Genomic DNA, 70854 nt, shown 5'->3' with positions numbered 1-70854 from the left:
AAGAGAATGAAAAGAAAAATATTTGCACGTGTATGGAATTACACACACTCCAGTTAACCAGTCAGCACATGCAAAAAACAAATACATCCACCCCCACCCCCCAAAAAAGACCCTCCCTGCTGGAGTGCTCATGCAGGGAAGGAGAGATTCCCCTCTCCGCCAATCTGCACTTCCTCCCTCCCTCCTCATTTTGGACTTTGAGCTGCTAGGAAAGACACGTGCATGCACGCTGAGGGATAGACACCTTTTTCTCTCCCTCACCCCCGCAAGGCTTGCTGGGAACTTCTCAAGATGGCTCCCACTGCTACGTCCCCCTCGCGCTTTAAAAAGCCTTGCACGTCTCCAGGGCCACCACACTGGGCAGCTCTCAGAGCAGTTGCAAGACACCTTTTCTCTACGGTGACTCCTGGGCCAACTCCTCTGCACATCTCTCCTTTGGCTCTCTGCTGCTACTCTCGGGGGTGTCGCTAGGCCCAGAGGGGCTCGGAGCTGCTGTCCACAAATATTCCACCAGCTGCATTTGCCGCGGCTCCCGACTGTCGTTAATTTCCTTCCGACCTTCAAGCGAGACTTGGGGAGAGCGCTGCCTTCAGGAGTCAATGGTTGCTTAAGCAATGGGTACTTTGCTATACAGAGAAGTTTCCCACTGGTCTCTGCCTGGCCTGGGGTTTCACAGTTACAGGCACAATCAAGTCATCTTCTTGGGCTGTGGTCTCTAACTCTGTGTCAGTGAGAATTCTAGCCCCAGAGTTGGAGCTGGTCTAGTTTAGCAGCTCCGCCCTTTAGCAGCTCACTCCTTGATAGATGGCAAGCCTAGCAGCCTTCACAGGTCAACGGCAGTTTGCCATTTGTCTTCTCACGGCACTTAGGAAACCGTCTTTGTCAAAGATGGATGTGCTAGTACAAATTTAGTCACACTTGCTCTTCCTTCCTGTGTGAGGTCAGTGCTCAGTGATGAGATGGGTGCCGCTTTCCCTGAATCTAACTTCTTCAGCCATTAAACAGATACAAATAGATGAATAAATAAAGCAAAGAAAATCAGTGTGACTTCCAAGATTAAGTCAAAAAATACAACACAATTTGCAGCTGGATCGCCGAGGAAACGCTCTTGAAACTTAGCCGCCATTTGTATGCTAGCTGACTTTGGACAAGAGTGAAATGATAATTAAGGCACAGTCTGGGTTCTTCTAAAAACTGGAAAAAAGTGGAAGAAAGCCACCAGGTGATAAATACACCTGCCTTGGGATTGTTACAATGTGAGCAACTTCTACATAACAGCAGCTAGCATATTGGGATCTGCGTGTCACTATAGCTGGCAAATTGCTAAAACGAGTCATTTTCTTTTTCTTTTCTTACACAACATCTGTCTTACTATGTGGCCCAGGATGGCCGAAAACTCACAAAGTTCCAACTCAGTCCCTCAAGTGCTGGGATTACAGGTGTGCACCGCCATGAACTGCTAAGAGTTAAAACAGCCCAGCGAGAATGAGCTCGACATGGATTGAAGACTGGAACTCGGACTAGGAAGAGGGGGTTGCAGGTGACTGCGGCTGTTAGCTGGGCTTGAGAACAGAGTTCAAAGGGACTGAGCTAGAGTGGAGATTGGCAGGCAGAGAAACACTGTTTTACATAAAACAAGCCCAGCAGGTCATCCAGTGGACATTCACAGCCTGGAACCAAGACTAGAGGCTGGAGAGATGGCTTAGCGGTTAAGAGCACTAACTGCTGCTCTTCCAGAGGACCAGGGTTCTGTTCCCAGTACCCATAAGGCAGCTAACAGCTGTCTCTGACTCCACACACAGATAGACATGCAGGGAAAATACCAATGCAAATAAAATAAAAAACAAATTATTTTTTAAAAAAAGCTAAAAACTATTCACAGACGAGAAGGCCAGAAACTTTGTTAAAGTTGGCAAAGGAGACTGGAGAAAGAGAAGAAAGCCAGAAGGGCCTTTAAGATATATGTGGGGCATGAGGATGAAGAAAAGGCCGAAGAAGGGTGACCAGACAGATAACCTGAGCATCACGGAGGCAAGAGGCCATATCCACATGTACAAGAATTAGTGGGAAAGACATTAACACTGCTCACTGTACCCAGCGAGACGACTGCCCCCAACAACTGCACAGGACTTTAAAGCCCACAAAGCACAGCACAGAGTAAAGGGAGCCTGCGATTATTCTTCACTTTGTCCCCTGATAGTCAAACACTCATAGGGCCGTGCCTCTGACTCTCATAAGAGGACAAAAAAAACTGAACTTTTTTTTTTTTTTTTTTGGTTTTTCGAGACAGGGTTTCTCTGCAGCTTTAGAGCCTGTCCTGGAGCTAGCTCTTGTAGACCAGGCTGGTCTCAAACTCACAGAAATCCACCTGCCTCTGCCTCCCGAGTGCTGGGCTTAAAGGCGTGCGCCACCACTGCCCGGCTAAGAAAAACTGAATTTTTAAAAGACTTTTAAGTGTTCAGCACTCTGCAAACAGAAACTATGATTTAAGTTATTTTAAATAATAATAAACATTTACCCCTCGCCACACCTGCCAATGACAAAGGAAATCAAGCCCTGCTTGATGGCGCCCTTATAATTGGGAGCAAATGGGAAGAGGATCAGTTCAAGCTATGTAGGGAGTTCAAGGTTAGCCTGGAGGCCATGATCTCTCTCCCTCTCTCCTCTCTCTCTCCTTTCTCTCTCTCTCTCCTCTCTCTCTCTCTCTCTCTCTCTCTCTCTCTCTCTCTCTCTCTCTCTCTCTCTCACACACACACACACACACACACACACACATCCCAAAAGAAAATGCAAGTCAACACTATTTTTTTGCTTATTTGTTTTTTGTTTTTTGGAGACAGGGTTTCTCTGTAGCTTTGGGGCCTGTCCTGGCACTCCCTCTGTAGACCAGGCTGGCCTCAAACTCACAGAGATAGAGATCCACCTGCCTTTCTAGTGCTGGGATTAAAGGCGTGTGCCATCACCACCCGGCAAGTCAAAACATTTTTTTTTTTTCGAGACAGGGTTTCTCTGCAGCTTTAGAGCCTGTCCTGGAGCTAGCTCTTGTAGACCAGGCTGGTCTCGAACTCACAGAGATCCGCCTGCCTCTGCCTCCCAAGTGCTGGGATTAAAGGCGTGCGCCACCACCGCCCAGCTCAATACATTTTTTAAAAGCAAAATTCTACCAAAAATGTTAATGTACGCAATCCAACTCAGTAGTTTTGTTTCTTTACTTGTTTTCCTTCCTGTGCGTGGTGTGTCTGGGGAGAGGGCGGAGGTCATACATGCCGCAGCTTGCGTGTGGAGGGCAGAGGACAACCCTGTGGAGTTGGTTCTCTCTTTCCTCCTCTAAGGAGTCCTGGAATCCAAGACATCAAGGTTGTGCTGCAAATGCCTTCATTCACGGAGCCATCTCACGGGCCCTACCCCCACCTCGGCAGTTCTGTTTCAAGGGGTTTGCTCCACAGGGCTGTTTCTTTGTGTGAGAACGGTGTTCATCATTGTGTTGTTTGTAAACGGGAAAACTGGAACCATCCTCAGTGGAGATTGTATAGGTTACACTATCCGTGACCAAAATCAAAGGGGGAAATGGTGGAAAAGCGTGAACACTAAATGTATTAAAAAGTAAAGGAAGAGATAGGAAGTAAGGAAAGTCTTTGTGTCCTGCTCAGGAGTCAATGAGTCTCAAAATGCCATAATGTAATTTAAAAAGCACAGAGAACCTTTTTTAACGAGAGTTTTATGAATCACCATTCTAACATTTAACAGGGTTACATACACTCACAAGCATATGACCCAAGACCTGCGGTTCTTTTGCTTCTCGGAGGACAATGACCTAAAACCATTTGTTTGCAGAGTTGTTTGCATTTGTCCCTATGGTTTCCCTGAGGGTTATGACTCCAAAAAGGCGGAACAACTAGTGTGGATGACCAGTGCATCAAGCAATCTACCTGCCCAGCACCATTATTTCCTCTTATCTTTAGAAGCTAATGAAAATAAAAAATGCACCCACAAATATGGGCACATCAAAAATTAAACAAGACTGAATTGGCAGTGCAGTGACTTCTGGTTCATCTAGCTGAGTCTACGTGGGAGAAAGGGGGACAAATGGAAGTCAAACTAAGTAAATGCATCTCTAGTCCCAACCTTAGGTTTACGCTCTGGGAGAGGTGAAGGGCAAACCTGTAAGGGTGTGTCCAGTAAACACTGGGTGCTTTGCTTGAACAGTACCTAACAGGTGTGGAAAGAATTTTCATGACTTCATCCTCATTTCCTGCCATTTGACCCCACAAGTGGAGTAGGCTTGGTCAGGTCCCCATGCCCAAGCCCTCTGGCCGAAGTGTCACGAGAGCAGCTTTGGAGTGGCCCACGTGGCTCTCTAGACATTCAGTTTCTCCTTAGAGTTAGCCCTTCCTGCCTCCAGTCTGGAGCCCTGGTTCCCCGAACTCACCGTCCCCGCAGCTGCACCGAAGAGATGGGCTTCTTCAGGTGCCGGACCCACGGCACCAAGGAGGTCGACTGGGCCAGCGGGGGCAGCGGGCAGCGCGGGGGCCAGCGACGGCCTGGCGCGGACCCGAGCCCTCGGCCCAGGCCGGCGGTGGTGTCGCGGGACTGTCCGCTGCGGCGGGGCGGGGCGGCCGGCAGCCTGCTCGCACTGGCAGCACTCTCGGGGCGAGCATGCTCGGCGGCCGGCAGCCCGGCGACGCTCGGAGCGCAGCCGCCGCTCAGCACGGCCCGGTCCTGCCGGGCCAGCGAGCGCTTGCCGCTGTGGCCCCGCCTGCCTGGTGCGCCGTTGGTTGCTAGGCGCCGGTAGCCTGGGGCCGTCCCACTGAGCTCGGAGAGGACAGCAGCCGAAAAGACCCGGAGACAGAGTACCGCGCCAGAATGGATGCTGGGATGGTTAGGAGAGCAGGGCAGGGTACCGGGCCAGAGTGATGCTGGGATGGTTAGCAGACCGCTTACACTGAGAGCAGGGAAGGGATCCCGCGTCAGGGTACCAAACTAGTTTAGATGCCCGGAGACCGCTTACACTGTTGCCACCTCTGGGTCACTGCTGAGAGCGGAGCTATGCAGAAAAACAAGGCTGGCTGACATTAGTCAGTCCTGACACACTTCCAATGGTAGGAGAGAGAATGGACAGTTGGACAAGATGGAATTTGGCTTCCTAGGCCATTGGCACATCAGTTGGTATCAGCCTCATTTTTCGGATTCAAAGTAACAAGACCCTTTCAAGTATTTACCTTAAGAAGTCTAGCACCCGCAACTACTCAGTAATTTCAGCATCAGCCTGCCTCGCTGTTCAACACACAGGATACCAGTCCTCAGGGCCTCTGGCTAAGAAAGCTAATTCAGAGTTCACGTTCATTGTCGTTGTCCTTGGTTTCTCAGTCCTCCTCCACCGTCAGCCACATTCAGAGAGTACGGTTTGGTCGCATGTTCCATCAGTTCCATTCCAACTGGACTTGGTGGTCTCCCGTTAGATCTGTCCCACCGTCTCAATGGGTAAACGCACTCCTCACGGTCCTGACTTCCTTGCTCATGATCTCCCTCCTTTTGCTCCTCATCGGGACCTTGGGAGCTCAGTCCCAGACGGCAGGACAGAACTAACGGGAGACCACCAAGTCCAGTTGGAATGGGACTGATGGAACATGCGACCAAATCGGACTCTCTGAAAGTGGCTGATGGTGGAGGCTGACCGAGAAGCCAAAGACAATGGCGATGGGCTTGGTCTCTACGACATGGACGGGCTCTGTGTGAGCCTTGTCAGTTTGGTTGCTCACCTTCCCTGGACCTGGAGGGAGTTGGGAGGACCTTGGACTCAACATAGTGTAGAGAACCCTGATGGCTCTTTGGCCTGGAGAAGGAGGGAGTGGGGGTATGGGTGGAGAGGAGGGGAGGGAAGGGGGAGGAGGAGGGGAGGAGATGGCAATTTTTAATAAAAAATAAATAAACTGGGAAAAAAAAGAAAGCTAATTCAGATTAGATCCGATAGAGAAACTAAGCCCTCGTGTGAAACTAGGGTCAGTGGATCTGGGCATCTAGATGGCGGATCCGTCTCCTAGCACACACCAGGCTCTGGGTTTGGTGGTTAGCAAAAAAAGGGGGGGAGGGCAGGGTGGCATGTGCCTTGTAATCCCAAACCCTGTGGTGGAGGCAGGAGGATCAGTTCAAGGTAATCCTGAGTTCAAGGCCAGTCTAGAATACGTGATATCCTGTCTCCAATAAATACATGAATATGTATACTTTATATAAATAAAAGAATTCTTGACAAAAATAAAGATAATGAGACATATAGGATTGGGTTGCATATTAACTTACTAAGGGGAGAATTTAGTGGGTAGAAATTAAGAGAAAACATGTCTGGAGATGATCTCAAAACCAATTATAAATTCAGTTCTGGAGTTGCAAAGTAGAGAATCACATAGAAGAGATTATGTGGATTAAACAATATGCTAGGATTCAAACATTTCTTCCCCATGCCCTCTTGGCTCCTGCACCATACAAACTCTGTCTTTCCCCCAACTGTTCTTTTGCTGGGTATCTAAATATCTCCCATAAATGCTTTTGCTTGGTTGGTTTTAGTTTTTCGAGACAGGGTTTCTCTGTGTAGCTTTGGTAGTTGCGCTCTAGCGCAGGCTGGCCTTGAACTCACAGAGATCCACCTACCTCTGCTTCCTGGTGTTGGGATTAAAGGCGTGTGCCAACACTGCCCGGCTTATTTGTTTTCTTAAAATTCTACTGCTAGGTGGGTTGGTGGTGGCGCACACCATTAATCCTAGCACTCTGGAGGCAGAGGCAGGCGATCTCTGTAAGTTTGAGGCCAGTCTGGTTCCAGGACAGGCTCCAAAGCCACAGAGAAATGGTGAGGGCACAGTACCTTCTTTCAAGAAGGCACCTTGAACACTACAAGCTCCAGAAAAACAAATGCCACATGGAGAAGGGAAGAAAGAGAGCTGCCATATTGCCCCCAGGCAATTTATAAGGCCCTGACCCATCCATGAGGACAAAACCTTCACCCTAACCACCAATAATCTTGTATCTCTTAATGTTATTGAGCATTGTTTCAACAAGGATACAGACATTCAAAACACGGTAGAAACAGAGGGAGTCAAAAAAAAATGGATCACATACTCTTTGCCAATGACATGATAAACCAGAGGCCACCTCATTTTACTTTCACTATCTCTCCTTAGTCTTTAAGTGTGTGTGTGTACATGCATGCACGCACACTTCACATGTGTGTGTCTGAATGCAGGCATGTTTGTTTGGTCAGAGAACAAACTAGGCTATTGCCCACCTAGGTTGAGACAAGGTCTGTATTGTTTACAATTGTCTACACCAGGCTAGCTGCTAACCCTGCCTCCCATCTCCCTGTAGGAACAAAGGGATTGCAAGCATATTCATCATGTCCCAGGTTTTACACGCGGTCTGAGGCTCCCAGACCCCACACTTGGGTAGCAGGCAATCAGCCCACTGAGCCATCTCCCCAGCACAAGCCTATCCACATCCCAGTCAGAAGAAATGACAGAGGGCGAATGTGAAAATAATTCCCACAAAAGTGGCAAACTCACATATTTACTTAGATTCTTTAACAGAATGAGAAATGCAATTATATTCTAGCCAAAAAAAAAAAAAGTTTTTCTCGTTTGAAAACAAAAGTGATTCTATCTAAAAAGTAAAGGGTACCTAATAACTTTCCACATGCAGCTGGTATAAATATCCAAACAATTGCTGGCATATAATGTTGAGAACAAGTGACTGGTGGTGCTCATCTGTAATTCCAGCCTATAGGAGGCTGATGGAGGACTGTGAGGTCAAGGACAGTCTGGGTTATGGCAGCCTGTCTGACTGTCTTTTTTTTTTACATAAGTTAAAGACATGAGATAGCTCAATAGGTAGAAATACTTTCCAGGGCCTGGTAAGCCAAGTTCCATCCATCTGTGATCCCACAAGAAGGCAGGAAGGGCATCCAGGGGTTTTCCTCTGACCTCCACAGGTGCACTGTGGTAACGTGAACATACACATATGCAAAATAAATACAGTATTTAAAACAGTAAATTGGGAACCAGCGAATGGGAAAAAGTGCTTATGATGCAGGCTTGATGATCTGAGTCCAATCCCTAGAGCCCTCACAAAGGTGAGAGAACCAACTCAAGATCATCCTTTTCCCCAGATGGATCCATGTGTGTGAACACACACACGTGACCATACACTCAGTGAATGCACACACATGCATGCCTAACACAATAATTGAAATTTTAAAAACTTACTGGGTTTAATGGAAAACACTAAGAAGCCCAAGCAGTTCATAATTATTTCAACTCATGTATTAGAGATAGTATTAATATAAATCTGTATCTCCAGGTCCTTTATAAAATTTTCCAGTTTATAGAATATAAGCTGTGTTCCTGTAACATGTCCTATTATTAGGTCTCATTACTCCTATATGACTCTGTCTGATGTTGTGTATATGTGTGTAATATGTGCATCCACACACATATACACAGATGCACACTTCATGTTCCACCTTTTATCCTCTGCCACAATAACCACAATGTGCCAGCTAACCAGAGGCCTGGAATTTCAAATGTTATTGTTCTAAAGACAACTCATTGGATTTTCAGCAGGCACTGGAAGCCTCAGCAGCGCTCAGTACGACAGTCCCAAGGCAGACAGATCTGTCCAGTAGGTGCCAGAAACCTGGGAATACTAGGGCCCTCTATTGAGAGAGACTTGATAACATTCAAGTATATGGAGACAGAGGACTCTGAGGAGAATATGAACCAAGAGAGGCAGGTAAGGAAACACTGGATGCTTCAGTGCTTGATATTGGGACTGGAAATGGCTTTTCTTGGCAAAAAGTTAGAGGGCTTGTTGGTAACTGGAACGGATGACTGCTACAGCAACTCAGCTTTATCAAGTTTTTTTAGAGACAAATAATCTAGTGTTCACTTGAAGGCAGGAGGCTGGAATCTTTCCACAACGCTGTCTGAATTTCCTAAGTAATAAGTTTTAAACCAAACCACAAACGTTTCTGTGTGCTCATGCGCATGTGGGGGTCGAAGACGTCAGGAATTGGTCCTCCCTTCCACTGTGGGCTCTGGGGTGCAGATTCAGGCTAGGCAGCAAAAGGACTACTGAAGTCATGTCTTCATCCCAACAATGCAAAGGGAAAACTGTGAAATCTCTCTGGGGTGCTGAAAGCAAATGGCATTTTTTTTTTTTTTTTCTAGTAACATCAGGTAATTGGACCACGTAAGATTTGTCAATGTGATTTAATCCAAGACTTGAACTTCTTTTGCAAGAGTGCATCAAACACCCTTGCATTAGACTGTAGTAGCAGCAATTTAAAAACAAACAAAACACACTATGCTTGGACAAAGGTGGCAGCATTCCAGGTGACACACAGTGAAGTACCCCAGCTACAGGCACTGAATGCGTATGAAGAGACATGAACACATATATTGGTTGGCTTTTAGAATCAGTTAAGAACAATTCGAAGTTTTCTTTTGTATTTGCAGTATATTGTCTTGTTTCTATTGCAGTAATAAGTACAACGACAAAAAGCAACACGGGGCTGAAAGGATTTCAGACAGGAACTGATTCAGAGGTCATGGAGGAATGCTGCTTACCAGCTTGCTCCACCTTTTAAAATATATAAACCATCCAGGACCAAGAACCCGAGGGGTGGCACTCCCACGATGATCTGCGCCTTCCCCCATCAATCATTAAATGCACAGCAGGCTTGCCCACAGGCCAATTTGGTTGTGGGAGAGGCATTTTTCAAGGGGCGCCCAAAAATCCCTATTCACAAAATGACTAGTGTCCACAAAAAACTAGCCAGGATATAAAATTTCCTTGTTGACTTAAAACAACCTCCTGAATTGATTGCTAATCTATTAAAAAGCTTTAAATCAGTTAATGAATTTATAGAAAAGGGGTGTGAAGTGGCTACAATGCTCCAGGAACTTTAATCCCACTCTAATGTTACTTTACAGGGTTAGGAATCAAGACTTACACTGAGCGGCTAGGAAGAGCAACAGCTTCAGAACTGACAAATGCTTGCGAAGGGGGAAGGAGGGTGCTTCCCAGGGTTTCAGACTCAAGATTACAGTTGACAAGGTAATTTGGGCGCCCCTTTGTGAAATTCCCTGGGCCTATGAACACCATAGACTGCAGATGTATTTAAAGACCTTGAGATGGGTAAACTACCTTGGCCTATTAGAGTGGCCTGACATCACAAGGCTCTTACACGGCTGGCCCAAGTTCAATTACTGGTAACTCCATAAGCACAAAGGCAACTTTAATTTTAAAAGCTTTATTCATATGCATAGGTGATTTGTCTGTAAGTGTTGCACATGCATGCTGAAACCCTGAGACTGGAGTTATAGATGTTTGTTGAGTTGCCGTGCGGGTGCTGAGAATTTAACTATGGTCCTCTAGAAGAGCAGCCAGTGCTCTTAACCACTGAGTCACCTCTCCTTATTTTACAAATAAGACATAAAGACAATAGTTTTCATTCTAAAGGCAACTATTTTCCTTTAGGATCATGTGTCTGCTGACACCTTGATTTGCTAGTGAAACTCTTGACTTCCAATCTCCAGACCAGATCCTCTTGTCTGTTGGATGGATGTACAAGACCAGAAGCTGTTCTCTATCTAGTGTTGGACAAGCTAATTATGTGTTCAAGCTACACTTCCAAGCCGCTTGAGACAACTAGAAATATTTTGCCTTCATTAGCATCATATGAAGCTCAACACAAGTATTTCCCCACTTGACAGGGAGACTTTTCTTTACAGATGTAAAGTGTGAGTGCAAACTTCCCACAGTACATGTGGAACTCAGGGATCCATCTCCACCTCCAGCTGTTTGAGGGTGTCCTGTTCACCTCTGGGCTGCACACTCCAGGCTAGGGGGTCCACAAGCTCCTGGGGGGTCGACTCCCTTGTTATAGGAGTGCTAGCATATGTAGCCCACTGCATACATGGGCTCCTGACAGGTTGTCTGGCTAAGGCTGTGCCACAAGTTCTTCTACAGAGCTACCTCCCAGGCCCCAGACTTCAGAAGTCACTGTGGAGATGGAGCATGAACTCAAACTCTCAGCTATGACCACAAGACTTTTTAAAATGTACTAGGAAACAATGGCTAAGTCTAGCAATTGCAGAAAACAGAAAGGTGACCCTCGACACCTGACAGAACTTTCTTCTCTGCTTATCTTGGTCACAATTCTCTATTTTCCTGTAGTTCCTTTCTCACCCACTGGTTCTGAGTGTCTGGTTTCTACATGCAACCCCACCCCTAACACACACAAAGTACAGGACATCTGCAAGAGGAATGCAGTCATTCTCTTTGTGTCTATTTCTTCATCCCAGGCATTCCTACGTGTTAACCTATGCCTGACTTGCTGATTTCCTAGTTTACTAACTTGTTCATACTCTTAAGAGTATACCATTTATGACTGTAGCAGTTTCTGTGAACATGCAACTTCTCTAAAACATAAAAATTGTAGCTGCAAATTCACAAAATTCAGGTTAAAGCAGTCAATGGACGACATATGCTTCAAGAAAGGCTATCAACTAAGATCCTATCACAAGACAGCCCTAACACTTTGATAAAGACCAGCACCCAGCAGTCTGCTGTATTCTTGACTCTCATCTCTCAGAGACCATCCATCACCCTCCCTAAAGCCTGGAAACCAAAGAGGAACCAACAGTCGTTAGTAGAAAACAGACCATAAACTCTGGCTCCACCTGCTCAGACACTGAGCAAGGGGTTAGGTATGGCCGAGCAGTCATCTTGCGGAGGATCCAGGTTCAGTGCAGCACCCACACCACGTGGCGTGGCTCATAAGAGCCTTTTAACTCCTCTCACAAGTACCCAGATGAGCATATGCTTTTTCTGAGATCAGGTCTCACTGTGGAGCCTTAGCTGGCACGGAATTAAGATTCACCTGCCTCTGAAGTGATTTAACCTGGATTTCTCTCCACAACTCACTCTCAATTCAGAGAAATTATCTTCCAGGACCAAGAGATGAAAACTACTCAAACCATTAATTTCTCCAACAGTGCCCCCAAATTTAAGTCACCTACTTGACAATACTCTCAAGACTTTTGGTACAACTAATGAAGACCAAAAATCATTTACTATGTTTTATGTTACATTCTGAGGTAGGTAGGTAGTTAAAAGTTGCTGAGGGAGGGACAGTCATATCCCTTATAGCCTTTAAACTGATCAGGGCAAGTAACTACATCCTGTGCTCGTGCAGACAACAGAATTAAATGCAGTAGGCAAGACACAAAGACATGAAAGTGCAAAGACTTGTGAAGGGGTTCAGGAGGAATTAGAAGACATCATACATGTATATTTAAAAAAATCTTTTAGGGGCCTAAGAGACTGCTCAGCAGTTATGAGCACTGGCTGCTCTTCTAGAGATCCTGGGTTCAATTCCCAACACGCCACATGGCAGCTCAGTTGTCTGTTAACTCCCAGTTCCAGGGGATGCAACACCCTCACACAGATATACATGCAGGCAAAACACCACCACACATTTGAAAATAAGAAAAAAAAAATCCTTTAAATCTTGCTCACCAATTTCACTGCAACTGCTTTAGAATTCATTCATTTAAAATCAAAAACTAAAAGTATCAAGATGGAAGAAAGTGCTAGAGATGGCTCAGCAGTTAAAAGCAGTGGTTGCTCTTCCAGAGGTTTGGAAGTCTCAACACCCACATGGTAATCCCATGTTCCACGAGCAATATGCACATGTGGTACATAGATACGCACAGGAAAATGCATTCAGGTGTTAGGCTGCCAGGAAAGCCAAAGCCTAAGATGCGGTACTTCAGAAGTAAACGTCCAACACACTGAACTTCTGCCATTTCCCTAGAAATCACAAATGCTCATGAAGTTTCTTTCACTCATTTACTTAAGTTAAAAAAATGACTGTTTTCAGAGAAAAGTCTTCTAACAAATGGTTTCTCACAACATATAACCTGGAGCTGGTTTTGCATTTCACAGGCTGTTGATACGACTTAACTTTTCATATTCTAGGATTGCTACTACCGTGGTAGGCCAAAGGCAGGCCAACAAAGACTCCAACACAGTTCAGTTTGCCAAGCTGTGACTGTTTTATTAACTGACCAGATTACAAAAATACCATGGGCAACACCTGAAAAGAAAAAACATACACAAGTTAAAGACTACCCTCCAAGCTACAAGTCAACATCAGTTATAAAAGAACATACTTCACCAAAGGCAGACAGAACCCTTCATATCAAAAAAGATACATCCAATCAACATTTAACAGAAAACATTCAAGATTACACGTCCCAATCGCTTCTCGGCCTTTTTGGCTAAAATCAAGTGAAGATTACACGTCCTCCCTGAAAACTAGTTCTCAGCCAGGCATAGCGACACACGCCTTCAACCCCAGCAACTGCAGGGCAAAAGCTCTGAGTTCTAGGCCAGCCTCATCTACACAGTAATTTCCAGAACAGGTAGAAATATGTAGAAATCCAGTCTCAAAAAACAAGACTAGTTTTCTCAGGACACAATCTCTCACCTTAGTTCATCCGTCTAATAAGCCTGTTTATCTGGTCTTCCCTATTGCCAGCATCTCCACCTTCCACAAAATGAGTTGTCTTCTTCTTCATTCCACCTCGTGGAGAAGATAATTTGAAGGGCCACAGGAAGTTATTCGCTTCCTTGAAGCGTTTTCCAACGGTATAGATCTCATGAATTAGATCCTCCATGCAGATGATGCCGTATTTACCTGAAAAACAAATCGAGTCTAGGATCACCCATTTTATTTTATTTACCTATCATTTTTTTTCGAGACAGGGTTTCTCTGTGCAGCTTTGGAGCCTGTCCTGGAACTTAATCTGTAGAGTTGGCACCACCACCGCCCAGCTATTCAACAAATACAATTAAAGGCAGAATTAAATGTTATCAAATAAACAAGGACAAGTCAGGCACACACCTTTAACCCTACCAGTTAGCTGGGAGGCAGCAGCAAGCAAATCTGAGTTCCTGACTCAGCCAAAGATACAACTGAGACCTTATCTCAAAAATAAAGATGCGTGAAGCCTCCTTGCATTTATTTTTCTTAAAATCATCAAGGAGTTTGGGGATCATGTCATAGAAGCCAGACAGGGAAAATAGTTCAGGAGATAACACTGCTTGCTGCACAAGAGTGAGGACTGGAGTGAACCCCCCCCCAAAAAAGACAAGCTTGGTGGCCTGCCTGTATGTAATCCTAGCACACAAAAACACAGGACAGACAGGTCAGAATGCAACTCTAGGTTCTAGGGACACAGCCACACCGCGTAGCGCAGAGTGGCCTCCACCCGCAAATATACAAAATAAAAGTAAAGTGTGGCTGGAAAACATGACCTTGATCGAGCACCAACCCCTTTCCCCCAAAACACATAACCTACCAAGAGATCGAGCAATCAAGGAATTATCTGTCAAGGCAATTCTCTTCTTATGAATTTTGCCATAGCCGCGTTTGTAGATGAGCTCATTTACTGACTTCAGATTGGGGTACCTGAAATAGAGAAACCAGGGAAGTATTCAGTCAGAATACAGCCATTGAAGTATCTAAGTTCATCTTGTCATATAACTAATCCCCCAATCAGAAAACTCACCCCCATGCAATGTATGGTTCCACAATCCTCAGCATGTTAATTGAAGCCTTGTTGAGCTTGACAAAGGTGCCGTTGAAGATCTGCCGAAGACGGAGAAGCTGCAACACCTTGCGCACCTTTGGGCTCACACCATTGATACTGCCACAGAAAGAGACCAAAAATGTTCCTGCAGCTTTTACCATGATTTCAAATGTCAGGAAATTAAACCACAACAAGACTGTATGCAAGTCCCAATAAATAGACTTAACACTACTACCAACCCACCTTCTCTTTTGATTCCTGTTATACAATAAAAGACGACCAAGCATCTATTTTGTAGACATCTTTACTACAATACTACAGCATATTATAACCTTAGAAAACTGCAGACAACTCCCACAGTGCTATCAGAGTGGACAGCTCAGGCATGGGTCTTGAAAATAAACCCTCAACAAATCCCTGGTCCCCCTTTTCTAACTACACTTATGATACTGTCAAGGTCTCTGCAGCAGGGCTCCTAGAACAGAATTTCCCGAGAACTTACCCTCGGATTCTGATGACGAAGGCCAGCTTCGGTTCTGCGGGCACATAGAAGTTTCCAGCTTTCCTTGCCATCCTGGCCATGCGAATCTCCGTCCGGTACATCTGCCTGTACTCCTTATGATAGTGCTTTGCCTTCTCATAGATGAGCTTCCTCTGGGCCCTTCGCAGCTGAAAACCATGGCAGTTACTCACACTTTAGCTCCCAAACACAGAGCTCAGTGTCAGCTCTAGCAAACTGTCTCGCCACGGTACGGGACAACTTCTTAAAAGGCAGATTTTCACAAGGACCTGCCAGAAACTCTTTAGCAATAACCAGGACGAAGCAGACCAATGTACTAACATCTCACTCCATTCTCAGTTCCGACCAAGGGCCCCCAACATTTACTTACCGACTTCAGGGCAATCTTCTTCCGAAGGCGCTTCACCTTCAACTCTGCGAAATTCCTTCGCTTTTTCTTCAGCGTTTCTGGCACAGAAGGAACCTTCTTTTTCTTCAGGGTTCCTGGTGCAGCAGGAACCTTCTTTTTCTTCTGGGTTCCCGGTGCAGCAGGAACCTTTTTCTTCTCCCTGTCATTAGCAAACAGTACTGTTAACCGAAGAACCTTAGTGTTGTCTCCCAAACCCAGCAGATACTTAGTGCTATGCTGTTAAAACCGTCACCCATTGTCCTAGAATGTTCTGCTGAACATGCAGAGTTTAGATTTCCTCCATGTCTATAATATTTATCTTTCAACCCTTACACCTTAAAGACTAACACCTAAGACATTAAGACTTAGGCCTACTCCCAGTCATCAGTCCTGGCCTCTGATGGAAAAGCTGGCGAATACTACAGAAACTGCTACCACAGGACGTAACTTGCAGGGCCAAGGTCCCAGGACTCTAAAATGTTCTCCTGGTTCGAGTCTCAAGTTCCACATGTCGAAGGTGTGGGCCGATCGGCAAATGCCTAAGCCAGCTCTAGCCACGAAACTTCATTCCAAGACCCCTCGAAACGCACGACACCGCGAAGTGGACCTCCGCCCAAGCGGCGGGATCCGCACACATTCTGCCGCTTGCGGCCGGCGTCTCCGAGGCCTCCGCGCCTCGGCTGCCCGTGCCCCCCTCCTAATGTCACGCAGCGTCACAAACACTCAGACAGGCAGACAGTGGTGCAGGCTACAGTCAGACACTGGAAAAGTGAGACAAAAATGTCTCTAGTATGGGAGATGGAGGAGGATTCTAGAGAAGAGGAGACTCTACTTACGGCACAGCCTCCATGGTTCCAGGCAGAAAAAAAAGAGGAAGTCGGCGCATGCGCACTGTCCCCTTAAAGGTCCGCGAGCGCGAAGCCCCAGGCTTTATAGCTGTCCTGAGATAAGCCAGAAAAGAATCTGGAAATGAGCGCTCACTTTGCAGGCGCAAAATTAACAGTCTGACCTACTCACTGCCAGTCAACTTCAGGGTAAAACTCATGGGAAAACAAATACACTAAGTACATTTTTTTAAATGAGCACGACGTTGACACTTTTATCAGTTCGAGGCTTTAATTCCTCCAGGTTGCGTTGACAACATTAGGCTCAGACTCCGCGGAAACGTTAGACCCAAAAGTCACTTTCATGAATGTGAACTACAAATCCCAGCATGCATCACTCCACAGCCCGCCCGGCTGCAGGGCGACGTTGACCGGGACTTTGGGCAGCCTTCGCGGTGGTGATTCCCGTGAGGCTCTCTAGAGTCTCGGGGTTCACGTCCCCAGCGGCTAGCTGAGATACGAAGTCACTGTCGGCCACCTCCGCGGGCTCTCTGCCGCCCGTGGCCACGCAGCCCTGCTCCCCCCAACCCCGGCCGCCCTGCCGAGGTCCTCGTTTCGCCAACCAGTGGGGCTGTCTTCCGCAGCGCCTGATCGCAGGCCGCGGAGTCCACAGTCCCTCGGCTGGCGAAAGTGGCGAGCCCGGCAAGAGCGATGACCGGACGGTCCGAGGAGGATGGGGGGTGCTCTGGCGACCGCGGGGCCCGGCAGGAGCCAGCCGCGGCGACCCACGGCAGGGGGCGTGAGCCGCAAGGAGAAGCGAGACGAGGGCGGGAGGCTCCGGCCACGGCCGTGGGAGAGGGGCTGCCCCGCTCGGTGAGGCGGCCAGCGGGCGGAGGGAGGGCGCGGTGGGGGGGGGGGGGGTGGGCCGGGGGCGGGGTGCGCCCGGGGGCGGGGAGGGCCTAGCGGAGGGAGGGCCGCTGCCACTGCAGCGGCCGGCTCTTCCCTCTGGTTATATAGCGCGGTGTGTGGAGCTCTCTCAGAGCCGGCGGAGACCGCCCCGACTGGCGGCCACAGCTCCGCTGCAGATCCCGGCGCCCGAGTGACAGCGGCGCGAGTGCAGGGCAGGGAACCCGAGGCGCGCTGGCACCTCGAGCGGTTGGCAGCCCTCGCGTGCGCCCCACAAGTCGCCCCTTCCCGGCGCTGTCCGCAGCCTCCCGCAACTTGAGTCAAGTTGACAACTCCCGCGACCGGAGCCACCCGCACGGCGCACCCCTGCCCTAGGAGGAGAGGGAGCCGCTGCAGCGGCGCAGGGGACGTTCGGGCGTCGGCGGCTTGGTCATGAAGGCAGCGCGCGTCGCCTAACTCGTGGCTGTCACCGCCGCCGCTGCAGCGGGACCGGACGGCTGGGCGCTGCGGGACAAGCCAGCGGCCGCCAGCAGGAGGCGCCGAGCCGGGAGGCAGCAGCGGCAGGCACAGCCCGTGGCCACCGCGCCGAGCCCGGGCGGGACTGGCCCCCCGAGCACTTCGGCCCCTCTCGGCATTTCGGGGGCGGACTCGGGGCGCACGCTTCGCGCCCCGATCGCAGTGACAAGCGCTCCCGGGGCCAGGAGCTGGGCTGTCTGGCGCGGGGAGGGTGAGGACACACGGTGCTGGGGCTCGCGCGGGACCCGGGACGTCGCGATGAACATCGTGGTGGAGTTCTTCGTGGTCACTTTCAAAGTGCTGTGGGCGTTCGTGCTGGCCGCGGCGCGCTGGCTCGTACGGCCCAAGGAGAAGAGCGTGGCCGGCCAGGTGTGCCTCATCACGGGCGCGGGCAGCGGCCTGGGCCGCCTCTTCGCTCTGGAGTTTGCCCGGCGCCGGGCACAGCTGGTTCTCTGGGACATCAACACGCAGAGCAACGAGGAGACTGCAGGCATGGTTCGTCACATCTACCGGGACCTGGAGGCGGCCGACGCCGCTGCTCTGCAAGGTAATGGCCCGTGCTTTGTTGGGTCAAACCTCTCCCCACCTCGGAGGGTCCCCACACCCTACTGTCACGGGCAGCCCCGCTCTCCAGGGAAAGAACACCCACAGGTCTTCCAAAGGCGAGTGGAATTTGCCCCTTGATAAGAGAGCACGGTTTTCTGTGTTGAAAGGCTGGAAGTGCGCTAAAGCCAGGTTTCTCCAGCGCCACGCTGGGCTTTCCTAAACTCTGCCAGTAGTGGAGAGCAGGGGGGAATCTTGCTACTGCCTCAGGTTTAGATCCCAAAGCAATTTCCCAGTCTGGCTTGCATGTGGCTTGATGGGAAGCTAACTTGCCTTTGGGAAGTTGTTCCACAACGAACTGAAGCAGTTATCTGTTTCTGTGAGGTCTGGGCCGCTTAGGCTAGCGAGCTCTGTGGATCGTTTCACTATAACTTTAGCTCCGGGAAATAATTACATTGTTTCCCCATCCGTAAGTAACTGAGAGCGATTCCCTTCCTCTGAGAAGGTGCTTCAGTGTTTCAGACCTTTGGTAGACTTCTTTCATGGTTTGGGGGGGTACCCCAATCTTGCATTTTATGAGCTTAACAGCTAGTGTGCATCTGAAAAAAAAATGTAAACCTAAGTGGGGATCATGATCAGCTATAGATCCCGGTCCAGGAAATTTGGTGGTGGCCAGATTAACTTGGCCTGCTCTCCCCCGTGCCTATCATTTGTAACCTAATTTACCAGAACCCGTGCTTTTTAGGTGAGATTCAGAATGTCACATTTTCAGAGCTAGTGAGGAGAGGCAACAAATTTGAGCATTTTTGCTCCCTGCCCAAGCCTAAGAGAAAGAAATATTCATTTTTAGGGAAGGGATTTTGATTTTATGCTGTTTGAACTTTACTGTAGTAAACGTGCACATTAGCTTCTAAACTCCATCCGTGAGATTAATTCTTAAGGGAATCGGTTTAAAGACAAATGTGATCTCCATTCTTTCATTAGAAACTTCTCGTCCATTTCCTGGCTTTGAATGAGTTCATATTGTTGCTTACAATTTGGATTGTGAGCCTTGGAGTGGATTTCTGTTCTGAGGGTAGAGCTTTCTAGCCACTGGCTTCCTCCCACCCCCATCTGAAAGCAGGAATGTGTAATGTGTGTTATTCTCTGGGCTGAGCTCAGTTCTTTGCAGGTGTCTAGCTCCAGCAAGTTGATCCCTTGTGGTCTACTTGTATTGGACTTGCCACAATTACATGACTTTCCCCTAAGCAAGGTTGTCCAGTAAATTGCTGTAATTCCCAAAGACTTTCAGGGGAGGAAGGCAGCTGTAAGCTGAATTATTGGCAAGCATTACGGTGTTAGAAATTTGAAGCTCACTGTAGTGTTTTTGCTTTGTATGAGTTTTGTCCTACTGACTGCCATGTGGTTCACTTTCTGCACCCCTTCTCTCTTCCATCCTCCCCTCATCTGGATTCCGAGGACAGCTGGCAATGGTGAGGAGGAAATCCTGCCCCCGTGTAACTTGCAGGTTTTTACCTACACTTGTGACGTGGGAAAGAGGGAGAATGTCTACCTGACAGCTGAAAGGGTCCGCAAGGAGGTCGGGGAGGTCTCAGTCCTGGTCAATAACGCGGGCGTGGTTTCTGGACATCACCTCCTGGAGTGCCCCGACGAGCTCATCGAGAGGACCATGATGGTCAACTGCCATGCGCACTTCTGGGTAAATAGAACGTCTTTGCTTTTATCCCTGGGTCCTCAGTGGGAAGGCTGGGAAAGACAGCATGAAAGCCACCTGCACTCCTCCACATCTGATGAGCTGTTCCCACCGTGGCTGCTGGGTATTTTAAACTGCCCCCTTCAGTGTTCCTTAAGAAGGTAGAAACTGATGATGGTGAACTACTTTGAAAGGTTGCTGTTAAAATAACAAGAGGGGAGTGTAAGCCCTGGCTTTGTTTATTTAGCTTTCTGTTGAGTTTAGAAAACCCTGGTTCTTACGGATTCGTAAAGTCAGGGGTTAGGCTTCCAAACTACTGCTCAGCCACATTTTAGAAAGTGCCAGAAATTCTGAGATCAGCGTCTGTGGTTAATTGGGAGTGGCCAGGCCACCTTGGCAGCTACTTAGCATCCATCGACCATACAGATTGTTCAGATGGTGGACATCTCGGGACTGTTTTATCTAGTGCCTCTCAAATGAGGAGTCATCTTGAAAGATCCCTTGTACTCTCAGGATGCTGTAGGACTCACAGAGAGTACAGGGGTCTTCAGTTCCCAGAGGACCACACCTTTGTAGCTGAGTTGTCAACAAAGGTAGATGCAACACTTTTGCCTCATTCTGAGCATGTCGTGTTGATCCATGTTTTACTGTTTTCTTCTTTGTATTTTCCTTATGTAGTCAGAAATAATCCAGTAAAAGAGAACTAAGAAGAATTGAGAGTAGTTCAGGTAGTGGTAGGGTGTTAATAACTGAACATGTGCAAGGCCCTGGGTTATATCCCTGCACTAAGGGGAAAGGAAGAAAGGGTAAGGAGATAGGGTTTTACCCCCATAGGCCGAGATGTCTTCCAATAGAACTCAACAAAGGGCTGTTTCTCCTAAACAGGTCACATTAAACCTCATTAATGTTTTAGCAACTGCTTAAAAACTTAATCTGTCTTCTGAAGTATTCAGATATTGCTTGTCCAGTATCAAGGCTCTTCTCTGGTCCTGGATGAAACTTATCCTAATGTTTTATTTGGAAACATGAGCTTTATGTAATTTGTTTCCAAGCTTCTGGAAATGAACATATGAATAAGCTGAACTCACCCATCGTGGGATTTTAAATGAGTGTACAGCGTGGGAGAATGAGCACACACATGTACCACGTACATAGGTGTGCAGTCGGTGTGCAAAACAGGCAAGCCTTTTGCTGCTGCGAAACAGGCATCAGGTGTCACAGCACTGCCATGAGTTAGTAAGGGCCAACTGAACGGACTCGGCAGGATAATTTTTCAAGAAGCCTATGTGTTTATAATTCTGAGTAAAAAAAAAAAAAACCTCCCCAGGCAAGGCGTAGCAGCACATCACCTTTAACCTCAGCACTTGGGAGACAGGGGTAGATGGATCTCCATAAGTTCAAGGCTAGCCTGGTCTAATAACACAGAGTTTCAGGCCATCCAGGGCTACATAGCAAGACCTTGTTTCCAAAACAAACAAAACCAGAGTCAGCATTTGAAATAAAAACAAACTGCGGGTACAGTGTAAGTTCCCTGTTTGAGATCTCAGACAGATTCCAGTTGATTTCAGTTGCCTCACCAGCCTTCAAAACGTCCACATCCATTTGAAGATTAGTATTAACCAGACACTGATTTTTTTCCCCTCAGTAACGTTTGAGGTGATGCAAGATTTCCTAACTATTAACTTTAACCTTCACCACGTTTCCCCTTCTTGACTATTCTCTGCATTATCATTTTTCCTAACTTGTACAATTTTAAATATACCCAGGTTTTTAGAGAAACCGTGTGGCCTTGGGTTAAATGCGTGCCGCAGGACAGCAGCCATTCTTTAGACATGATTAGGGGCTGACTCAGAGTGCTGAAGGGAACCCACGCTCCTGCGAGAGGGCACAGACAACGCTAGTGTGGCCTCCAGCCACTTTCTAACCTAGGAAGAAATCGCACCCTGCGCCCGAGTTCTTACACCAAGGGTGAGCTGCACCTTCCTAACCTCCTCGCTGAGCTGTGAGTTGCTTAACCACACAATTTAGGGAGTTCTTGGAAGCCTGGTTGGTAATGACATCACTTTGTATTAAACTATGGGAGGCTCCTGAATTCTCCAGCTGTTTTTCCCTAAGCATCTAAACTTAAGAGTTTATTTTCAATATTGAGTCAGAAAATTCATTTTAGTGTTGGAATTTCTGACTTCTTGCCAAGACTTCACAAACCTTTAAAGAAGCTGAGAGTTAGCAACTGCAACATAAAAGAAGGCTGCTTTTAATCTTTACGGTGGTTGCTGTGGGGGTTTAAAAGTATTGCTGAATGCCACTTGAGTTCAGCTTCCATTTCTGGTTTTCTTGTTCGAAATGTGAGTGGTAGGTTTGCAAAGATGTGTTGCCTTGGCTTCCGCCATTCTTGTTTCAGAAGGAAATAACCAGTGTGCCTTTTGACTATGCCTGGGCGGGGAAAAGAAGTTGCCCCATCCAGTTAAGAATGTCGGTCTGCTGAGCAGAGTCCATTCCGCCATTTGGACAGGTCATCGTAAGCCAGACTTTTAAGTAGCTGTCAATATGTTTTCGTGGAATAACAAGTGTGTTGACCCTGACTCAGCGTTGAAGTCACGGAAGAACTAGACTAGCACGTGACTCCACTGTGGAGGTGCTCCGCAAGCTCCAGCCGCTGCTCTTGCTGCCCAGAGCACCTCTCCTTCCACCCTCCTCTAAGGTCTAGTTCCCTCCCAACCCCTGTCTTTACTGGTACCTTGGGTTTGGGAGCTGTAGGGAGCCTTAGGACTGTCCCTAACACCTTGTTCTCTGAGCCCTTGCACATGTTACACTCCTGGCCTAATCCCTGCTTTTCCAGGGAAGCTACAGTTAAATGAACTATGTATAACTTTTTGTTTTTGTTGTTTGTTTTTTGTTTTTTCCTTTTCTGCTTTTTGTGGAATATATTGTCATTTTGTCCTTTGGCGCCTAGTAAATATTTTCTGAAATAACTTTGTCAACTTTGTGCCTTACATAACAAAGTTGGTGACAGATTGTTTGGTGGCAGTTTGTTATACCTAAATCTGCGCGCACACACACACACCTGGAACTGCATTCTAATTTAGTTAATAAATATTTGATCATACGTAACAGGCTTCTGCTTAAATATTTAGAAGGTAACCTATTCAGAGAGTCCTCAGGTGGGTCCATGCTGTGGGTTCTGAGCAGGGAAACATCATGCTGGACTAACCAAGCTATTGACTTCAAGTCGGGGTTGCCTTCCACTCATTGTCTGTGTCTCCTTTAGTTCCCACCCACACTTTTTACTCCCCTTGCTCCTGTGTGCTCTTGTTTCCATAGCGTACTGAGCCCACTCCTAGGTGCAAGGCTCGGGCTTTTAAGAAGACAGCTGTTGGTACAGCACTGTGAATCAAACACAGATTGAGTGCATGGCAGCCATCATTCACTTTCTGTGACCCAGGCCTCCAGAGGAGAGCCTGTATTGCTGCTGTTTCCTTCCTTCTGAGCACATACACTCCTGCAGACTGGGAAGGCACAGCCCTCCAGTCAGCTATGACACTAACCTTCAGAGTTGTTCTGCACCAGCAGATCTTCCAGGAACCTTCTCTTGGTTCCAGTCAGCAAATGAATGATTCGGGGTAGGCTTTAGTCTGCTTGTCTGCCGTGACCAATGAGAACCAGTGCACGTGAGCTCCAAGTCACTCACACAAATGCTGTCCCCGTGAGAGGCAAGAACTTGAAAACACACCTCTTATCCACCAAGTGACATTGAAGCCTGGTCTCCATACAATGACTGCAGCTTCGCATTTCCCTGAAATATCTAGATTAGCTTCTCTTAGGGTTTTTTTTTTTTTTTTTTTTTTTCCGGAGAGGGAGTCTTGGTTGGTTTCTGAGCCAGAGTTTAGTCATAGGTCCTTTTAAACCAGGGAGCTGGGTTTGGCCTTTATCAAATTGGCAAACTGATCCATGATTACCAGAAAGAGAAAAGCAAGGGCATTCAACCTCAGGCCTTTTATGTGCAGCAGAGATTTTTCCATGGTAAAGGACTAAATCTGTCAGATAGCTAGTCAGTAATTTACTTCTATTGATATGGTAGTCAGACAAGATAATTGGTAGTTAATTAATAGACCACTTAACTTAAAAGGTTTCACAGTTTTAAAATACTAATTACCGAATTCAGCATTTATCTATATCTAAATGTCTGCAGTCTATTTAGTAGAACCCATCCAAGAGAAGTGAGAGCCCACTGGCTGGGTCAGAGTAAGGCACACTTAAAGACATTAGCGTGCTACCACTGTGCCTGATATCTCAAAATGGTCCCTGATCATTAGTGTTTGCCTTCTTATATGATTTATTGGTTTTTAATCTTATATACTGTATTCTCTGACTAGAAAAACCTAGTTGGCTTAAACTCTTTTAGACTTTAAATGTTGTGTTTTTTCTAAAGTACTCATAAAATTATTTATCTAATGCTTTCTCTTCTCGTACTCTAATATTATAAAACTAAATCTTTTATAGAATAATCACTTTCCTAGTTCAGGGTAACTGCTGAAAATGTGGAGTTTGTAGCCTCTTCGTAAGTGTGCCAGAACTGGCTCCTGCCACCCCCTAGACGTCCCGTGTGTAGCCGTGTGAGAGCAGCAGGAGATGGTGGCTGGGCAGAGGTCCGTGCTGGCTACCTTGTTGGGTTCTGGTGGTCGCTGAACACTGATGAGACTTCTCTTTAGAGTGGCAGCTGCTTGGGGCATGCGCAGCTGTACTGTATACACAGAATAAGATCACATGCTCTGTGAATTTCGAATTTCTATATTGGATATATGCTGGGCCAAATCTATTGCCCCTAAAAGTCAAATTTTACAACATGATAAAATGTACTTTGCATCCTGGCATAAGCAGGGAAGAAAATGGTATCTCGTCTAAAAGCGCCGCACTCCACCTTTGATATGGTGTAGTCTGTGCCTGGCTGTCGGACTTGGGTAGCCAGTGCCTTGTATTCTCAGAACGTGGCCTTGATTGCCGCCTTGAAATGCAAGTCCCTTCTCCCCTTTGCTCCACATCTTAGCGCTCCTCGGTGTTGTGTGCTCACACCGCTTCTCTCTGTGCCTCTGTCTGTCTGGGTGATCTGTGGCCTAACTGATGTCTAGGCCCTTGGCAAGCTCACGCTCCTCCTGGCTGTCCCCTTGTCCTTCAGCCTGTGTGGATGCTAAGCTCCCTACCCCTTTACTCCTTACCCTGGCTGAGTCACCGAGCCTGACAGCAGTTGTGTATCCTGTGTGCATTCATTGGTCACCAAGTCCTCTTTGAACAAATATCCACTTCATCATGTATGCCTCCATCTCCTCTCACCTGGACTCTGAAGAGCCGCCGGACCTCCCTATGTACTCCTTGCTGCCCAACCCAGGGTTATCTAAGCAGTGTTGAGTTTGAAGTGTGACCATATTGCTCAATGGGAAGTCAAAGGCCATTAGCATGGTGTCTTGAATGACATCTTTCTTCCCAGCTCAGCACCTATTCTGTTCCCTGGTGCTCTCTGTCTGCTGGACTAGGCGCCCTCTGTCCTGCGAGAGCCCGCGCAGCCATGCTCCACAGAAGCGCTTCTGGAGCTTGAGAAGAATTTGGGTTTTTTGGGAGACAACAAAATCAAATCTTTTTTTTTGTTTTTCAAACAATGTCAAATATGGGGCCTTATGCCTGTAAACCCAAATTTTAGGAGACCGCGGCAGGATTGTCATGAGTTAGGTGCAGCCTGGGCTGCAGAGAGAGTCCCGTCTCAGGGACAAGCAGATGCATTGCACACCTGTGAAAGGGCAACAGGCTCCAAATGTTTCCCCATGGGCAGACAGGGTCTTTATCTGTATATGGCAGGCCCTGATGGACAGTCCTCAGAGTCCAAGGAATGGCCTCTTTGATGGCAAGTGACTGTGCTTCTCAGGTTCGTAAAGCAAAGCTGGTATTTGTTCTCTCTGCCTGGAGTTTCTATGTCCGGGACTTTATTATCTGCCCAGGTAAAAATTAATCTAAAAGACATGTGGGGTATTCTTCAACCCATGCTAATGCTAGCACGCTGAGTAGCTTCTTCAAAAAGGCTGAATAGAGAGTGTCCTTGGCAGAGTCTCTAGCCATTCATTGCAGGACTGGTCGCTGGGGAAGGGGAAGAGCCACAAACACTGCAGTTAAACCTACAGCCACCCATGTTCTCTGTTTATTCTTGTCCCTTAAATTTGGTTTTGCTGCAATTGTTTGTGAGCCATTCATGACCTTTGGCAAATTCCAGTGGGTTGATTCTCTGACCTCAGTGAATTAATTTAGTGACAATCAGAAAATTACTGGGAGCACTTTAATAATCTTACTTGAGAAGTAGAAGAATTTTAAGTAGGGATCCCTTTTATTTAAGGCTTTTCTTGGGATAAGGGATATAAATAATAGTGGAGTCGCCTAACTTTCTGCTTCAGTTCTTTCAGAGACTAAAATTAAGCCTCTTGAGCCGAGGCGCACAGCCAGCTTGCCTTCCTCGGATCCCTACTCTGGGGAATGTGTAGAGCACAGGCTTCATTTAGTTATTTGCTTGCTTTTGTTCTGTTCAGTGGTGAGCAGTGGGCAGGTGACTGTGGTTGCTAGCCACTGGCCTTGAACTAGAAGTCCCCAGAAACCTGAAAGTTCCACATTTAACCATATGGATATGATAGGGTCAAAACAGAAGCAAAATATTTGCATCAAATTCCTTTGGGCTATATATATGTGCTGAGTATATGTGAGAAACATAAACAGATTTACATTTAGACTTGAGTTCCACCCCCAAGATGCTTCATTATGCATATTCAAATATGGAGGAATTCTGATCCCTTCTTGTTGTAGGCATTCTGGATTAGAAAAATAACCTGTATAGATGTTTTTGGACCCCCAAACTGTACTTTGCTAAAGTTCCACTAGGGGGTGTCATGGCAGGTCAGATTTATATCTTATTTCCTACAAACAAAAAACATAACTAGATTTTCCCTAGGAGAAGGGACCTTTTGTTTTTAATCTTGAAAGTATGGGGAGAAAAAGTCTACAGTCATCAGGAATAGGGATCTACCTCCTGTCTCACTTGAGTAAGTTAAATCCAGTGTTTGAGCCTGTAATTCCCAAACTCAGACTAAAATGTGTTAATCTCGTTTGGGTTAATTAGTGATTCCTTATCTCAGAGGGCAGTGCATTATGTTAGCTACTCAGAGGGCCTTTGCCCCCTGACATCTGTCTGCCTGCAGTCCGGGAAGTTCTTTTCAGCCACACCCCCTCCCCCCCCCTGCATAATTAGCAAATAACTAAGGGGATGGGAGCTTTGACTTCTTTCTCTAACATTAAAGTAGGAAGGTAGCATCAGAAAATGTCCCTGTGTTGTGACTTCACCCTGGCTGGCAGAGCATGGCCTCAGGGTTTAGTCACACTTCCTGTGACATACCTGGCCAACCAGTTTCAGTCACCTGGTTCTCTGGGTTTGTGCAGCCTTCCACATCCCCCTCTCAAGAAGGATTTCACCCACAGGAATGCTGGCCTGTTTTACCGATGAGCTTCCCAAGTGTGGCCTGGTTTTTCCTTTCCTTTGTATTTATCAATTCTTTAAAACTCAAGTTCACACCTGTCAGGGCCCATTTTCCCCAAAATGCTCAGAAACTAATGTGAGTCTGCTTGGTAATCACAAAAGTGTCCACAAGTGCTGCTAGAATGTCTCACAAGTAAGGACAATCACTGGGCGCCCTGAGCCGCCACACAGGCCCCTTCAATGACAAGGCACTTAGAATGAATTCACATTTGAAAACAAAACTTGTATTTTTTTACAAGACCAATTACTTGGTCTGTGAAGCTTTCCAAGATCACACAAATGCTTTTGCTGCTTGCATAAAATGTGAATTTGTTGCTTTTCCCTCAAATACCTTAGTACTGGAGTTTTTGACTATTAACAAGGTTTAGTTTCTTAGTGTTATTCTAAGCAATGAGGCTCAAAATAACACTTCCCAAATCAGTGTAACTGGGAAAATATTTGTAGTGTAAGTTACATAAACACATGGGTATTTTGAGGACAAGTGAAACATCAAATTCAAAGCCTCGATTTTCCCACCTGCAAATTGTAATTAGCATACTGCCCCCTGCTGATTTCTCAAGAGTTTTTAAATGGGGCGCTTCTGAGGTCTCTTGGGAAAGAAACATAGAGGGTAATTGGTATAATCAGTTATTTTCAATACTTCTGCACAGACTTGTAGTGAGTATTTTTAACCTGTATTCAAGCATTATTTTGGTTCGTAGTTAAAACAGTTGTTTTCTGTACTCAGTCCAGAAGGACTGAGGAAAAAAAGCATTAGAGGAGAGGTGTCACTGTGAAGTGTTGCTTCTGTTTCCCAGCATCCTCTGGGATTCAAGGCGTGTGAAACAACTGCTCAGCAGCGTGAGCCACATGCTTCCTCTGGTGCTTACATCCGGGTTCTAACCCAGAGTACGGACTGGTGCTGTGCAGAGGGCAGGGAGGACTGGCAGCTATACATAGTAAGAACCAGGAACTGCGGAGCCTGAAGAAAGAAACAAGGAGCAACCCAGCCAAAAATAGACAGCACTCAGCCAAAATAGCCTACAAACATGTCCTTAACAAGCCTCCGTCCATTCACTGGGCTTTTTATATGGCATTTGAACTGGCAGATTCTTCATAAACACTCACCTTTCATTTGAGCCTGGCAGCAAATTTGAGTTAAATAGCGCTATTATCCTTCCATTGGAGGCTAAAACAGCCATCTCATGGTAGAGCGAGACTTCCTTCAGGTCTTCACAAGGAAGCCAGGCAGGCGGTAGGACCCAGACCCTCGGCCGAAAGCTCCAAGTTCGGACGTGTAAAGTTGTTACTGATGTTCAAAGCCCTTGTCCAGTAGCTTGTCCTGTGACTCACTTACAGTTTTTGCCCTCAGGTATAATGTAAGAATCTTCAAATGTGATTTTTTATTAGCATGGTAAGTTTAGCAATGACTTATTAACCCTAGCTAATATCCCCAGAAAGTTTGCTCTATAAATTAGGCATGCATGTAAAATTGTAGCTTGAAGAATCAATGTCACACTAGAATTTTATTACTAACGTCCAGCTCTGGGTTTTTTTCTGTGCCTTTCCTGTAATTTCCCATGGCCGATATTGGAGGTGGCCAAGATCTTGGAGAGTCATGTGGTTGCATCCGCGGTCACCCAGTTCCCTTCCTTCGTTTCCTGGTTCATGTCATCCTTGCAGACAAGACCTGAAGGAGAGCCCAAGAGAAAGCCTCTTCTACAAGGATGGGCGAGCAAGGCCTATCAGTGCTTGGTGCAGAATTTCAGTCAGCATGGGTCGAGTTTTTGTTTGCTTAGCTCCTGGGAAATGCAAAAATCTTTATTCTTTTCCATAAGCATCTTATGAGATCAGAATTTCAGATCACGCTAAGACTTCTCTTTAAAAATCTTAATCATGGATTTTGAAAATCCTGCGGTTTCCACCAGCTGGTACTGTTGCCGAAGCACCTGACTTGTACAGAGGCCATTTTTTCCTAGGTGGCTTTGCTCATGGGCTCACAGAGCATGAACTGGGGTTGACTTGCTCCCAGGAAGTGGAAGGGGCACTGAGCTGCTCAGGTCTGCATGGTGGCAACAGCCACACCCTCAGAGCATCTGTGGATTTTGAACCATATTGGGTCTTTGAGACCTTGTTCTAATGGAAGTGGGGGCATGCTCATGCAGAGAATGATCCAAGGAAATAGACGTACCATGGACCCCTCAGTCTTTCTCCATACAGGGCCCTCGGGCTCTTTACCTGGGAAATGGTGGCAGGTGGGGGTTCTAAAACCAGTGCTGGACAGAGTGAGTGGCCCTGCTCTGCTGGCTAACGAGGAGAAGTATGAGGGCAGTGGCGGCTCCCAAGTCAGAAGGGCAGTCCTGGGCTCTCCTCTGAGAATTGCTGTACCGTCTCTGTCTGAAGAGGAGCAGGTCTTCATCCTACCTCCCAGCTTCCTCAACCCGCCTCCTCCCTTTTTCCTTTAGCTAACCAGCCTGTTAAACTAGGCAAATGTCCTGTCATACTCTGTAGATGGAGCCCACCCTCATCAAGATTTCTTTCTTTAAACAAACAAAAAGTCTGTGTCTATCTCTGTCTCTCTATGTGCATGTGTGTGCATGCAGATGTGTGCATTCCACAGCATGCCAGTGTCCCTATGGAGATCAGAGGACAACCCCGAGTGTCTCTCCTCATCTTCCACCCTGTGTGAGACAGGTTCTCCTTCACCATTGGCTATGCCATGCTGTCTGGTTTTGAGTCTCTTAGGCTGCTCCAGTCTCCTTCTTGTTAGAGGAGACTACAGACACACACTGCTATGCCCTGACGATTCCAACTAGGGTCTTCCCACTACACAGCAAGCGGCTTATCTCCTGAGTCATTTCTGGTCTGTTTTTCAGACAAGGTCTTGCTATAGGGCCTGGGTTGGCCTGGAACTCAGTGTCTTCCAACCACGGCCTCAGTGCTGGAAACCAGAAAACACCACACCCAACTAGGTGTCTGTTTGTTTGTTTTGTTTTGTTTTAATTTGGGTTCAGATCTAGGGTATGAAAGAGCAAGTCCAGCGTGTTGTCGTCTCTCCAAGTCACTGTTGCCCTCCGCTATAAGCTGAGTGGCAGAAAATGAAGAGCTGTGTTCTTCCTGCTTAGAACTGCAGTGAGCTCTGTCTGGCCACGGTTTGTGGGCTGGTGGGCGGGGCATCACCTGTGCTGCTCTCCTTGAACCCCAGCTCCCATAGGGGAGGGTGTCACATATACTTGCTACGCTTAAAAGGACATTTTCTTGTTCGGAGTTCACAATTTAATAATAGCATTTGTGATGGGTTAGCTGGAGCTGATTAATGTGATCACTGCAGCCCTCTTGTTACCTTTTAGTGTTCTTTGTTGAAGGATGCAGCTCAGTAGTAAAGCACTGACCCTGCGTGCATGGCGTTGAACTCCAGCATCACACACACACACACACACACACAACCCTGTAATGTTCAGTTGTATCCTCAGCATTATTTTACTTTCCAAAAAGATTTTAGTTGTAAAGTGGTAGTGTAAGCCATAGAAACTAAACGTGATGGGATAGCGCAAATCTGTAGGGTTTCTTTGTTTTGTTTTGTTTTGCATAGAATGTATTCCTAACCTTAAAAGAAAATCACTCTGGTTCTATATATACATATATATGTATATATGCATGCTTTGCTGACGACCATGTTCCTTAGAGAATGACTTTTAAGAGGCAGCTTTGCCTTCGTGTACCATGTTTGGAAACATTTCTTCCTGTCAGCTTGGTGGAGTTGGTATCGAGTGAAGATGAGAGGCATGTTCCGCCAGCATCCCGAGGTGTGCCCCCCAAGACACTAAACTTCCCGGTGGTCCAGAGGAGCAGGGTCTGAGATGCTCTGCTATAGCACTGGATCCCCCGCTGCTGCTCTTGCAGTCACCTGGGGAATATGTCCCACCTGCTTTGCCCCCTTGGGAATTGTGGGATAGATGGTGTGTGTCCTGGACATCAGGAGAAGAGCTTCACAGATAGTTCTGGTGTGTAGCAGGATTTGAGAACCACTGTTTTAAAGGAAAAGGTGGTTTCTATAATTCCTAAAGTTCTCACGAGAGTCACAGGTGCTTTATCTTTGTGTTTTAGCAGCACCTAACTCAGCACGGACGCCATAGGTTTTCAGGCGTTAACCCCTTGATTACACTTACCCTATGCTAAATAAAGAAGTCTTTTAAAGACTGTTGGAAGCAGTGAAGAATGTGAACCTTTTGCACTTGTGACTTACAAGGACTGATGGCCATAGGGCCTTTGCAACGGTAGGGGGGAGGGGAGGTCAAAAACGTCCTGCCGATTGCAGTGGCCCGAGCAGTGGCTAAGCTGGCGCGGGTGTCTTGTGCCTTCTGGACGTGGTTCCTGGTCACTAGTGCAGAACCAGTGTCTGCCTTTCAGAAGGTCTGTCTTAATTATGGTTTCCGGGAAGGGGTACAAGTGTGAGACATGGGGTTGGGCAACAGCCTGCCCCTCATCAGGTGATATGGCTGCAATTTTCTGAGCTATTTTCATTATTCCATAAGCGTTATTAAATAGGCGAGGGGGCCTGAGCTTAAGAGCTCTTGGACCTCTCCTTTGATCATCTGGGGAGCAGAGGAAGGAGAATCTCAAAACCCGTGTTCACTGTTTGTTTTTAACACATGGAACTGCCACAGACTTAAGCAAAACAGAAAATAATGATAAGTGTTTCTCACAGACGGTTTGTAATTTTTAATAGATAAAAGGTATGAATGCATGTTAAACTATGTGAAAAGGCACAGCCACGACAACAAATAAATATTTAATGAGTCGATGTTTTACTGATCAGCAGATGCTGGCAGCTGCAGTAATAGAGTTGATTCCTTTTTGAGTCATTTACGAGAGGCTTAGGCAAGGAATCCCGCAGTGTGAAGACTGTGCCGTGAGTTCTCGTTGTTGAGGGGCGGACGAAGGGATCTGTGGAAATAACGCATAGTCCTGGAGGTCCCCTTCTGTATCGCAAATGAGCTCTGTCCAGCCACAGACAGGAAGGCTAGGTAACTGGCTGTCGGGACTGTGGGCTCTGGATCCTGAAGACCAGTGCACTTTTCCAACAGATGGAGTGTAGTCACCTCCTCCCTGATGTTTCTGTGTCACAGGCCCTACGTTGTAAGGGAATGTTGGAATCACAGCTTCTGCCCTGGGCTACATTCATCCCATCTTTAACAGTGGGAAGACAAGTTAATGAAGCATTTATTTTTGCTGAATAACTAATGGTGTCATCATCTAGGTGTTCATTTGAAAGGCTGAGCTTTTATTAGCTTCTTGGTTGCAGGGCAACTGTAGGAGTCTTCTTGTGCATATGCAAGTATTAACTGCTGATGCTTTCAATCCATTGTCCATAGCTTCTCAGTCAGAAGTGTCTGCAACACCAGTACAGAAGTGACTCTCGTGATGTTCTTTAGCTCCCCTCTGTCTTTAAAACAAATGCTGTTCTCGGTTTAATGGACAGTAAGATGTGCATTGTGTTAAGGCTAAGAGAATAGTAGTTTCAGGCTCCAGTGCCTCGGGGCTCTGTTGCACAAGTATGCAAAGACCTTTCTGCCTGTGCAAATGAGCCCAGCTGGGACAGGGAGCACAGGTTCTCATGTAGCTACATGCACAGCAGGATCTGTCAACTGCATCTAAAAGAATTCATCAGTACATTCCTAGCAAATATATTTTATCTCTTAGCTATAGGTGTTTTTGTAATGAAGATTGCTTTTATCCACTAGCACTTGTCTGTGGCCAAAATTCTAAAGTGTGATATGTATGTATTCATCAGATACCTTCAACTTTATAAAATTCAAAGTATTTAGCCATTTATTCCTTACCTAGAGTGCAGTGCGTCAGCATTTGTAATCTTTGGGCATGTTAGTGATTTATCCTATTAATCTTCCTAACTCAATCAGCTGTATTTGTAGTGCCTTAGAAAGTCCTTCCCAGGGGCTGGGAAGATAGCTCAGCTGGTAAAGTGCTTTTAAGGACCCAAATTTAATGCCCACCTTGCACATGAAAAGGCCAGGTGTGGTGCACATTTGTAATCCCAGCAGCAGGAAGATGGAGACAGACAGATCCCTGAAGCTCACTGGCTGGCCGGCAGGGCCCTATCTGTGAATCCCAGGTTCCCGTGAGGGGCCTTATCTGAAAAGAACAGGAAGATGGCTCCTAAGGGACGGCACCGGAGGCAAGCGTGTGCGTGTGCACACACATACACAGAGGCGGAGAGAGGGAGACAGAAAGAAATGCACCCACACAAATACACATATACAAAGATTTTCACGATTGAGTCACAGTTTTCCAGGAGCCATGACTGAGGCCTCACAGAGGAGCGCCGCTGGATTCCATGATGGTCGTGTAAGTCAGCAGGGTGTTCTCTTGTGAGCCTGGTAAAGACTCTGGCAGCAACACAGGTAGAATGAGCAGAGTACAGGGAAAGGCGTTTACTCCTGAGGAGACACAACATTTCCACGTGTGAAAGTTCTGCTCAGTGCAGTCTTGGTGGTCCTCCTCTTTCTGCTCCTCCCCTTCTTCATCTTTATTTTTTCCTTCCCTAAATTGTATATCATGCTATCATGTGGAGATCTACAGACCCTTAACTAGGTATGTCAACGCTGTTAATCAATTTCCCATGATCCCATGTGGAAATAAGTTTCTGTTCATCCTTGAATATTCCTGAGAGACAAATACTTTGAATTTTTTTTTAAAGATAGCTTTTCTGATTTTGTTCATGGAATGGTCTGGCAAATGCATAAAAACGTAGTGTGGATCCTTTTTCTATTGAGAGAAATTAATTTTCCCCTTCGTGTCCGTGAACCTGAACTAGCTCAGGTGGGTGGAGCGCATCCCGTGTGTCTCACCTGCACCTCCACTGTGCAATGTCTCCAGATGGCAGAAGTTAGCCTTTGCCGGGTTCCACATCTCTCCACATCCTCTCGTTGAGCCTGACTGGTTCTGACACTGCAGCTTCAGGCTCCATGCTGCCCAGTCTGTCAGTAAGAGCACCAAGAACAATCTGGACAGCGGGCTGTTGAAAGTTAATTCGGTGTAAACATAAAGTTCAAAGATTGCTCAAGCTGCAGCATGGAGTGTCCCTACGCAGCCCCTTGCTTCTCTGTTAGGAACTGCTCAGAGTGTAAACGGGACCCTTCACAGTTCCTTCCAGAGTGCCCAGAGCTCTGAAGAGTGACCTTGAGGAACTGTGCCGATGGGAACATGAAATGCCAATTAAAGTTTTCATTTTTACAAATGGGGGGCGGGGAACACAAACACTAAACAGTCCTAGGTCCCAAGTAAGAGTTGTCGGTGCTGTGACCAACTGTGGCTTCTCTGATGAACACTAGTTTTCTTCCTCCATTCTTTCAGACGTGTGAGCGAGAAGAGAAAGCAGGGTACAGTTGTCTGAATTTAAATCAGGACCTAGGGAACCTTAGCAACCACCGTGGGCATCAGCCGGCTAGTAAGCCCAACTGGCTACACAGCCTGAAAGACCCTGTCTAGATCTCTGTCTCAACACGCTCGACGGTCAGCGGACTTTGAGTTGTTCCTTTTGAGAGCACACATGCAGTACACGCTCAAGTTCATACCTGAAGTCACTTAGGCGCGAGGCTCAGACTCTTTGAGACAAAGGTGAAGATGAGGAACCTTAGCTTGAACTGACTGGTGTCATGGCAACTAGCACTTCACCTTTCGCTGGTCTCCACCTCACCATGCTGCAATATTTGTGCACATTAATAATTCATTGCCAAGTGCCAGATTTCTTTGTGCTGTCAAGCTGTGTCAAGGACGGAGTACACGGTGCTATCTCAGATGTCACCTAGCAGACTGCTGAGGGCAAGAAGAATCCGACAGGAAAGCTAGTCGGCTTACTTTAGAAAACTCCTGAAAACGCCACGGTTTCTAGTCACCCATTTGCAGTATTTTTCTTACAAAGTAAGAGTCTATCTACTAGCAAGCCTCACACCTCAGGTGGGATTGCTTGTGGCAAGCTGTAATGGCCCACAGCCTCAGTGTGCAGTCGCGTGCAACATCAGCGGGCACTGGAGTGATCCTGACGTGGGTACTAACTACCTCAGGATTGTCTCTGCTTCACAAAGGGGAAGGCCTGGTAAGAGTTTCGTTCAAATGGCCAGAAACCTGCAGGCTGAATGTTCGGCCTCAGATGGCTTCACCTCTTAGGGGCAAATTGTAATGCGCATCGTCAGGAGTGTAGCGGTTTATAGCTTCACCTACAATTGGACACTTTCTAAATGAAAAATATGAGCCTTTGTCTTAAAATGTAAACTACACAAAGGTAACTGTTAGGTAAAGAAGTCATGCGCTTCAAATTGAATATTGACCACTGCTACTGTAAAAATTAAGGCTAAAAAGAGGTTTGTATCCGAAGAAAACACTTGTTACTACTAGCCACTCAAACAGTTCTCCGGTAGTGCACACATAAAGACCAGTTACTTGGCCATATTTGGATTATTTTATTTCTGTCCCCTCCCTTAAACACAAAGTACCTTCGCTTTCCAGACAGCATTGCAGGTGGGCGAGATGGACCAAGGGCATCAGAGCAAAATTAGACCCAAATCACATTGTTTTGACACCGTGCACCCACTGTCTTACACGAAAGGTAAACTCGAGCTGACTTACATTGATGCACAGGTTGAGTGTAGAGTTGTGCTCAAAGACAGAGTGGAGGAATGGGCCAGCCCCTGGCTCACTAATGGCTGCTTGGCCAGGTCCCTACATAGAGCCTGCCAATAATAGATGTCAGGGAAAGCCTGTCAAGCGGATACATTGATATTACCAGACTCCCTCCTGGAGGGAGGAGGGACATTAATCAGTTCCAGAACTTTGCAACAAATTAAAGTTGAGACCTTGTCACAACCTTGGGAACTTGTCACCTGTCCTGTTCTGTGCTGGGGGTCTGAGTTAGTTGCTTAATGCCTCTAGACAGGCCCTTAGCACATATAGCCTAGCGGTTATCAGAATCTCACCTACTCTGGTGTGAATGGGTTTTCAGTCAGCCTAGTTGCTGAACATGGCCACCAAAGCAAGAAGACCAAAATCTTCCTGGCTTTTTAGAGTGTGTGCCGTTTCTTAGCATTTAATATCAAGTCCTTGTACTTACCCGCATTAAGAACTTTTAAAACAAAAAAGTTTAAAAGGCACTAAATTTATCCCTGTCTTTCAACACTAGGCAAACTTAATATAGACAGTCTCTCCAACTCAGAATGGTTTGACTAGGTTCCTTTGACTTTGTGATGATTTGAAATGGTAATATGCACAGAAGGAACTGTGCCTTGAATTTTCATCTTTCCCCGGACTAGCGTTAGCTGCTGCAGTCGCTCTGCACTTGTGCCCGGCTGGAGGCTCACACAAGTGCTCTGAGCACACTTGAGGTGGGCCAGGATAAGCTGGAGTGTTCAGATTTGGGATAGTAAGTTCCTTTTCAGCTTAAGGTAAATTTTTAAGTTGGCTCACAAGTCCCTAGAAGTGACCTCAGACGAAGGTTAAGAAGACATTTCTCTGGAGCTGGGGAGATGTTCAGTTGATAAGGTGTTGGCTGTACAAGCGTTAAGAACCTGGGCTTGGATCCCCAGCATCCACATAAAGGCCAGGTATGGTGGTGTGAATCTTAAGTCTGCTGCTGCTTGCAGGGGGCACAGATGGATCCTGGTGTTCGCCACTCAGTCTGGCCAATCAGTGAGCTCCAGGTTCAGTGAGAGACCCTGTCTCAAAATCTAATGTGAAAAAGCAATAGAGGATCCCTGATGTTGACCTCTGACCTCTGCATGCACCCATATGCACCTTAACCCCTCCCACCCCACCCCCGTGCGCATGCGCGCACACACACACACACATACAGAAAACAGTCACACAAAGTGTTCTGGCTTCTGCATGCACCCATGTGCACCTTAACCCTCCCACCCCCCGCATGCACACACACATGTGCATACAGAAAACAGTCACACATACACAAAGTTTTCTGGCATATGTATGTACCCATGTGCACCTTAACCCCATACATGTACATACAGAAAACAGTCACACAGTTTTAACATGAGCAAAGCTAAAATATAAACTTTAGGCCTTTAATTAATCTGCAGGCGTTAGTCTTAACCAGACGGTCAGGAGATGTAGCTACTCTTAAGTCTTCATATCCTCTACTTTAGTTCCGTGTGTGTGCTCCTGCAAACTCCTCTACCTCAGTGCAGTGGTATAACAACTGCATGTAAGTTATAGAGTCTGAAGTTGAGCCCTTAAGTGACCGGGAATGCCAGCTGACCAAAGTAATTATTAGTATCGGATTTGCCCTGTTCCTGTTTACTACTCCAGGGAAACAGTGGAACCAAAGCATTGGTTCCGTCCAGGACAGCAGCAGTGCACTGGTCCATGTGGTATGAGAAGGATTTGGCCCCCATATTTGTAAGACTGACTGAGCTATGTCTTTGAGCTTGTCTGGGGTAGCCAGACAAGTATAAGACAAGCAGAATCAAAACACTGTAAAATACATAATGATAGGTTAGGGTGTAGATAGAGTCAAGCTGGTCTAGAACACCATGCAAAACCACATGACCTGGGGCTGTATTTTGAGTGGTGTGCACATAATTCTTTAGGTTCAATCTCTGATATCACATACACAAAGACCAAAATAAATAAAGAATTAAAGGAATTTTAAAACTTAGTAAAGTTATTATTGAAGATTCCAGTGATGTTGAACATTTGAAACTCATTTAAAAATGAGGTAAATGAGTAATGAATGTTACACTTTGGTTTATATAGGACAGGAATGAGGGCAGATGAGAGTGAGCTTGGCATGGGTTCCAAAGGAGACCCGAACAAACGAGATGTGGTTTGGGGGATGGGTGCAATGTGATGATCCGGGAAACAGTCTGGGCAAGACCTTGAGTCACGAAGATTCATCTGGCAACTGTTCCATGAACTGGAGTGTGGAAAGCTTCAGAATTAATGGGACCACTGTTTTTGATCTTGTGTACACGAGTTATCCAAGCACTAGAAATGTGTGCGCAGACTCTGATACCTCAGCAGGAAAGTGTCTGAAATGGAACACAGCTCTTCTCCGAGGAGGCTGCGTAGTGTTTTGTCTTGTAAGTTCATAAATCATGGGGACCAGAGCTGGAAGTAGACCATAACTCAACAGCAGACAGATTGCTCTTCGCTGCTTTCTTTTAAGAAGCAGGTTATAAAACTGTTGGGAGCCTGGTGGGATGGTTTATAGATCATCTTAAGTAATTCAAGGGATCTTTTTGTTTAAATACTGCCTGTGTCTTGGAGACAGGAGTCAGTAGTTTAATAAGAAGCCCATGCAACGTCTGATTTTGCTACCTTGTTGTGGGCCTGCTCTATCATCTGCTACCCTGAGTGGGTGGACTTCTGCCTTTGTGGGGAGACCTTGCCTGTGCTCCCCAGTGGACTGTGGTCCTTTGGGTTCCTACGGGTTCCCAGCAGTGCGGTATTCACAGCATGACACTGTATTTCACTAAAATGGCTCTGAGCTTTGTCAGTGTTTGTTCTACAGTTCCTCGCCCCCTGCTCATCTACTTAGCCTGTAAACCCTAGGTGTTGTCGCAGAGTGGGATGGCTCTTCGTTCATGGATCTGCCGCCTCGGAAACATTGTCATGGGGCACCTGCTGGTGGGCAGGCTGGCAGTGCTCATAGACCTGAACACAGCTGAACCACAGGGCACGACAGGAGAAGGCCCTGTGACCCAGGAGTGGTTCAGATTAGCAGATCTCTATCACTCGAAAGGTGATAAAGAACCTTCTCCTAATGACTTTCTTTTCATCTCTGGACATTAGCCCCCAATGCTCTTGGGTTACAGCTTTTGTTGGTCACGGCTTACAGCTGGCCTAGCAGGGCAATGCTATGGCGCTAAGTTAGCCAGACACTTAAGAAAAAAGGTCTCTCTTTGATAGATGGAAGATGTTTTCAGATGAACTGGGAGATGTCATTTTTACAGCTCTGAGATTGTTCTGTGATCTGGGCTTTAGAGGGGATGTGACATGTCAATTCTAAAAGCTTGCATCTTGCTTCTTTCAGACCACTAAGGCCTTTCTTCCGACGATGCTAGAGATTAATCATGGCCACATTGTGACGGTCGCGAGCTCCCTGGGATTGTTCAGCACTGCTGGAGTTGAGGTTTGTCAGCTCTAAAGCATTTCCTTCATTCACACAGTTCGTCTTGCAGTGAACACATCACAAGAGACCTACTACCATACCTGGTCAGCCAGCCATGTTTCCCTCTAAAACAGGCCAGCTGAGGAAGAGGGGTTCTCCTTGGCTGTAAACTTACCAATACCAATTTACCAAGTTGTCACAGGCCAGAGGCAGGGCAGGGACAGAGCCCATTTTCCTCAGTAGCCTTGCTGGACATAGAAGGTACAGGGTGGAGAATGGACCCACGGAACGACACGGCAGTGTGGGGAGAAGGGATAAGTGAGGTCAAAGGTGAACTGCCGTGGCCAGGGGCAGGTGCTGTATGAGCGTGTAAATCTTGGCTTCTTAACCCATTCTCAGCTGGGTTGAGATTATAAAACATCTGCACACATTGTTCCGTAAGACTTGGCTACAGATGCCTGGAAAATTGGAAACGCCGCTTCTTGCAGATACGCAAATATTTCTATATCACATGCTCTCAAGTTGTGCTTGAAGTTCAGAAGATGTGGCTCTTGCTATTCAACTTCAGATCCTAATAGCTTATAGCCCAAGTTAACTTATCTTTGTTCTCCTGGTGACAAACAGGTTTTTCAGTCTCCTTCGCTAAACAAGAGGCCATTTGTAAGGTTTCCAGGCACTTCAAAGGGAAGCTCCCTGCATTTTTTCGCTCCCACCTTTCAGCTTTCATAGAACCCTTTGCAGTGACTTCCCCCAAAGTAACACGATACTTGGTTGATGTGGCAAAAAGCGTTCTTCTGTTCTGTTGTTGCCTGGAAGATGCCATTTCTGCTGTGAACCGCGTCAGATATATGTCCTTGAAGACAGCTTCCTTGTCTTCGCTTCGTTACCTGTAACCTTCGTAGTAAATGTCTAACCAGACAGCACCAGGAAGCTGCAGAGCAGTGGGAGCGTGTGCACAGACTTAGCGTTTCTGTTCTCTCTCCTCTTACTCAGGATTACTGTGCCAGTAAATTTGGAGTTGTGGGTTTTCACGAATCTCTGAGCCATGAGCTAAAGGCTGCTGAAAAGGATGGAATTAAAACAACTCTGGTCTGCCCTTACCTTGTAGACACGGGCATGTTCAGAGGCTGCCGAATCAGGTCAGTGGGAGCCTGTCTTCTTGCTAATATGACAGAGTACTGCTGGAGATGTGTGGACTTATCTCTCATCAGCCAGGCTTGAGCTTTAACTGTCAGTAGACAGTCAGCAGCAACTGAGTGCGGTGACACACGTCAGTGATCCCTTAGCACTTGTCAAGGGGCAGGAGGATTGTCACAAGTCAGAAACCAGATGAGTCTCCATGGTGAATTCCAGACCAGCCAGGGCCTCATTGTGAGACCTAGCTACAAAGAAGGAAGGGAAACTAACTTATAGTTCTCCGGTGAAGGCATGCATGTGTAAGATTGACAAATGAGGGTTTGATGCCATGCTGATACTAGCAGGGATTAATCCCGAGTATCAGATAAGAACGGGCTCTTCTCCATCTTCCAGGAGGACATACAGATACCTGGGATTTTTCTCAGAATCTGTATCCTTAAGAATTACTTCTCTACTATTTATTAGTCTTGGCAGGTGATGGCTGCAGGAGAAAAGTCCTTAATGTGACTTTGTCCTGGATATGAAACAATATCAGTGTCACAGAGGGTCACCATGCCTTCCCTTCTAAAAAGCCTGAGTGTCACACTAGAGACCTAGCGTCACACTAGAGACCGAGTGAGTGTCACACTAGAGACCGAGCATCACACTAGAGACCGAGTGAGTGTCACACTAGAGACCGAGTGAGTGTCACACTACAGACCGAGTGAGTGTCACACTACAGACCGAGTGAGTGTCACACGAGAGACCGAGTGAGTGTCACACTAGAGACCAAGTGAGTGTCACACTACAGACCAAGTGTCACACTAGAGACCGAGTGAGTGTCACACTAGAGACTGAGCATCACACTACAGACCGAATGAGTGTCACACTACAGACCGAATGAGTGTCACACTACAGACCGAGTGTCACACTACAGACTGAGTGACTGTCACACTAGAGACCGAGTGAGTGTCACACTAGAGACCGAGTGAGTGTCACACTACAGACCGAGTGAGTGTCACACTACAGACCGAGTGAGTGTCACACGAGAGACCGAGTGAGTGTCACACTAGAGACCAAGTGAGTGTCACACTACAGACCAAGTGTCACACTAGAGACCGAGTGAGTGTCACACTAGAGACTGAGCATCACACTACAGACCGAATGAGTGTCACACTACAGACCGAATGAGTGTCACACTACAGACCGAATGAGTGTCACACTACAGACCGAGTGTCACATTACAGACTGAGTGACTGTCACACTAGAGACCGAGTGAGTGTCACACTAGAGACCGAGTGAGTGTCACACTACAGAACGAGTGAGTGTCACACTAGAGACCAAGTGAATGTCACACTAGAGACCGAGTGAGTGTCACACTAGAGACCGAGTGACTGTAACAGTAGACTTGAAAGCGTTTTTCCCCCTAACAAGTATATATAGCTAGACTCAGCCCAATAAGATGAAATCATTTACAGTTACAAACAGTTAAATGGATCCCCACACACTTGTGAAGGGGCATATAGGAATATGGATCCTAAACATTGGGTTTTACCTGCCAAGGCTCCCAACAGAGTATACACACCTGTGAATCAGCAGGGATACTTGCTGACGTGGAGATCTCTGAAGGTGAAAGGACAACAGTCAAGTCCCCCTGTTTGCGGGGACTTTTCTTTAGACTTAATGAGCCAGACAGGTGATGGGGAGTGGTCTGGGCTTCTCAGGCTCCAGCTGGCATTAAGTCTGGACTGGGAAGTTAGCCCTAGGGCCTGAGATGGGGCTCAGCGTTGGAGCATGTGCTTAACATGTTCAAGGCCTGGTTTTTGATTCCCTGCTTGAAAAGGAGAATGAGAGACAAGAAATTGAATCCCAGGTCTGCCTCTTATCCTTTGCATAGAGCTGTGCTGTGCCCACGAGCCTGCAGTGTGCTTCCTTCACCTCAGAGACTCCTAGGCTATAGCAGGCCAGGAAAGGATGCCTGCTGCTCATGCCCCTTTAGCCGCACTGATGCAGAAAGCTGCACCACATGTTAGTCTAATGTTTATGACAAGTAACTCCTTTCTCTATTCAAAGAAAAGCATCAGAAGGATTTGAGATACAGACAGCTTATAAGGCATCTCAGTAACCTCATCTCATTTTACCAAAAAGCCAACTCATTCTGCTTACTTTTCTCCTAATTTATTCACTAGATGATACAAATGAAGTGTGTTTATAGTAGAAAATGTGAAGCAAACAAAAATACCATGAAGGAAACAAAATGTTCTGAAAATCTTGTTCCTCAGTCAACATCGCAGTGTTTTGATGTGCTGTTTTCAGTCTTCCATGTCGTGTTAATTCTGAATTCCATTTTTGAATATAACTTCCAGAAAAGAGATCGAGGCCTTCCTGCCCCCTCTGAAGCCCGACTACTGTGTGAAGCAGGCTATGCGGGCCATCCTCACCGACCAGCCCATGATCTGCACCCCGCGCCTCATGTACATCGTGACCTTCATGAAGAGGTAACCGAGTCGGCCCCTGTCCCGCTACCCCAGCCCTGAGGGGACCACGGCCCACCATTTGCTAACTGTGCCTTTCCTTTGCAGCATCCTCCCTTTCGAAGCAATCGTGTGCATGTATCGATTTCTAGGAGCTGACAAGTGTATGTACCCCTTCATCGCGCAAAGGAAACAAGCCACAAACAATAATGAAGCAAAAAATGGAATCTAAGACTGCTTTGTACGGAGTGCCATTTCGGTCAGGATGGTCCGGTCTGTGCACATCAGCAGTGCTAACAGTCTCTGGATTCTAACCCCGTGTCAACTTTTTTTTTCTAATCAACTTTTTAAAAAATAATAAAATGTAAATTAACTGACTAGAGTGCTTGAAAAATGTGAGCTTGGGTTTTTGCCAATGGGGCCTTTTTTAGACAGGGCCCCAAAAATGAGTCCAGTATTTAGACAAGCACTATGTGACATCATTATTTTTTTAATGAACAAGGAACTCTAGAAATGATGACTACAGTGTGTTTCATGTTTATGGTTCTTCTTAATTCCCACAGACTCCATTCATTCCTTCATTCATCATTGTGAAAGTCTAGCCAGCTGGCACCCTTGTGCGTTCAAGGACTGGCAGTGCCACGTTTTGTTGTGTGTTCTGGGTTCTACTCATGCAAGTGTGGGTGGCTTCTCATGGTGTCTGTGGGTTTAGCTCTTGTTAAGAGGAATTTTGATGTCAGTTTGAGATCAGCACAGTCTGAACGGCGCAGTGAAGGCCAGAGGGTCTCTCTCTCTCACACTTATGATAACTAAAATATTAGGTGATTTTTAATTAAATTCGATCTCTGAAATACTAAATTGACTGTTTAGAGACCTGCTTAATTGAAACGATTGTCCATTTTCTACCTGTGAATTTCGCTGCATAAAGGGCCCTTTCCTCAGGGAGCTGTGGAGTTGCGTTCGGGGGAGGGGACCTTATCTACAGAACACAGCAGCCCTACAAGGATGGTTTTGGAAAATGGGAATTTCTGCATTAAAAAGTCCCCATGTTTGTGCCAACCCTGATGATTAGTGTGGGGAGCAGACCTCGTGTGGAGTACTGTGGACGGCTGTAAAGATCCCTTTGAAAGGTCTATCCACGTTGTAGAACAGCAAATGACATTTTTACAGTATTTTTTGTAAAGCAAACTATTTTGTGCCTTGAATTTGGTATATGTGTATTAGTGAGACATTGTAAAAGTGAATCGCTACCTCTGTGTCCACGTGTGTACCATCCTCTTGTAAATGACTATGAACTATTATGTGATTTGCTTTTGTTTGTTTGTTTTAGGGTGTCTTGTTTAAACAGTGACCAATGTTTAAGGCTGTTAAAATAAGCCTACTTTTACTAATCGGGAAGTTTTCTAAAGGACTAATTAAATACTTACGTATTTAAAGGCTGTGTGCTTATTAGCTATCGACAACATTGTAAAGGAAAACGGTGTGGGTTTTTTCCCTCCTGTCCTGAGTTACACAAAGAAAAACGTTTGAAGGGGGTCACACTTAGGTGGGTTTCATGTGCTCCAGCCTTGGTGTCACCCCGTGCCTGGAGCAGGTACTTCGTTAAGAGCTTGCTTACAAAAGGGAGAAGGAAACCTACTGCCTGTGTTAGTGTGGGTGTCTCACTGTTCAGGGTCCTAGCTTCTTATACATTCTCTCTCTCTCTCTCTCTCTCTCTCCTCTCTCTCTCTCTCTCTCTCTCTCTCTCTCTCTCTCTCTCTCTCCCCCCCCCCCACAGTATTTCTCTGTGTAGCCCGACCTGGCAGTACCCAAACTCACTTAGGTCGTCTGCCTCGGCCTCCCAAGTGCTGGGATTAAAGGCGTGTGCCACCACCCCAGGCCAGACTTCTCTTTAGGAATGACAGCCAGCTACGCCTTGAGGCATCATGACAGTAAATTGGCCAGCTGCTGCTTAATTTTGGATTATGGACTTAATAAACCCTTTGAAGTAGTCTTCCAACAATGTTGGGGCAGGGCAGCTGTTTTCAGGTTATCGAGGCCTAGGGTATACAAAACCATCCTGGGAAATTTCTGCTGATTAATAGCTTGTCGATCAGCCTTAAAGCCAAGGAAAACCCTTGTCACATTTAATTTTGTTCTCAAGTGCTGAAATCTAATCTATTCCTAGTTCTCTTTGCTTTTCCCTTATAGAGTGGTCCACCTCCAAGTTTAGTAAACCTAATTCATTTAATTTTTTATCTTTCATTTCCATGTCCCATCCCAGTTTGATTACTCTTGGGCTAACTTAATTCTTCACCCATCTTTCCCGTGATTGCCCCAGTCTGGAAGGGAATAATGTTGACGGCAGGTTGAGAACCACAAATCCATACATGCTGGTGTCTTCACCTAACACATGTGCAGGTAATGGCTGGTGTGATTGTGACCTGTACACCTGTGTTGTTCTTCCTCAACACGGACTCTCTGCTCTAGCCCCCCCCCCCCCATGCTTCTGTTGCTCACTTCTATGTTCACAAGGCTATTTCGTCTGTACCAGGTCGGTCCCCTTGCTCCCCCTCCCCCACATGCACCTTGACAGTAACGCTGACTCTTGAGTTCCCTTTACTGTCGTCTGGCCCGTTCACGTCTCTAGCCAGCACTGGCCCTGCCTTCTCTAACTTCTCAACTAGTTTAAGGATTATCATAATGAGTAGGACTCGGAAATCAAGTTTCAAAGCTGACAGAGATGAATTCCAACTATTGTCACCTCCTTGATCTACTAGGTCTGCTGCTCTGTCACATGAGATTAGAATAGCTTGACAGGATTGAACTACATAAAGCCAGCCCCCCCAACTTCTCTCTCTCTCTCTCTCTCTCTCTCTCTCTCTCTCTCTCTCTGTGTGTGTGTGTGTGTGTGTGTGTGTGTGTACACCCTGTTTCCTTGAAAGGCTATACCTTTCTAATTTTTCCCAAGTTAAAAAAGTGAAACACCTTTTTCTTTTCTTGTCTTTTCTTTCTCTTTCTTTCTTTCTTTCTTTCTTTCTTTCTTTCTTTCTTCCTTCCTTCCTTTTTTTTTTTTTTTTTTTTTTTTTTTTTTTTTTTTTTTGTTTTTTGAGACAGGGTTTCCCTGTAGTTTCTAGAGCCTGTCCTGGAACTAGCTCTTGTAGACCAGGCTGGCCTCGAACTCAGAGATCCGCCTGCCTCTGCGTCCCGGGTGCTGGGATTAAAGGCATGCACCACCACTGCCCAGCCTTCCTTCCTTTCTTGATTGTTTGTTTGTTTTTCAAGACGGGGTTTCTTTGTGTAGTCCTGGCTGTCCTGGAACTCACTCTAAACCAGGCTGGCCTCAAACTCAGAACTCTGCTTGCCTCTGCTAGGATTAAGGGTATGCACCACCACCTGCTGTAAAGTGTCATTTTCAGCTAGCAGAAATTAATTTCATGCTGTCCTCCATCTTAGGGATTTGTTTTGCTTCCAACAAAATCTAAAATAGGTGGGGATTAGGGGAGCAGGTAAGCCCTTCTTATGCCAAATGTATCGCCCACACTGCACCTACTTACAAAGATGAGTGGGGAAAATCGAAGCTTTAAGGGCCAGAAGTGGCCAGGTCTAGGCCAGGGAGCACAGAGAGCAGGTACATGAGGCATCTGCACCAGGGACTCAGTTTGGAGTTAATTTCAATGCCGGTACCTTTGTTTACATGTGGCATGCATGAAGCCTCAGACTGCAGTGAGGTCTCAATAAAGGGGGGAGGGGAGAAGTGGCAGCTGACACAGGCTTGGTAACGTTCCAGGGAAGCTCCAAAAGTTAACAAATTCTATTCATTGTGGCTAAAACAGAACATAGAGAAAAAAAAATCTAAGAAGATTCCGTCTTGAGAATAGCCATCATTCTGGATGGGAACCAGCTCCTTTTGATATGGGAAGAAAGTGAAATACTCAAACTGATGGAATCCACCAGGCTTCTGTGGATTCCTGAGACGCCAGACGTGAGAAGACGCTGGGCAGACACTACAGTAGCCAGGCTGAGGGGGAACGGCTGGAAGTCAGGGAGCAGTGAGAACAGAGATCTTGGGCTGCACAGCTTTAACTTGGCGGCTCTCGGGACTGAAGAGCGGCATGGTACCCACAAGGAGTCAGGGTGTTTGCAGTGGAAAGAGCAGGCTCCACACAGCTTTAGAGATGTTATATTTTGGGGCGTGCCTGGCAGTGTAAGCCTTACTGGGAGGCTGGGCAGGAGAAGCGACAAGTTCTAGACCACTGCTGCTACGGAGTGAGTTCAAGGCCGTCCTGTGCAGCTTCATGGGGTCATGTCTCAGAAAATGGTTGAGTAGGTGACTCATTGGCAGAGCCTTGTCTTGGCAGGTACAGGCTCTGGGTGCAGACCCCAGTACTGGGTGGCATGTATGTTTGGGATGCAGGGTGATCGTCATTGACTTAGAGCTGGACACGGGCCCCTGCCCTTAGGAAGACGTTTGGTGCCCGGCTTTGGAGTCCCACAGAAGCTATGAAACAGGCAACTCCAGGTGGGGGAGGTGAGTGAATAAGAGATCTAGATCACAAGAGCTGCCAGATTGAAGTTTGGAACTCCTCTCCCAAGGTGAAACCCAATTAGAAGCCTTGTCCTCCTGCCTAGATCCTTTCTCTAGCCTGAGTCACACTTCAGAAACCTCAGTTTGTCCCAAGAAAAAGAGTGTGTGTGGCCAGCCCTGCGGCAGGGGCCCACAAGGTGAAGAACAGTGTTAGCAGATTGCACATGGTGTCTTTAACCTTCCGCTTGGGTTTCTAGTAACCGAATCCATTGTTAAAACACCAAAGGACATTTTCTTGCTAAGTGAAGCCTGGAAGCTGTTGCTCTCTGGCAGTTTTGCTTGCTTGGCTACAGAAGCAAGAACTGCTTAAATGTGCAGGCAGTGTTTCATGAGAACCCTGGGGGGAAAACAAAATACATTTTGAGAGTCACCAAGTGGATACATGGTGGTTTCAGTGCATTCTTTCTCTGTGACAAGACTTGAAACGGGAGCAGCTTCTATCAGTCGGCTCAGCAATGAGCTCCTCTCTGGTCCCTGAAGCATCATTGTCTTTGGGAGCCAAGACCTGCCGAAGGTAGGACCCAGATCCAGATGTGTGCCTGCCCTCCAGATCCAGAATGCCAAGGCAGGGAGTTTGAGGCCCCAGTTCAGCTCGTACATACTCTCAACTCTTCCTGGGTTTACAGTTACTTAGGGATGGCAGAACATCAAACATTTCATGCCCTGTCTCAGAGGACGCTGAAGGACACTTGGCCCCTCTTTCCAGCAAGTCCTGCTTCCCAGGGATTATTTCTCATTTACCTTGCTCAGTTCCCATAGAGAGCTTAACCTGATGCCTTCGAGGAGCTCCTACCAACCTTTTTAGCTGTGGTTGCTGAAATCTGTGTAACCATGAGCCAAAAGCAAGAGTCTTGATTAACAAGAAAAACAAAGCATCCTTGGGCCAGATTTGAAGCTTGAGGTTTTGCTGTCAGGGTGATTGAAACCATACTGCAGGGAGAGATGTGTATGCCTAGCAGCCAAGAAAAATGCCCCTTCCCTTGCCCATACATCCTGTGTGGTCCACCTAGACTCCACTGCAGGCCTCCCCTCCCCCCCCCCCCCCCAGAGAAGAGCCAGAAACCTAGCTCCTTCACTCCAGTGCCCCTCCCACACACACACATAGACTCAAGCCTGCCCTGTCTTCAGCCAGCTCATCTCATGCAGAGCCTGAGTGGTCTAGGTGCCTGCTAGACAGGTGATCATCCTAGGCCCAACATGGACATGTTACGTGTGTCAGCAGCACAGCACCTTGTAGAGTTGTGCAAAAACAGACTGGAGCATGTCCTCCAGGAAGATGCAGTGACGACCTGGAAATGTCCCCAGATGTGGAAATAGGATATCTGCAGGTGGAGCCAAGATGAGATCGTATTGGATCAGAGTGGCCCTAAATTCAGTCATTGGTGTCCTTAGCAAAAGACACTTGGAGGGTGAGGGATGTGGGATGTGATCCAATGGGCAGACTACTTGCCTAGTGTATATGAAAGCCATGGGTACCATCCCTAGCACAGCATAAAACCAGGCATGGCATCCTCCTATAATCTCAGGTGGAGGCAGGAGGATCAGAAATTCAAGACTAACCTCTGCTACATAGTGAGTTCAAGGCCATCCTAGGATAGATGAGACCCTATCTCAAAAGTAGATAGGGAGGGAGGGGTGGGGAGAAATGACAACAGGCAGAGGAGTGACACAAAGCTAGGGGCACCAAGGATTTATACCAAGTACCAGGGGCTAGGAGAAGGGTGTAGAGGATGCTCCCCAAGCATAAGGAGCCAACCCTGCTAAAGTGTTGATTCCAGGTGGCCAGCCTCCAGAATTGTAAAAGACTAGATCCCTGCCATTTTAGTTTTACAGTCTGGGAATGGAAGTCAGGACATTGCACGTGGAGGCAGGTAGTCTGTCATTGAACCAACCCCCACCTGACTCCTCTCAGATTGAAATACTTTTCCTGCTGACTCAGTAACCTCAGTGTCTGCTGTCAGTTTGCACTCAAATCCTGCTTTGACTGTCCCTCGTCAGATGGGCCTGTCTTAACGTTATCTCGGTTCCTTCGTGTACAAACTGGAAATAATAGAGGCCTTCTGTCAAGAGAGTGCTGAGGGCAGGAGACGGTGAGAAGAATGGATTTGAACGGTGACTCCCACACCTTGTACTCTTCCTATCTACCTCTCCACCTCTCCATCATCTATCCATCTGTCTGTCTGTCTGTCCGTCCGTCCATCCATCCATCCATCCATCTTTGAGACAGGGTCTTTCTGTGTAGTCCTGTCTGTCCCGGAACTCACTCTGTAGACCAGGCTGGCCTCAAACTCAGAGATCTGCCTGCCTCTGCCTCCAAGTGCTGGGATTAAAGGTATGTGCCACCACCATCAGGCATACATTTTCCCTTACTTTCTTTTCTTTTTGCTTGTTTGGTTGATTGGTTGGTTGGGTTTTTGCAACAGGGTTTCTCTGTGTTGCTTTGGAGCCAGTCCTGGAACTAGCTCTTGTAGAACAGACTGACCTCACGTTCACAGAGATTGCCTGCCTCTGCCTCCTGAATACTGGACTTCTTTCAATAGACTGAGTTAGGCTGGAATATATGGAGGCTGTGCATGTTCACCTTAACAGCAGGCAGAAGGGGCAGTGGGAGTAGTCACACCCCAGCCCGGTTCTACCATTGCTTGGTTTCCGATGGCATGTGCCTGTTCTCTGATATTGTCTGGGTGCCACACAGTTCAGTCCAGTTTCTGACACTGCCCCAGAATGAGCACAGATGGCACAGTAAGTGGTACAATTCCACAACACCGCCCCCATTTCAGATGCCAGCCTCAAAGATGGTGGCCAGGCCTCTCACCTAACTGAGTACACATTCTGGAGCGCCCGTCACTCCTCAGGACCACTAATTCCCTAAAATGGCACAGAACTTGGGAAAACACTGTAGTAGTTCTGGTTTGTTGGGGGATAATGAAGATGAACAGTGAACTAGACAGTATGCAGGGCAAGGGGTGTGGGAAGGGGCACCTGGGGTGTGGGAAGGCGTCTAGGTCCAGGCCTTCCCCAGGAGCCCAGTGTGCTCAACAACCTACAACTCTCCACCTTCTAGTTCAAGGGGTCTCCTTTGGTTATTGGTTTTCCTTTGCTCTGTTCTGTGTGGCCTTGTCTTGTTTTGAGACAGGCATAGTAGTGTTACTCTTGTAGCCTGAAGCTGGTCTGGAACTTACCATATAGCCAAGGCTAACTCAGAACGTCTGATCCTCAGACCTTTACCTCCAGAGTGCTAGGACTTCATGTCTTTAACAGCACACCCAGAGAGCAGGTCAAGAGGTTTGGTTTTGTTTTTTGTTTTGTACAGGTGGGTGGAAAGGTACACTCGTTTTCTTCTTAGCATGCAGGAGGCGGAGGCAGGTGGATCTTTCTGAGTTTGAGGCCAGCCTGGTCTATAGGGTGAGTTCTAGGATAGCCAGTACTACATAAGTACTGTATCAAATAGATAGATAGATAGATAGGTAGATAGGTAGATAGATAGATAGATAGATAGATAGATAGATAGATAGATAGATAGATAGATAGATAGATTTGATTCAGGTTCTTGTTATGGAGGTGTGGTTAATCCAACCATTAGCCACTGCAGGATGGATTCCATTTCCTCCTCCCTCCCCAGTGTAGAGCCGTGATTGAAATTCCTTTCATCCTCTGACAGAGAACTTGAAACTCTGCAAGCACCCAGCCTCCATTAGCATCACTCAGACATGATTGGAAAAGGCACCGTGATGTATAGGCTTTGGGGGCCTTGACTCTTACAGGTCTCTCCTGGGTGCAGAGTTAGAGAAAGCCATAGAAATTGGCAAAGTCCTGCCAAGGGCCGTCGGATCGAACAGTGAGAGCCTTCCCAATCCCTCACGCCACCAGGCATTTCAGAGAAGCAAACAGAAATTAGACAGGGTTTTAAAGGAGCAGCCACAGAGGCAGGCGGAGAGGAACCTATAAAACCACTTGGCTGGAAATGACAATGAAGATCTTGTCTCTAAGGAAAGAAGGAATGGAAGCCTGGTGTCTACAGCCTGCTTCTTCACTTCCTCCCTGCGCTCTCTGACTTCAGGGCCGGCTGGGCATTGTCAGGTTTTCTGAGCCGCAAGGCAGGATGTTGGGGGTCTTGGAAAAGCCCTGGAACTGCACCTGAGGTGTTTTCCTCCGGAGGGCTCTGGAGCCCAAGTCACTGCCCTCACATTCCTGGAGGCCTGAGAGCCAGGAAACACACACACAACGTGGCCAGGGAGTGAAGAAATGAATATGGCTGTCAAGGACGGGGCTGGATGCAGCAGGGCTGCGGCCCAGGGGAGATTCCCTAACCATAGTTCCTCCATCTGCTCAACTTCCTGTGCTCCACCGCCTGGATCCTGTCCCTGGGGTCCTTCCCCAGGCCAGCAGAAAACCCAGGAACCAGCTCCTTACCTGCAGCACGCACAGCAGGGAACTCAAGAGGACTCAGGAGAGCGGGACAGCAACGCCCTAGGACAGAACTTCTGGGAACTTTCCATTGACGCCTCAGATGGTTTATTTCCGTGAGCCATAGAGTTCGTCTGGTAGAGATTTTTCTGTTTATCCTCCACAAGGGAGTGTCAGTTTGAAATAACTTATCACAGAAAGGAAGAGGTATTTTATGGACTGATGGGACACTACGTGACTTTGGAGATGGGTGAGACGTCAGCTGAAAAGGAGAGGACGAGGTTCGGAGCAGAACCTGCCTCTCAGCCCACTAAGTGCTCTTTGTAGGCTGTCTGCATAGGTTTGCAGGCCCAGGTAGATCTGCAGAGGGTATGCAATCAGCCTTAGTGCTTCTAGCTTGTCTCACACCGCCAAAGTTCTGCTCTTGGGAGATGGGAAAATAAGAGAGAGAGGAGCAGGGAAGGAGGAGGAAAAGAAGGAGGGGAAGGAAGGGGGAAGGGGAGGAGGAGGAGGAAGGGGAAGAGGAGAGGAAAAAGGGACTGGAAAGATGGCTGAGAGGTTAAAAGCACTGACTACTCTTCCAGAGGTCCTGAGTTCAATTCCCAGCAACCACGTGGTGGCTCACACCATCTAAGATGAGATCTGTGCCCTCTTCTGGCCTGCAGACATACATGCAGGCAGAACATTGTATGTATAATAAGTCTTAAAAAAAAAAAAAGGACGTAGTAGTGGTCTACATTTTCCACCTCACCTCAAATGAAACCCCAGTCTTAAAATAGCTATGGAGAAGACTAGAATGACCCACTATGTTGGGGCAAGCCAGCCCTTTAAAACTTATGAATGAGTCAGGCATGGTGGTGTATGCCTATAATCCCAGTATCTGGGGCATAGAAGCAGAGGGCTTGAGATCAAGACCAGTCTGTGTTATCATCTATAAATATATGGGGGACCAGAGGAGGCTGCGCCACTCAAGGCCTTGGTAGGTCCCCTTGGCGGGTGGGAGACCGCGGTGGGTGAGAGACAGACAGATAGATATGCCATGCAGAAAGAGTTTGGGTATAGAGTTTATTTAATGGGTTATGGAGGGGAAAGGGAAGAAGGAAGGGGAGAAGGGGGGAAGAGAGGGAAGCAGGGGTGGGAAGGAGGCAGCAGTTACCTCTTCAGAAGAGGGACAGGGAGAGAGAGAGAGAGAGAGAGAGAGAGAGAGAGAGAGAGAGAGAGAGAGAGAGAGAGAGAGAGAGAGAGAGCTGGAGAGGAGGCAGGAGATCCAAGGGGGAGGTTGGGAGTGGGTGGGGTTTGTCTTTTAAAGAAACAGGGTACCCAGGTGACAGACCAGGCCAGCAGATGATGACATTCCCATCTTTTCCTTATAAGAAAAGGTGGGGAGTTAGGCATGGCAGGTTAAAGGAACTGGGACGGCAGATTCTCAAGATTGCTTCCTGCTTCTTTGTGAGCATCGAAATCTTTCTCGGGGTGGGGGGCTGAGAAAGCTGGATGCTGGTCACATCCAGGGGTAGCTGGTCACTTTACTCCTGTCCAGGGCTTGTGGTATGAAACTGTCCAGTGTCTCTTGGACCTGGCAAGGTGTTGGCAGAGCAGAGGACAAAGTTAAGTTTAGGAAGAAAAAAAATTTAGGACCAGAGAATTGAGAGGGGGTGTATCTGACATGTTTAAGGTGGATCCTTCAATTTGGCTCCCTGGAACTCACATGAATTTTTTGAGTTTGGAAAAAATAAGTTTTAGACATATACATTGTATAAATAGCAGCTTATTTATGTCAGAATGGCTGTGACAGATATTTTTGCACAATGAAAAGTATCTTTAAGACTATGAAAGGCAGCATGAGAGAAATTCGATAACTTGTATTTGTCCTCACACCTTTATAACTTGTAGGCACATACCTTAATAACTTGCATTTGTATATCTTTTTTTAAAATTTATTTATTCTTATTTTATGCACATTAGTGTTTTGCCTGCATGTATGTTCATGTGAGGGTGTCAGATCTTGGAGTTATAGGCAGTTGTTAGCTGCTATGTGGGTGCTGGGACTTGAACCTGGGTCCTCTGGTAGCACAGTCAGTGCACTTCATCACTGAGCCATCTCTCCAGCCCCTGCATTTGTATATCTTAAAACATCCTTTATTTAGACCATGTTAAGAAGTTATACTGAAATTTGTTTGGTGAGATTGTCTTTTTAAACTGACAAAACCTCTCAGCTGTCAAACTGCATCGGAAATCTTCGAGAAGGATAAAATTTTACTTGAGTTATTGATTAAAAACGACAGAGAACTTACTCAGTTGTCTACCTAGGGCCACTCCTCAGGGTCCTTCATGGTTGTTGAGGGTCGTATTTGCCTTCTGATGTTTAGTGCAGGGCCTACCAGGCTTTAGAAGATCCTGTGGGTTAGAAATCTGTAGGAAGACAAGCCTACCTTGACCTGAGCAATTAGGCTGTCTATTCCACTGATTCTGTCCACTGTCTGGAGATCTTCAGTTTAGATGAAAGGCAGTTCTGCCCAGTGGTCAGCGCATGGCAGTTGATGAAGCAAATTGCAGATGGACATTGTTCTGCGCCCATCTGTCTTCTGTCTTCTTTGGAGGAAATGGAGTGCTGGTGCTAGGAGCCAACCTGCCTCTTTTTGTTGTGAAAAGTCTTTTAATAATTAGATATTTAAACGCCATTTTCCCAGATTTCTGAGCAGTTGAAGGCTGTTTATCAGGCATAGATAAGTTATAACTACAGTATAGAATCTGCCTGGAGAGTTGGGTCCAAGCTTGACTGTTCAGGTTTTTAACAGGTAAGATTTATACTTGTGGAAGACAAAGAAGAAAAAAACTGCTTACAATAGAAGCTTAACAGTAGAATTGACAATAGCGGAGAACAGCTTAATATATTTTAAAGTAGGGTTGGATTATATATACAGTATTTTTGTAAGAAATTTAAAAATTGCTAGGCGGTGGTGGCACATGCCTTTAATCCCAGCACTTCGGGAGGCAGAGACAGACGGATCTCTGTGAGTTCGAGGCCAGCCTGGTCTACAGAGCTAGTTCCAGGACAGGCTCCAAAGCTATAGAGAAACCCTGTCTTGAAAAACTAAAAAATAAAAAAAAGAAAGAAAGAAAGAAAGGAAAAAGAAAGAAAGAAAGAAAGAAAGAAAGAAAGAAAGAAAGAAAGAAAGAAAGAGAAAGAGAGAAATTTAAGAGTACATACCAATTTAAAACATCAGACTTATTGTTTTCTTAGTCTGGAATGAGACACCATGAACGGACAATTATAACATTTAACAGTAAATATATGTACATTTACACCCAGTTGAATTTAAGTTTTATACACATATACACACAGGATTAAAGCTAACATGTTTATACATAGTTAACGCAAGTCACATGCATGCACACACACATATTAAACATGAGTTGGGCGAAGTGGATGCATTGGTGGGCCCTACCAAAAGCATGCCACACTACACAAAACACACATGTAACTGACACACATGTCAGTAAGAGGAATTTAGAGACAAAAATGTAAGTAAACTGCAAGATTAGGAAAGGAATACCTCAGTAAAGATGGCGACTTGGTTACTTAACCTGCCCTTAGTGAAGATGGTGGGTCACCTGACCTGCCCTTAGTCAAAATGGTGGCAGGCACATGTTCTATAGAGAAACCACATTTTCAGAGCTGCAGTGGGAATTTTAAACAGATACAAATAACAAGTGAGACACAGAGGCCATGTAGAACATACATTTAAAACAGAATTACATCCGTGTGGCCACGCCATTCTTTCATACATGAAGTAGACAGGAAAATTGCTCAGCACCGTGAGCCGCCATGTCGTTGAGCTGCTGTGCCACCAGCTGTGGCAGGAGCGAGGGTTGGAACTGGAAACAGCTGTCTCACGCATCTGACTAATCTTGCTGGTTTCTGCGGGACCAGCCCTAGCAGTGGCAGAGATAGAATAGCAGGCAGGAGACCATGGCGGGTAAGAGACAGACAGACCATGCAGAGAGAATTTGGGTATCGAGTTGATTTATTGGGTTATGGAGGGGAAATGGAAGTGGGAAGGTGGGGGAGGAGGGAGAGAAGGTGTGAGAAGAGAGAGGCAGAGAGAGAGGGAGGCAATAAAATAGGCACATTGCTCCATTGTCGAATATGGAGAATGACTGGCGTTGATTACATAGTGACATGTATTTCAAATTGTTGTGATGGTAAATGAAATTTTATTACAACTGGCTTTTTTTTTTTTTAGGTTCATAGGAATTGAATACAGGGCCTTGTGCATATTAAGTGCATGTTCTAGCGTTGCTCTTCCTGCCAAAACAGCATTTTTATTTTAAGAGACCAGGATCTGTATGTTGCCTAGGATGCCCCCCCCCCCCCCGCACTCCATAGTCATGTGATCCTTCTGCCTCAACAAAAACTATAGGCAGCCACCACTATACTTGGCCACCACAAAGTGACTTTAAGTTCTTGTGGATATAGCCACAGATGTGTGTAAAATTCTAGACTGGCCTGGCTTGTTTAGGACATTCAAGTAGTCACAGTTCACGTTCTCCAAAGTTAATGTCACCCTCGCCTGTGTATGACAAGAAAGGAAGAAACCACAGGACAAGCACATAGCTCTGAAGCCAATGCCACTTAGGCACCAAGGATGACAAGAGCACCTCTGTGTCCTCATGCTTAGGAAGGTGCTTCCCAATAGGAATGAACCAGCTGGCCTCTGGCCAATGGAAATGGAGAATTATTCTCCAAAACTCTTCTGATTTTCCCCTCCTTAGCGGATGGCCTGAGGTATGATGGGAAGCTACAGGCTGGGACACTGGCAGGCACCCGGGAGCTTGGAGAACAAACAGCCTGCAGAGTCCAGTGTGGCTCCTGAACAGCCAGACCGAGAGCAGGGATGGAGGCCACACATAGTCACAGACCCCCGTCCCACTCTGGAATTTGAGGCCGATGATCTCCAGTGGGAGCCATCTAATCTCAGTAACTCCCATGAGCCCAGGCACAAAGCAGAACATTTTGTGCTCGCTGCTTCTATGGCCTCTCATTGCCTTTGTGGGGGACATCAGTTGGAAGCCTGCACATTGCTTCTGGGAATATATAAGGGTTCAGTTGTTCTGGCAAGAGTTTGGGAGTCCACAGTAGCTGCTGATTTTCCTAGTTACTACCAGACATGGGGCGAACTTCCTGTGGTTTTTACATTATGCCTTTACCTTGTACATTTTAACATTTACTTTGGTTTTATTCTATTTTATTTTTTTTTTATAGTGCCAGAGGTTAAACATGCTAGGCAAGTGTTCTACCATGGAGCAACATGCCTAGCCTACCTTGTCAACTGTGTGTGTGTGTGTGTGTGTGTGTGTGTGTGTGTGTCTGTGTTTGTGTGCATGCGTGCTCATGTTCCTGTGGGAGAGGTGCATGTTAGTGTGTGCGGATGCATATATGTTTCTGTGCTTGTATTTGTGGAGGCCAGGTCATCCTGGTGTTGTTCTTCAGAAGCTGTTTGGGAGATCTCTCACTGACCTGGGGCTCACTTTATTTGGCCGGGCTGGCTGGGCAGCAAGGCCCAGGGATGTGCACAACTCTACCTCCTTCACAGAGGGGTTACAAGCATTTGCTACCAGACTTGGTCCAAGTCCTTATGCTTCCATAGCAAGCACCTTAGCAACTGAGCCACCTCCCCAGCCCAACTCCATCAGTTTTTAATTATATTATCTCCCCTTCATTTTTCACTCCCACTCACATGCCTCCTTCCACCTCCACGCTTAGCATTCTACACTCAGGACCTCCCCAGGGATCCCTGGACTCCGGCCAGGCATTCTTACCATTTCCCCAACTCCAACCGTGGCTTCCAAGTGCATTCCACTCAGGTTTTGCCCCCTCCACAGGGCCCCAGGATTAGCTGGGAGTCCTCCCTCCAGCTCTGCACTGACTCTCAGAGGGAGGACTCCCTGTTCACACGACAGCTGCCAGGAATCTCAGCTGGTTCACCTCTGCGGTTCTCCTCCCCAGCACCAGAATCCGGTAACCTGCACGTAATTTATGTTGGGAAAACATTAATTTAAAGAATACAAGCAACTCATCCCTCAAATGTTAAACAACCCAATTAAAAGAAGGAGAGGAGAAGCCAGGCAGTGCTGGGGGCATGCCTTTAATCCCAGCACTCGGGAAGCAGAGGCAGGCAGATCTCTGTGAGTTCCAGGCCAGCCTGAGTTCCAGGAAAACCTCCAAAGCTACACAGAGAAACCATGTCTCAAAAAACAAACAAACAAACAAACAAAAACCAAACAAACAAAAAAAAAATGAGAGGAGACTTGAATAGACATATCTTTTTTTGTGGCTTGGAGCCTGTCCTGGATCTAGCTCTTGTAGACCAGGCTGGCCTCGAACTCACAGAGATCCGCCTGCCTCTGCCTCCCGAGTGCTGGGATTAAAGGCATGCACCACCACCATCCAGCAAATAGACATACCTTTAAAGAAGGTACATAAATGCCCAGTGGGCCATTTTCAAGACATCAGCATCTTTTTTTAAATTTTTTTTTAATGATTTATTTAACTTTATGTTCATTGGTGTGAAGGTGTCAGATCTCGTGGAACTGCATTTTCAGACAGTTGTGAGCTGCCATGTGGGTGCTGGGAATTGAACCCAGGTCCTCTGGAAGAGCAGTCAGTGCTCTTAACCACTGAGCCATCTCTCCAGCCCAGACATCAGCATCTTAGTCTTGGAGAAATGTAACTCAAAACCATAACAAGGCACCATTGTGCACCCTCTGCGATGGCTGTGGTAATGCATGTATTCCTCCCACTATCCCACTGTCATCTCTGCCCCCCAACACCCAATATATTGTAACAGAAAATAAATGCTGATGAGAACTTGAGGAGCCTAGAACACTCTCCCTTGCTTTTGTAGATTCATATGAAATCTCCAGAAGAGACAAATTCACAGGACAGAAAAGCAAAGGACACTATAATTCCTGTAGAAAACATTTTGGAAGCTCCTAAAAACATTAAACACCAAATTATTATGTGAACTAGAAATTCCTCTCCTAGGTAAGTATATACCCTAAAGAATTAACAATAACTTAGACCTGGGTTTGGTGGTACACACAAATTTGAGCACATATGAAAAACCTATCTCAAAATGAATAAACAAAAATTGAAGATAAATAAAAATAGGTATTCAAATAAAAACATATACATGAATGTTCAAAGAAATCCTGGTCTAGATGTTTAAGAAGTAAAGACAATCCAAATAGACATCCAAGGATGCATGGATAAACAAATGTGGTGTATCCACACAATGGAATATTATTTGACCACTAAAAAAGGAATGAAGCATTGTACATGATATGACAAGATAAGCTTTGAAAACATGCGTGAAGTGAAAGAAGCCAGTCATAACATACCAGAGGTATGACTTCATTTTTATGACATATCCAGGAGGGACAAATGTATAGTCACAGGAAGAGCAGTGGTTGCAGAAGACTGAGGTGTCTGTGGAGGGCTAGGATGGTGGTGGCCACAGGGAACTGAGCCTGTCTTTGCGGTGCTGAGGGGACTCCAGACACCAAACATCGTTACGTTAAACCTCACACTTCAAGGTGGCAATGTATATACATACAATAATATTCCAATAGAGCTCTCTAAATAAAAAGAATACATGAAAAAATGATAAATGAACATGTAGAATAAACTTTTAAAAATACATTCATTTCCCTGATTGCTAAGGAGGTTGAGCATGCCCTTAAGTGTCTTTTGGCCATTCGAACTTCTTCTGTTGAGAATTCTCTGTTCAGTTCAGTGCCCCATTTTGCATGCAAATGGATGAAAATAGAAAACACCATCCTGAGTGAGGTAACCCAGGCCCAAAAAGATGAACATGGGATGTACTCACTCATAATTGGTTTCTAGCCATAAATAAAGGACATCAAGCTTATAATTCGTAAAAAAATCCTAGAGAAGCTATATAAGAAGGTGAACCCAAAGAAAAACATATAGTTTTTTTCCAGTATCCTCCTGGATACTGGAAGTAGACAAGATTGCCAGACAAAAAATGGGAACATGGGGGTGGGGTGGGATGGGGGGAGGGGGGTATGGGGAGAGAAAAGTGTATTAAAACATTTTAAAAAAATAAAAAAATACATTCATATTTAGTGTGTATGTGTGAGTGTGTGTGTGTGTATGCATGCATGTGTGTATGTATGCAACTGGGTGTGTGCCTTCCTGCCACATCTCTGGCATGGAGGTCTGGAGTTGACTTTCTCCTCCCAGCACATGGTCCTGGGGTCATTGGACTTGGTGGCAAGTGCCTTTACCAGCTAAGCCGTTTTGCCAGCCTTTAATAAACTTTTAATCATCGAATGTTATATTAATGGGTGGAAATGCCCCCAAGGGATGTGCCACCATTTAAGACGTGCAAAGATCCAACTTCACGCCTACATACTGAGAGGCTGGGCATACCTTAGGGGTCCCTGGACTCAGTGGGGAGACTCGGTGCTACCCAGTGCCTTCTGCGCAGGCGGCTTGAGTATTTCTCCACAACTGCAATAATGGTGACCGAAATGCGGATTTGCTTTCTTTGTGAAAAGAAGTGAAAGAGGCATAAAGTTAACAGGTATCCCAGGCCCAATGCTGTTCACGTCCTTAGGATACAGTGGGTATGTCTGAGTTTTCCTGGGAAATAGCGAGAATCTTTATGTGTTGGGAATCCTGGCTCTAGGAAGGGAGGAGGTGATCAGGCATCAAAGGGCAGAAGGCTCCAATGTGCAACGCTTACTGCACAAAGGGCCAAGCAGCTGGTACAAACAAAACACACTGGCAGGAAGAGTGTCTGCACAGCCACCAAGCCTTTGGGGATTTGGCCATTGTTTGTGGAATGTTTTAAAGGAAGGATCCTTAGCCTGGCACAGTGGTGTACCCCTTTAATCCCAGCACTCGGGAGGCAGAGGCAGGTGGATCTCTCAGTTCTAGGTCAGCCTGGTCTACAGAGTGAGTTCCAAGACAGACAGGGCTACACAGAGAAACCCTGCCTTTAAAAAAACAAAACAAAAAGGAAAGTCGCTGGTGGGGTAATGGCAGGGTACAGAAGGAAGGCTGGCAGGTGACACAAGGTGATGGCACTGGAGAAAGGCTGTCCTGCAGCCGCAGGCCACCGCAAAATAGGGAAGGAGGCATTGTGGGAGCCGGAGCCTGGAGCTCAGTCACGGAGCACTTGCCTGGCCAGCACGAGGCCCTGGGTTTGATCCCTAGGACCTCAGAGTGAAAAATAAACATTCTTTGTTGGGCTATTGAAGTTATTCATCCCTTTTCAAAATAACCAGACTGGTTCTGCTCAGGAGTGCAGGAGATGGAAACCACAGCTTGGAAAATCCTGCAGGGAAGGGTAAGCAAGTGAATGGCCAGCCTTACTGACAATCAGAGAAATGCAATTTCAGAGAGAGAGAGAGAGAGAGAGAGAGAGAGAGAGAGAGAGAGAGAGAGAGAGAATGCCTATCAAAGTCTGACAGTCAGAATGGTTCTCTGGGGTGTGGAGGGAGAGGCATTCCCATCATTGCTGGTGGGAGTTTCTGACCTCCTGACCTCCCACTCTGCCAAGGCGCACGCATGTGCTATATTATCCAACAACCCACTCCTACAGAGAACGCCTAGAGAAGGGTTCACACGTGCACCCTAGAGGATGTGGCAAGACTGTCCCTCTAGTATGCCTGTGTAGGCAAAATGGAAGCAACCTTTCCATCAAAAGGAGAATGGACCAATGTTCATTCAGAAAGCCAAGAAAGGACTGACCTGTTCATATACACACCAACATACAGCTGAATGCCAAAAGCAACTGGCCTATAGTTACATTATATGATGCCATTCATTTACAGTTCAGAAGACAGAGAGTGTTTTGCTGACACTGGGTGCACTGTGTGAATCTGAGCACCAGCTCCAGTGCTCAGATTCAGAGGGCAATCTGATGAGGGATGTGGCTGTCCCTTACTTTTTATTTATTTATTTTGTTTTTGAGACAGAGCTTCTCTGTGTAGCTCTGGTTGTCCTGGTACTCACTCTGTAGACCAGCTGGCCCTGAGCTCAGAGATCTGCCTGGCCAAATGCCTTACCTTTAAATACACAAGTTAACACAGTAAAAGGCATCGTCGGTGTTCCTACACTATCCTTTGCATGATTGACATACTCCATAGTTTTCTAAAAGTAAAAAGGTAAGAAGAAAGAAGGAAGGAACATAGGAAGGAGGAAAGGAAGAGAAAAGGAGGGAGGGGAAGGAGGGAGGGAAGGAGGGAGGGAAGGAGGGGAGGGAGGGGAGAGATAAGAGCAATCCAGGAATGGTAGCACATCTCTAATTCCAGCATATAGCAAGGCTGAGGCCCACCTGCACTCCATAGCGAGACCTTATCTCAAAGAAACAAAACAAAATAAATAAAAGACCACAAAAGTGGGTGTGGAAGAGAGATGTGGAAATGTGTTGTGCTTGCCCTTCAGAGAACTCAAGAGAAAAAAGAAATTTGGGGGGAATAAGGCAAGGTCTAGACTAAGTTCCTGGGCTCCTGAGGTTTGGAGAGGCCTCCTCCACCCCACTCACTTACACAGCAGGGAAATAGTTCCAGATCTGGGGGACACAGAGAAAGAGGTCCCTGCCCTTGCCTTGCCAAGACAGCTTCTTAGGACTGGAGTGTAGGAGAGACCGGTGCCAGAGGCATGGCTTGTATCTGTGCCCTCAGCATGGCAAGGAGCCAGCCTGTGAGTTCTGGGCTCCAGGTCAACCTCCGGCATGGCGTTTGTATCCTGAAAGTGGAGCTAAAAACAGTCAATAGAGAGATGTACATTCCACCTGGGTGTTAGTCAACAGCGAAGAGCTGTGGCCGCACTAGACAGGAATACTACGTAGCAGGGAGTATGAGGATCCTGAGCAGACTCGGGCAATAATAAACACATCAAAGGTATCTGAGGAGAGAGAGAGAGAGCCCCAGGGATTTCAGGCCCTGCACTGCCATGGATTCCTTTAGTCTGTTTATCACAAGCACAGTGGAACCTTCCGCTTCGCCTCAATCTCTGAGGTGGGAAGCTGCGATTTTCTGAGGTGATCTAATTGTTTCCTCTGTGTGGAAGTGTCCGTTGACCTCAGGAAGGGGTCAGATGGACGGGGAATACTTTTCTACGTGGTTTAGGAGCGATCTGTGTTCACAGGGCATTTCAGTGTTTGCATGTTTAAACGAAGTCAGTATTAAAGAATTTAATATATGAGCCTCATGATTCCAGTTTAAAATGTGTAATTGGGTAATTGTTTAGATTTGTGATTTTACTAGATTTGTAAACAATATTGGAATGTTATGAGTACTTGAGATGCACTGTATTTTAAAGTGGTAATTTATGATCCTTATTAGAATCGTTTAAAGTGTTTGGGAATGTTCTGATTGTTAAGCATTTGAAGTCCTTATAAGTAAACTACAAATATACTACAATTATACATTTGCTTTAAAATATATAAGGGAATTTAATTAAGTGAAACATAAACGCCCCCCTCAAAGCAAAGATTTAGGGTCAAAAATAAAATGAAAGTTGCTAATTAAAGTTAAAAGTTTAAAGAAAGTGAAGAGTTCTTTCCTGCAGTGTATTAATTAAATAAATTGAATGTCATTTTTTGTGGGTGCAAATATGCGTGCACATTTATGTGCATGAGTGTGGAAATGCAGGGTCTTCCTCAGCCACTCTAGTTGTCCTTTCTCCTTTCCTTTTCTTTTTTTTTTCTTTTTTAAAGATTAGTTTATTAAGCATACAATGCACTACTGGCAAGGAGGTTGTGAGCCACCATGTGGTTGCTGGAATTGAACTCAAGACCTCTGAAGAGCAGCCAGTGTTCTTACCCTCTGAGCTCATCTCTCCAGTCCCTCCTTTTCATCTTCTTTCTTTTTTTAAAAGATTTATTTATTTGTTTATTATGTATACAACATTCTGCCTCCATGTATGCCCGCACGCCAGAAGAGGCACCAGATCTCATTACAGATGGTTGTGAGCCATCACGTGGTTGCTGGGATTGAACTCAGGACCTCTGGAAGAGCAGCCAGTGCTCTTAACCAATGAGCCATCTCCAGCCCCTCTCCTTTCCTTTTCTCTTCTTCTTTTCTTTTTGATATGATATCACTGGACCTGAGGTTTATACAGTTCTTGGCTAGACTGACTAGCTGTTGAGCCCTGGGTTTCTAGCAGTCTCTGGGATTACAACCTTCACCCTTGCAGGCCTGAGAAGCAGTTTGCCTACTGAATCCACCTTCCCGGCCTAAGTGGAATTTCTGAAATCTGTCCTCAACTAGAAGCTGTTCTTCTGCACACAGAACTCCTCTCAGGGAATGTTTTTAAAAACCAACTCATGCCAACATAGCACCTTCTGGGTGTGGCGGAGGGGTCTCCCAGGGACCCCTGATTGAGAAGCAAGGGATACCCCAACTGCTTCATATCCCTCGCAGCATAAGCAACAGGAAAAAGGTCCATGGAATCCCTCCCTCCCTCCCTCTCCCTCCCTCCTTCCCTCCTTCCTTCCTCCTCGCCTCCCACCCTCCCTCAGCGCCTTCCTCTCTCCCTTTCCCCTTCCCTCCTTCTTCTTCCTCCTTCTCTTCCTCTACTATTTCTCTCTTTTTAAGAGTTAGTTCTTTTTCCCTTTTTGGTTTTTGTTTTTGTTTTTCGAGACAGGGTTTCTCTGTAGCTTTGGAGCCTGTCCTGGAACTAGCTCCTGTAGACCAGGCTGGCCTCGAACTCACAGAGATTCTCCTGCCTCTGCCTCCCAAGTGCTGATGTTGCTTAGTCTAGTCTTTCATTCCTGAGCTCAAGCAATTATTCCTCCTGAGCACACACCAAGCTACCTAGCAGTCTATAGAAATGCTTTTGCATCTTTTAATTATGAAAGGTTTCTAATACCCCAAGAAAAGATTTTAAAAATGAAGCCGGGCAGTGGTTGTGCACGCCTTTAATCCCAGCACTCAGGAGGCAGAGGCCGGCGGATCTCCGTGAGTTTGAGGTCAAACCTGGAAAACCAAGGTTAGAGAGCCGGCTCATCAGGTTAGAGTGCTTGCTGCTCTTCAGAGTAGCCTCAAGATGGGGGGGCTGCACTTGCCCTTAACTCCTTGCTGGCACTCTCTTCTGGCCTCTGGGGGCGCTGCACTCACAAACACATGCTAAAATGCACAATTTTGTTATTAAAGGCAGAAACATAGACAAAAGCATACAATGACAATGAACGGCCACATCGCTCCTGCCACTGCCAACCAGGCATTGCACTGGACTTCATTTTCTGTAACTAGTTCAGCACTAACCCTGCCCCTTTTCTCCTAGTTCTCCTTCTTCCCAGTATTTCAGAGGAATGCGCCTATGTCCTCAACTTGCTTCATTATTTAAATGCTCCAAAATACATTGCCAAAATACATATCACAGCCTTAGCAATTTCCTGACACCATTTATATGAAAACCCACACTATAGTGCATCAGATGATAGGTTTTTTTTTTGTTGTTCTTCTGAGCTTGGTTTATTTAGCTGGCATTGTGTTATAGACCAAAGCTTGGGGTGTAGCTCAGTGGTAGAGTCATTGCCTAACATGTACAATGCTCTAAACTCAACACCACAAGGAAAGAAATCATCAAGACAGAATAGCATGAATCTTTGGGTATAAAACATAAGCAGAACGAAGTTTGACAGCTTGTTCACTTAGTAAAACAGGAATAGTGGTTGCTCCCCCTAGAGACTATGCATTAGTTCTATGCAGCAAGTCACAAATCCAGGCCGAGCACCATCACACACAGGGCGCACATCTCTCCTGGCAGTTGTAGCAATCATAATGCAGAGATGTAGAACAGGTAAAAAAAAAAAAAAAAAAAAACAAAAAAAAAAAAAAAAAAAAAAAAAAAAAAAAAAACAACGCTGAGAATAAGCAGCTGATGAATGCCCAACCCCCAAACGGGCACCTCTGTTTTCCCCTTCGCCGAAGCTCAGGGTTCATCATGTAAAAGGCGGTTGAGAGGTCTGTAAGAGCCGGAAGGAAAGCAACTGTGAATGCTGTCTTCCGGACACCACAGTGTGGCTGCTGCACTCAGAACTCACGGCAGTTATGGCCACCGGTACAAGATCAAGGCGATGAAACCAGCCGACATTCCAGCAGGCTGCTGAATGAAACCCAGGGATTAGAATAACAGGGAATAAATGATATGGAGGTAGAAGGGTCATGGGGGGGGGCAGTTGGAGGGATGACCAAGATGCACTGTACATATGTATGAAATTATCAAAGAACAATAAAAGCTATTCTTTCAAAGGGGAGGTGCTGGAGAGACAGCTCAGCAGCAATTGCTCCTCTGGGGGACTGAATTTGAATCCCAGCACCCCCAAAAGGTGGCTCACACTGCCTGTACCTCCAGTGCCAGGGGATCCACATCTCTCTGGCCCTTCAGGCACCTGCTCTTTGTGTGCATATCCACATAAAGACACACATGCCTACACAGGATTTTAAAAAAAATAAAAATAAAGAATAAGGAGAGAAAACACTTTCTTAAAAGGAAAAGCCCAGCTAGGAGTCGTGGCACACGCCTTTAATGCCCAGCACTCAGGGGGCAGAGGCAGGTGGCTGTCTTATGAGTTTGAGGTCAGCCTTGTACAGAGCGAGTTCCAGAATAACCAGGGCTACACCAGAGAAATTCCTGTCTCGAAGAATCAAAACAAAACAAAGGGACAAAGCCTATGACCCGGGTGGGCTTGGCTGGTGTGATGTGTCCAAGAATGCAACTGTACAGGGAACTGTTTTTGGAGACTACAAGCTTGAACTTCCATCCCTCCACAACCAGCCGGTGGGATCACCTGCTCTAGTCTTCTGTCTTCAGGCATGGCAACAGGCTTTGGAGGCCATCCATCCTCTGTATGAGATGGTGAGGCTGAAGAAGGAGGTAGGGGGGATCACAGGGTCGAAGTTAACCCGGAGGTGAGGTAGCACACACAATGCCTATAACTTTCTATATTATACTCATGCTTATATGTTCATCGAGCATATTTAAAACATTGCTAGTGTTTCTAGTCTCTGCCTATAGAGATGATGGAGAATGTTTTCCCTTGTCTTTTCTGTTTGGATGAAAGGATCTCACTGTGTAACCAGCCAGCTGGCCTCCAACTCATAGCAATTCTCTGACTTTAGCCTCCTAACTACTGGAATAGCAGGTCATCACGCCTGGACAAATGATGTTTTCGAAAACTGCATTCCAAGCAAGATCATGCACTTCATGCCTCTTGTACTGCTTGTCCTGCTGTTGTGATAAATAAAAAGCCTTGCAAAAGAACTTCACGGGGAAATGGTTTGTTTCCATGCATGGTTCAAGGTTCATGTTCATGGTTCATGACCTAGAAGGACGGAAGCAGGGGTGGGGAGTAGCTGGTCGTATGGTAGCCACAGGAAGCAGAGAGCAATTAATGCTGATTTTCAGCTAGCTTTTTCCTTTTTTATTTATGAATTTTTGATGTTTTGTGTATGGGAGTTTTGTATGCATGTATGTATATGCACCACATGCATGCATGCAGTACCTATGGAGGCCAGAAGATGGCAATGGATCTCCCAGAACTTGAGCCCACTGTGGGAGTAGCAGGAACTGTAAGGATACTGGGCACTGAAGCCAGGTAGCCTATAAGATAGCAAGTGCTTTTAACAGCTGAGCCATTTCTAGCCCTAAAATTTCTCATTTTTAATTCAGTACAGGACCCAACCCAGAAACGCTTGCTGCCCACAGTTAAAGTGGGTCTTCTCCACCTCAGTTAAGCTAGTCTAGATAATTCCTTGACAATAAGCTCAGAGGTGATTTTAGTCCCGCCCAACCGCCCACAGGGATTAACCATCACACCATCCTAATATTATTTAATCGAGAACAACCTTCACCCTTTAGAGCCATTTTCATAAAACCAGTGTGTTGCGCAGTGGGCCAGGTCAGCTGTCCTAAGAAGAGTCTAAATTCTAAATTTGTTTGTTTTTCTCCATCAGTTCCTGATTTTCTTGCCAACAAGATGTTAGGGCCGAGTGGCTTGTTTATATTAAAGTTAAAATATTTTTAGGAAAAAAAAGCAAGTTTCATATGTGACACAGAGTACTGCATTGCTTCCTGAGACACGAATTGCTCGCCTACAAAGGTAGGACACTTGGTAAGAGGCGAGAACATAGCAGATAAGTATTATCGAACCTATTTCCATACATGAGCGAAAGAGACACCAACACTTCCCGCTGACTTCTCCTCAGAAACCTGGTCTGTTGTCTGTTTATGGAGGGAAAGAAGAGGCTCACAAACACAGGACTTTGGTTAGGTATCCAGTTTTCTTTCTCTTCACATCTCCATACTGGGCCTTCTTAAGGATCAAGGTGTACTATATATCATTTACTAGCTTCTGAGTTCTTTCGGCAAACCGTCCAGGAAGCCTGCTGTAGGATGATTGTGCATTGTCCCAGACTCTGCATGGACATACGGGTCCTCAAGGAAAACATTGCGGGAAGCAAGAAAGAAGACAAGCCATGGAGAACTCAGAAGAGAAGATGCTTGGCTAGCCAGATAGTTCTGAGGCAGGAGCATTGCCATGAGTCTCTGAGGCACTTTGAGGGGCAGTCCCTACAGCTCCCTGTCCTGAGCCTTATAGACAGACACGCAGCACCATTACCTCTTAGAACGGGTGTAGAGATATGTGGACACACCCTCTCGCTCCTTTGGAGAGCTCATATGTAGGGCCCCACTTACACGGCCAGAGGCACACGCATGAGCTAACCCATCCCAAAGGTCTGCTTGAGGCTGGATTACAGAAGATGAGTAGGGGAAAAAAACAAACAAAAAATGGTTCTCTAGAGCTAGAGTTTGGTCAAAGAGTAAATGAAGAAAGAGAAAACAGCAAAGCAAAGGAGAAGTACACAGATGCATAGTTCGGGACCTGGGCCTCCATTCCCTGAGACGGAAAGGCCTCTCTGGGGAGTTCCTGCTACAATTCAGTCTGGAGCCTCTTGATCTCAGAAGTTCCTAGTCCACAGCCTGAGATAGTGGGAGAGGGAGAGGGAGAGGGGGGAGAATAAAGGAGGGAGGGAGACAGGAAGGAAAGGGAAGGAGGTGTGGGTCAGGAGGTTGTGGGAGAGGAGGTAGTGGGGGAGATAAAAATGCCACTGGAAGCAGAAATATAAACCTCCTAGGATGACCCCGTGACGGTCATTCTTGTCACCACACTGTGACAAGGTCTGGCGACCAGAGCTGAAAGACCTGGGCTTTCCTGCCTCCCAGGCCACAGCCGGCAGGAGACTGGCAGGTAGGGTGGGCTTGTTGAAGCTCCTGGAATGCCTGGCCAGTAGAGCAGGGAGATTGACCTGCAGGACGTGCCCGGAAGCCTCCTGTCCTGCTTGTAGGTGCTGCATTCTGGTTGCCACCAAATCTATTGAATGGGAGCATGGGAACACTGGCTTCAGGACCCCTGTCATTAACAGAGCTGGCCTTACACCATGCTGAGCACAGACACGCCAGCAGGCCCACCATGCAACATGAAAATCAGCAACAAGAATGGTTTGAGCCTGGTGCTCCTCTGCTGCTAGCTGAAAGGAGTCATCTCCCCTACCCAGAAGCAGGAAGAGCCCTCACAGTCAGGGTATCTCCCCACCCCCAGTTCATTCAGTACCTGGCTTCTTTGCTACAAGAATCATTTCCATCTTGGGCCTAGACCAAGGCTTTCCCATTTCACTGTACTTGCCTGCTCTTGTGGATGTACCACATTAGCATATTTTAAAAACGTGCCTTGATTTGTGACTTTCTTGTCCTCATCAAACTATAACAAAACACCATGGAAACTGCTTCCACGTTGGAATGTGGAATTTGGAGTAGCATGAATCTGGGTTCCCCAGGCTGTGAATTCCTCACAATGGCTCTGGAATAAACTCTGCTTATCCTTCCACAAAGAAAAGAATGATTTCCAGTGGGCTGTGTCTCAGTATGGTGGTAGATTTGCCCCAAAGCATCAGACAGGCCTGGGTTCAATCCCAGCACGGCAAAGAAAAGAGAATAAATAGTTTCCATATCTAAAGTGGTTTCAGTTCATTGTAGCTAGGGGGGGTAAAAGGCTTCAAAGGGCGGCTCAAGTAAAACATCAAAGGATATAGTCTTGCACCCCAAAACAAGAGCTTTGTGTCTGATATGTTTAGACCAAAGTGACAGAATCCCAGGTGTTGGACAGAGGAAACTGCCTTGGTTGGAAGTGAGACCCCAGCCCCCTGACACCTCTATATCCAAGGAGTCTGGGATGTTTGGTTGGAAGTGTCACCTCAGCCCCTGGCATTCATCCCAAGGCCCCTCCCTGGGAGTTGCCACAATCCAGACTCCACCTCCCTCCCAGAAAGGCCGCCAAAGGGTGACCTCCCCAGAGAGGATCAAGACCACGCCCACAGGCTATTTAAACTACCCCCCCCCCACCCCCAGAGAATGAACACGTGGTCTTTTTGGTTCTCCTTTTCCCTCTCCGTGGTTTTTGGTCTTCCTTGGGGGTGGGAGTGGGGGGAGGCTGAAGGGCCACCCAGGAGTGCTGGCATCCATTAAACCTA

The 70854-nt window shown here is 46.5% G+C and overlaps 2 protein-coding genes across 2 annotated transcripts; one reads left to right on the top strand and one right to left on the bottom strand.

The window, feature by feature from the left end:
- Nucleotides 1-13082: 13082 nt before the first annotated feature.
- On the bottom strand, nt 13083-16526 carry Rpl7 (ribosomal protein L7). Its single transcript, XM_038347614.1, has 7 exons — nt 16390-16526; nt 15536-15713; nt 15148-15314; nt 14625-14762; nt 14415-14524; nt 13541-13750; nt 13083-13147 (listed from the first exon to the last, which is right to left on the bottom strand). The coding sequence occupies exons 1-6, from the start codon at nt 16437-16439 to the stop codon at nt 13542-13544; spliced, it is 852 nt and encodes a 283-aa protein (XP_038203542.1). The 5' UTR covers nt 16440-16526; the 3' UTR covers nt 13083-13147; nt 13541.
- Nucleotides 16527-17382: 856 nt separating this feature from the next.
- Nucleotides 17383-44737, top strand: Rdh10 (retinol dehydrogenase 10). The gene is made up of 6 exons (XM_038347491.1): nt 17383-18346; nt 19806-20041; nt 39640-39738; nt 40711-40856; nt 43200-43331; nt 43416-44737. The coding sequence occupies exons 1-6, from the start codon at nt 18058-18060 to the stop codon at nt 43537-43539; spliced, it is 1026 nt and encodes a 341-aa protein (XP_038203419.1). The 5' UTR covers nt 17383-18057; the 3' UTR covers nt 43540-44737.
- Nucleotides 44738-70854: the final 26117 nt, after the last annotated feature.

Source organism: Arvicola amphibius, chromosome 11, assembly GCF_903992535.2.
Source record: "Arvicola amphibius chromosome 11, mArvAmp1.2, whole genome shotgun sequence".
Taxonomy (NCBI): domain Eukaryota; kingdom Metazoa; phylum Chordata; class Mammalia; order Rodentia; family Cricetidae; genus Arvicola; species Arvicola amphibius.
Note: the sequence above shows the minus strand (reverse complement) of the source record. Positions and strands in the feature narration are given on the sequence as shown.

Excerpts from the sequence above, each read along its gene's own strand:
- Rdh10 (XM_038347491.1), top strand. The coding sequence starts at position 18,058 with ATGAACATCGTGGTGGAGTTCTTCGTGGTCACTTTCAAAGTGCTGTGG. Across the intron at positions 20,042-39,639 it reads ACTGCCATGCGCACTTCTGG|ACCACTAAGGCCTTTCTTCC; the intron begins GTAAATAGAACG and ends TGCTTCTTTCAG. Across the intron at positions 43,332-43,415 it reads ATCGTGACCTTCATGAAGAG|CATCCTCCCTTTCGAAGCAA; the intron begins GTAACCGAGTCG and ends TTTCCTTTGCAG.
- Rpl7 (XM_038347614.1), bottom strand. The coding sequence starts at position 16,439 with ATGCGCCGACTTCCTCTTTTTTTTCTGCCTGGAACCATGGAGGCTGTG. Across the intron at positions 15,315-15,535 it reads AGAAGATTGCCCTGAAGTCG|CTGCGAAGGGCCCAGAGGAA; the intron begins GTAAGTAAATGT and ends CATGGTTTTCAG. Across the intron at positions 14,525-14,624 it reads GAACCATACATTGCATGGGG|GTACCCCAATCTGAAGTCAG; the intron begins GTGAGTTTTCTG and ends TCTCTATTTCAG.